This window comes from Triticum aestivum, chromosome 4D (genome assembly GCF_018294505.1).
Source record: "Triticum aestivum cultivar Chinese Spring chromosome 4D, IWGSC CS RefSeq v2.1, whole genome shotgun sequence".
NCBI lineage: Eukaryota > Viridiplantae > Streptophyta > Magnoliopsida > Poales > Poaceae > Triticum > Triticum aestivum.
The window spans coordinates 342,030,162-342,102,250 of record NC_057805.1 but is presented as its reverse complement, the minus strand read 5'-3'; the positions used below and the strand labels follow the sequence as shown (position 1 = coordinate 342,102,250).

Here is a 72,089-nt window from a genome sequence, read left to right as displayed (position 1 = left end):
TTCATCCGATGAGATCATCGTGGAACATGTGGGAGCCAACATGGGTATCCAGATCCCGCTGTTGGTTATTGACCGGAGAACGTCTCGGTCATGTCTGCATGGTTCCCGAACCCGTAGGGTCTACACACTTAAGGTTCGATGACGCTAGGGTTATAAAGGAAGTTTGTATGTGGTTACCGAATGTTGTTCGGAGTCCCGGATGAGATCCCGGACGTCACGAGGAGTTCCGGAATGGTCCGGAGGTAAAGATTTATATATGGGAAGTCCTGTTTTGGTCACCGGAAAAGTTTCGGGTGCTATCGGTAATGTACCGGGACCACCGGGAGGGTCCCGGGGGTCCACCAGGTGGGGCCACCGGCCCCAGAGGGCTGCGTGGGCCAAGTGTGGGAAGGGACCAGCCCCTAGGTGGGCTGGTGCGCCTCCCACAAGGGGCCCAGGGCGCAGGAAGGGGGGAAGGGGGAAACCCTAGGCTCAGATGGGCCTAAGGCCCATCTAGTGGGGCGCCCCCCTCTCTCCCCCCCTTGGCCGCCCCCCAAGTCCCATCTAGGGCTGGCCGCACCCCTTGGGGAGGGGGAACCCTAGATGGGGGCGCAGCCCCTCCCCCTCCCCTATATATAGTGGGGGTTTTGGGGCTGCCAGACACACGGGAACATCTCCCTCTTGGCGCAGCCCTACCCCTCTTCCTCCTCCTCTCCCGCGGTGCTTGGCGAAGCCCTGCAGGATTGCCACGCTCCTCCATCACCACCACGCCGTCGTGCTGCTGCTAGACGGAGTCTTCCCCAACCTCTCCCTCTCTCCTTGCTGGATCAAGGCGTGGGAGACGTCACCGGGCTGCACGTGTGTTGAACGCGGAGGCACCGTTCTTCGGTGCTTAGATCGGAATCAACCGCGATCTGAATCGCTACGAGTACGACTCCTTCGTCCGCGTTCTTGCAACGCTTCCGCATCGCGATCTACAATGGTATGTAGATGCACTCCCCTTCCCCTCGTTGCTAGATTACTCCATAGATTGATCTTGGTGATGCGTAGAAAATTTTGAATTTCCGCAACGTTCCCCAACACCGGCTCCACCGCCACGAGCTCTTGGGAAGGAGGGGCACACTGTCAAGCAGAGACCCTCGTCGCCGCCATCGGAGTGCCGGCGTGCCCTCTCGCCATAGCAAAAGGAAAGAAGGAGCCAAGGTGGAAGGAGATGAATGATGAAGGATTGAGGGGTGCGCTCCCACTTCCCTTCTTATAAAGGGGCGGGGCCGGGGGCTCGGCCGTCCCACTTAACCAATCCGCCCGCCAGGGGCGCAGGGAATCAAGACCGACCCGCTGCTCCAATCAGCGACGGCCCGGTTTCCCGCCTTGCCATTTAAGGCCCGTCCCCCCCCCCCACGTCCACCGCCTGCCATCTTCGAGGCATGGGGGACACGTGGCGAGCAAGCCAAAATCGAGGAGACAAGTGAGGCGACTGTTTTCCACCCCGTGATTGTGGGGCACGGGCGCCTTGAAGGCCACGACTGAAGTCCACTTAGTAAATGAGCCGCGCCCCTATGTTTTCCTATTTTTATGGGGAAGGCGCGAGCCGCCTCTTTACCACGATGTGACACATGAGGGCAGCAACCGCCCCACGCATGACCCCCACGTCACGCGCGCGACCCCCACGTCGCGCATTCAACGCGGGTCGTGGGGAAGCGCAACGAGCGAGGGAGTTACCGTGGTGAAAAAACTCCGCCGCGCGCGTGCCCGCACACCGTTCTGGGCCTGGCCCAATAACGCCCGCGCTTATATGTGGCCCAGGCCCGGGGGCTCCTGTCGGTGTACGAAAGTAGGGGTCCCTTTTGTACCCCTTTGCTTGTGCGCGGGCAGTCGCAGCCCCACGCCCCGGGCCACGCTTGGCGGGGCAGAGGAAGCAAAGGCACAAGACAGCCAGAGCAACGCCAAGCCAGAAACACAAAGAGCAGAAGGGCGAGGTGAACTCCCCCGGCAAGGCCCTTGCCAGGGCGACCTCCACTGCCCCGGCAAGAGCCTTGCCGGGGCAACTTGCCCAACGCCGGCAGGGCTGCCACCCTTGAGCCTGAGAGTTCCAACACCCTCAAACACATTGGAACCAAAGCTCGGGAGGCGCCTCCGTGGTGGCATGCAGATCTTTGTGAAGACCAAGAACATACAAGACTATATGAGAATCAGAAGACGGAGATCCTCGACGAGATCCTTGCCGAGGATACCCACGAGACCCCCCCCCCCAAGACCCTTGCCGGGGACGCCCACGACGCCGCGGCAAGACCCTTGCCGGGGCCCCGGCAAGACCCTTGCCGAAGACATCCACGGGGCCGCAGCCACGCCCACACCAGCCAAGACTCCACCGCCATTCCCATGCAGCTGCCAGCCCACCAACTAGGCGAGCACCTGTGTGGCGACGTGCGGCCTCTAGGCCAACTCAGCAAGCACCTGCGTGGTGGCATGCAGATCTTCGTGAAGACTCTGCCACCGCGCCAACTCAGCAGCCAGCCGGCCAGCGTGGCACTACACGCCTCGTCAGCTCGGACGCGCATCAAAGCCAGGCGAGGCGGCGACAGCTGGGACGAGCCTCCTTGCCGTCCCCGATAAAGCAAGAAGGGAACATCGGCAGTGCATTAAATGTGTTTGTCCTACGGCGCCAGGAGATAGACTCGGCTACTGTACAACTTTCCACCTCTTGTGTGCCACTGTGGCGGCCCCTTTTGACTATAAAAGGAGGCCCACGGCGTACTGAGGAAGGCTTCGGACTTTTTTTGACCATGCACGCCTTGTAGCTAGTCCAAGAACACCAGATAAACAGGAACCAGCAGGAGTTGGGTATTACGCATCACTTGCGGCCCGAACCTGGATAATCCCCCTGCGTTGATCTCTCAATCCCGCTCTTTCCACAGCCCCGCACCCGCCAACCGTAGCAAAAGGGATTCCTCATGATCCCGTAGGTGTCGTTTCCCCCGACAATCATAGATTGCACCATATCTAATAAAGTGCGGTTACGATGTTCGGACACACCATTACGCTGCGGTGTTCCAGGTGGCGTGAGTTGTGAAACTATTCCACACTGTTTTGAATGAAGGCCAAACTCGTAACTCAAATATTCTCCTCCACGATCAGATTGTAGAAACTTTATTTTCATGTTACGATGATTTTCCACTTCACTCTGAAATTCTTTGAACTTTTCAAATGTTTCAGACTTATGTTTCATCAAGTAGATATACCCATATCTGCCAAATCATCTGTGAAGGTCAGAAAATAACGATACCCACCACGAGCCTCAACACTCATTGGACCGCATACATCAGTATGTATTATTTCCAACAAGTCTTTTGCTCGCTCCTTTGTTCCGGAGAACGGAGTCTTAGTCATCTTGCCCATGAGGCATGGTTCACAAGCATCAAGTGATTCCAAAAGCCCATAAGCATGGAGTTTCTTCATGCGCTTTACACCAATATGACCTAAACGGCAGTGCCACAAATAAGTTGCACTATCATTATTAACTTTGCATCTTTTGTCTTCAATATTATGAATATGTGTATCACTACGATCGAGATTCAATAAACCATTTATATTGAGTGTATGACCATAGAAGGTTTTATTCATGTAAATAGAACAACAATTATTCTTTGACTTAAATGAATAACCGTATTGCAATAAACATGATCAAATCATATTCATGCTCAACGCAAACACCAAATAACATTTATTTAGGTTCAACACTAATCCCAAAAGTATAGGGAGTGTGCGATGATGATCATATCAATCTTGGAACCACTTCCAACACACATCGTCACTTCACCCTTAACTAGTCTATGTTCATTCTGCAACTCCCGTTTTGAGTTACTAATCTTAGCAACTCAACCAGTATCAAATACCGAGGGGTTGCTATAAACACTAGTAAAGTACACATCAATAACATGTATATCCAATATACCTTTGTTCACTTTGCCATCCTTCTTATCCGCCAAGTATCTAGGGCAGTTCCACTTCCAGTGACCATTTCCTTTGCAGTAGAAGCACTCAGTTTCAGGCTTGGGTCTCGCTTTGAGCTTCTTCATGGGAGTGGCAACTTGCTTGCCATTCTTCTTGATGTTCCCTTTCTTTCCCTTGCCCTTTTACTTGAAACTAGTGGTCTTGTCAACCATCAACATTTGATGCCTTTTCTTGATTTCTACCTTCGCCGATTTTAGTATCGCGAAGAGCTCGGGGAATCCTTTTTGTCATCCCTTGCATATTATAGTTCATCACGGAGTTCTAGTAACTTGGTGATAGTGACTAGAGAACTTTGTCAATTACTATCATATCTGGAAGATTAACTCCCACTTGATTCAAGCAATTGTAGTACCCAGACAATCTGAGCACATGCTCACTGGTTGAGCTATTCTCCTCCATCTTGTAGGCAAAGTACTGTCAGAGGTCTCATACCTCTCGACACGGGCATGAGTATGAAATACCAATTTGAACTCTAGGAACATCTTATATGCTTCGTAGCGTTCAAAACACTTTTGAAGTCCCGGTTCTAAGCCGTAAAGCATGGTGCACTAAACTATCAAGTAGTCATCATATCGAGCTTGCCAAACGTTCATAACGTCTGCATCTGCTCCTGGAATTGTTCTGTCACCTAGCGGTGCATCAAGGACACAATTCTTTTGTGCAGCATGAGGATAATCCTCAAATCACGGACCTAGTCCGCATCATTGCTACTATCATCTTTCAACATAGTTTTTCTCTAGGAACATATCAAAAATAAACGGGGAGCTACATCGCGAGCTATTGATCTACAACATAGTTATGCAAATAGTATCAGGACTAAGTTCATGATAAATAAAAGTTCAATCAATCATATTACTTAAGAACTCCCACTTAGATAGACATCCCTCTAGTCATCTAAATCATCACGTGATCCAAATCAACTAAACCATGTCCGATCATCACGTGAGATGGAGTAGTTTTCAATGGTGAACATCACTATGTTGATCATATCTACTATATGATTCACGCTCGACCTTTCGGTCTCCAGTGTTCCGAGGCCATATCTGCATATGCTAGGCTCGTCAAGTTTAACCCGAGTATTCCGCGTGTGCAAAACTGGCTTGCACCCGTTGTATGTGAACGTAGAGCTTATCACACCCGATCATCACGTGGTGTCTCAACACGAAGAACTGTCACAACGGTGCATACTCAGGGAGAACACTTATACCTTGAAATTTTAGTAAGGGATCATCTTATAAAGCTACCACCAAACTAAGCAAAATAAGATGTATAAAAGATAAACATCACATGCAATCAAAATATGTGACATGATATGGCCATCATCATCTTGTGCCTTTGATCTCCATCTGCAAAGTACCGTTATGATCTCCATTGTCACCGGCATGACACCATGATCTCCATCGTCTTGATCTTTATCAATGTGTCGTCACATGGTCGTCTCACCAACTATTGCTTTTGCAACTATTGCTATCGCATAGCGATAAAGTAAAGCAATCATATGGCGCTTGCATCTTATGCAATAAAGAGACAACCATAAGGCTCCTGCCAGTTGCCGATAAGTTGAACAAAACATGATCATCTCATACAACAATTTATATCTCATCATGTCTTGACCATATCACATCACAACATGCCCTGCAAAAACAAGTTAGATGTCCTCTACTTTGTTGTTGCAAGTTTTACGTGGCTGCTACGGGCTGAGCAAGAACCGTTCTTACCTACGCATCAAAACCACAACGATTTTTTGTCAAGTATGTGTTGCTTTAACCTTCAACAAGGACCGGGCGTAGTCACACTCGATTCAACTAAAGTTGGAGAAACTGACACCCGCCAGCCACTTGTGTGCGAAGCACGTCGGTAGAACCAGTCTCGCGTAAGCGTACGCGTAATGTCGGTCCGGGCCGCTTCATCCAACAATACCGCTGAATCAAAGTATGACATGCTGGTAAGCAGTATGACTATTATCGCCCACAACTCTTTGTGTTCTACTCGTGCATATAACATCTACGCATAGACCTGGCTCGGATGCCATTGTTGGGGAACGTAGTAATTTCAAAAAAATTCCTACGCACACGCAAGATCATGATGGTGCATAGCAACGAGAGGGGAGAGTGTTGTCCACGTACCCTCGTAGACCAAAAGCGGAAGCGTTATGACAACGCGGTTGATGTAGTCGTACGTCTTCACGATCGACCGATCCTAGTACCGAAAGTACGGCACCTCCGCAATCTGCACACGTTCGGCTAGGTGACGTCCCACGAACTCACGATCCAGCAGAGTGTCGAGGGAGAGCTTCTTCAGCACGACGGCGTGATGACGGTGATGATGAGGCTACCGGTGCAGGGCTTCGCCTAAGCACTACGACGATATGACCGAGGTGGATTATGGTGGAGGGGGGCACCGCACACGGCTAAGAGATCAATGATCAACTTGTGTGTTCTAGGGTGCCCCTGCCCCTGTATATAAAGGAGCAAGGAGGAGGCCGGCCGGCCCTTGAGGCGCACCAATGAGGGGGAGGAGTCCTCCTCCTAGTAGGAGTAGGACTCCCCCTTTCCTAGTCCAACTAGGAGGAGGAAGGGGGAAGGAAGGAGAGGGAGAGGAGAAGGAAAGGGGGGCGCCCCCCCCCCCCCTAGTCCAATTCGGACTCCCTATAGGGAGGGGGCGCGGCTGCCCTTGTGGGCTGCCTCCCCTCTTCCCTATGGCCCATGTAGGCCCAATAGTTCCCCCGGGGGTTCCGATAACCCCCCAGCACTCCGATAATTATCCGGTGACCCTCGGAACTCATCCGGTGTCCGAATATAGTCATCCAATATAGCAATCTTTATGTCTCGGCCATTTTGAGACTCCTCGTCATGTCCGTGATCACATCCGGGACTCCAAACTATCTTTGGTACATCAAAACACATAAACTCATAATACCGATCGTCACCGAACATTAAGCGTGCGAACCCTACGGGTTCGATAACTATGTAGACATGACTGAGCCACGTCTCCGATCAATAACCAATAGCGGAACCTGGATGTTCATATTGGCTCCCACATATTCTACGAAGATCTTTATCGGTCAAACCGCATAACAACATACGTTGTTCCCTTTGTCATCGGTATGTTACTTGCCCGAGATTCGATCATCGGTATCTCAATACCTAGTTCAATCTCGTTACCGGCAAGTCTCTTTACTCGTTCCGTAATGCATCATCCCGCGACTAACTCATTAGTCACATTGCTTGCAAGGCTTATAGTGATGTGCATTACCGAGAGGGCCCAGAGATACCTCTCCGACAATCGGAGTGACAAATCCTAATCTCGATCTATGCCAACTCAACAAGTACCATCAGAGACACCTGTAGAGCACCTTTATAATCACCCAGTTACGTTGTGACGTTTGGTAGCACACAAAGTGTTCCTCCGGTATTCGGGAGTTGCATAATCTCATAGTCATAGTAACATGTATAAGTCATGAAGAAAGCAATAGCAACATACTAAACGATCAAGTGCTAAGCTAACGGAATGGGTCAAGTCAATCACATCATTCTCTAATGATGTGATCCCGTTAATCAAATGACAACTCATGTCTATGGCTAGGAAACTTAACCATCTTTGATTCAACGAGCTAGTCAAGTAGAGGCATACTAGTGACACTCTGTTTGTCTATGTATTCACACATGTACTAAGTTTCCGGTTAATACAATTCTAGCATGAATAATAAACATTTATCATGATATAAGGAAATAAATAGTAACTTTATTATTGTCTCTAGGGCATATTTCCTTCAGTCTCCCACTTGCACTAGAGTCAAAAATCTAGTTGACATCGCCATGTGATTTAACACCAATAGTTCACATCACCATGTGATTAACACCCATAGTTCACATTGCCATGTGACCAACACTTAAAGGGTTTACTAGAGTCGGTAATCTAGTTCACATCGCCATGTGATTAACACTCAAAGAGTACTAAGGTGTGATCATGTTTTGCTTGTGAGAGAAGTTTAGTCAATGGGTCTGCCAAATTCAGATTCATATGTATTTTGCAAATTTCCATGTCTACAATGCTCTGCACGGAGCTACTTTAGCTAATTGCTCCCACTTTCAATACGTATCCGGATTGTGACTTAGAGTCATCCAGATCGGTGTCAACTTCTAGTAGTAACAGTAAAGAGGATCTTAAGATGATTAGTATTCACCCTGATTTTGTTGAAGGTATAAGAGATCCCTTGGGCAAGAATGAATTCTTCAAATTTGTTCCTAGGAGTATTGTCATTGAAAATCTTTATGCTAAATCTTTGAAGAATTCTAAGTGTTTGATTGAAGAGTTGGAGAAGGATGACAAAACTTAGATCCTTGCTTTATGCCTAGCTAGGGGCGTGAAACAATAGCGCTTGTTGGGAGGCAACCCAATGAATAAAATTTATTTTTGTCTTTTTATTTCTATTATTGAGTGTTTGCACAATTATGCTACAGTTATGATTGTGTTTTTGTGTTTTAATTAGTGTTTCTGCCAAGTAAAGCCTTTAGGATCTTCTTGGGTGATAGTTGTTTGATCTTGCTGAAAAACCAGAAACTTTTGTGTCCAGAGTTACAATTTTTTAAAATCACAGAAGCGACGAAAAACTCTGAATTTTTTACATTAGATTTATATACAAATTGCCCACGTTGTCCTCATTTTTCAGAATTTTTGGAGTTACATAAGTACTCGAACAATTCAGATTGCTACAGACTGTTCTGTTTTTGACAAATTCTGTTTTCTTTGCGGTGTGTGCTTGTTTTGATGATTCTATGGTTTTCTTTGAAGAGTTTCTGCCATAGAAAAGTTGGAATACAGTAGATATAATGCAAGAATAAAACATGAATGGGTTGCAACAGTACTTATAGTAGTGATTTGTTTTCTTATACTAATGGATCTCACGAAGGTTTTGTTGAGTTTTGTGTGATTGAAGTTTTCAAGTTTTGGGTGATGTTACGATGGATGAAGGAATAAGGAGTAAGCAGAGCCTAAGCTTGGGGATGCCCATGGCATCCCAAGCTATTATACAAAGAGAAGCAAGCAACTAAGCTTGGGGATGCCCCGAGTGGCATCCCCTCTTTCTTCTAACGACCATCGGTATTTTACTCGAAGCTATAGTTTTATTCGTCACATACTATGAGTTTTGCTTGGAGCGTCTTGTATGATATGAGTCTTTGCTTGTTTTGCTTTTTATTTTTAGTCTTGTTTCCTTGCTGGACACACCTATTTGAGAGAGCCAAAATTATGCCATGACTTGTTAGAATTGCTCTCTACTTCACTTAAATCTTTATGAGCTATGGAATTGCTCTAGTGCTTCACTTATATCTTTTTTGAGCACGGTGTGCTTTAGTATTTTTTGAAGAAATGCTCTCTTGCTTCACTTAGATTTATTTCAGAGTTAGTAAAATTTTCAAGAAATTCTCTCTTGCTTCACTTAAATTAATTTGAGAGAAAGAAATATTATGCTCATGATCTTCACTTATAGTATTTGTTTGAGCTTATTAAAAGCAACACATGAAAATTAGTTCCAAAGTGATAGATATCCAAGGAGGATATAATAAAAACTTTCATGAAGATCACTGAACAAAATAAACTTGATTCCTAGTAATAGTTTTGAGATATGATCGATGATGTGATATGTGAGTCATGTTGATGAGTAATTATGCTTTAGTAAGAATATTGGTGTTAAGGTTTGTGATTCCCTATGCAAGCACGAAAGTCAATAGTTATGCAATGGAATTACATCCTACTTGTAGTGCATTATTTGATGTTAATTATGCTCAATGCTCGCTTATGAGATTATTCGTTTCTTGGTTGGTCGCTTCTCAATCTTTTGCTAGCCTTCATTTTGCACTAAGTATGATCACTACTTGTGCATCCAAAATCCTTTAAACCAGTTTTGGCATATGAGTCCACTATACCTACCTATATGCGGTGTTCTTTTGCCGTTCTAAGCAAATTTGTATGTTCCATCTCTAATTTTCAAAAAAAAAATCTATTTTGTATGCTCGTACCGCTCGCGAGGCGGTGAGGGGTGGCTAATATTTTCCATACTAGATGTGTTATTCTCACGATGAGTGTTTATTCACTTGTCATTGCACGAGAGTAAGGCAAAGGTATTAGGGATGCCCAGTCCCGAATGAAAAATGAATTCACTTTATGTTGTCAAATAACAAATTCCTTGGAAAGTGTTGGTATGGAGGGCACCCGTGGATACGGTTAGCCATGGAAAGTGAAAGTATGGTGGGAAAAGGAAAAACTTTATTTTCTGTTTGGGAACCGCCGATGATATATCTAGCATGGAAAGTGTTGGGAGCTCTAAGTCTTTTTCGTTGGTGGGAAAAGTATGCCTCTAGAAATGTTTGTATCTCTCAATTTTTGCTTTGAGCTCTGGCACCTCTACAAATCCCTACTTCCCTCTGCGAAGGGCCTTTCTTTTACTTTATGATTTTTTTTTAATTTGAGTCTCCATCTTCTCTTATAAAGCACCAACTAGGGGGCACTATGATCATACTTGACCATTGGGTGTAGCTAATATGCGAGTGTGCTTCATGAATGGATCAATGATTGAGCATGATGTGCTAGGGATAACTTATTTTAGCGTTGATATTTTGAAAGACATGGGTGCTTGTTGGTATGTTTGAGTATTTAAACTAGACTATTGCTTTGAACAATATAAAAGTCCAAATGTCCATGCTACAAAGAAAAGAATATGAGATGACATGTTAGGCAGCATTCCACATCAAAAATTCGGTTTTTATCATTTACCTACTCGAGGACGAGCCGGAATTAAGCTTGGGGATGCTGATACGTCTCCAACGTATCTATAATTTTTTATTGTTCCATGCTATTATATTATCATTCTTGAATGTTTTATAATCATTTTATAGTCATTTTTGGTACTAACCTATTGACATAGTGCCAAGTGCCAGTTGTTTCTTGCATGTTTTTTACATCGCAGGAAATCAATACCAAACGGAGTTCAAATGCAGCGAGACTTTTTGTGGAATTTTTTTTGGACCAGAAGACATCCAGTGGGCCGAAGAAGCACCTGGGGGCTGCTCCGAGGGGAGCACAACCCACCAGGGCGGGCCTGGAGGATCGGGCGCGCCCTGGTGGGTTGTGCCCATCTTGGGTGCCCCGCAGACCGCCTATTTACTCTATGAATACCCCAATATTCCAGAAACCCTAGGGGAGTCGACGAAAATCAATTCCAGCCACCGCAAGTTCCAGAACCACCAGATCCAATCTAGACACCATCACAGAGGGGCTCATCATGTCCATTGGTGCCTCTCCGATAATGCGTGAGTAGTTCATTGTAGACCTACGGGTCCATAGTTAGTAGCTAGATGGCTTCCTCTCTCTCTCTTTTGATTTTCAATATAATGGTCTCTTGGAGATCCATATGATGTAACTCTTTTTGCGATGTGTTTGTTGGGATCCGATGAACTTTGAGTTTATGATCAGATCTATCTTTTTATCCATGAAAGTAATTTGAGTATTCTTTGATCTCTTATATGCATGATTGCTTATAGCCTTGTATTTCTTCTCCAATATTTGGGTTTTGTTTAGCCAACTTGATTTATTTTTCTTGCAATGGGAAGAGGTGCTTTGTGATGGGTTCGATCTTACGGTGCTTGATCCCAGTGACAGAAGGGGAACCGACACGTATGTATCGTTGCTATTAAGGATAACAAGATGGGGTCTATTTCTACATAAATAGATCTTGCCCACAACATGTCATCGTTCTTATTGCATTACTCCATTTCTCCATGAACTTAATAGTCTAGATGCATGCTGGATAGCGGTCGATGTGTGGAGTAATAGTAGTAGATGCAGGTAGGAGTCGGTCTATTAATCTTGGACGTGATGCCTATATAATGATCATTGCCTGGATATCGTCATGATTATTTGAAGGTTTATCAATTGCCCAACAGTAATTCGTTTACCCACCGTTTGCTATTTTTCTCAAGAGAAGCCACTATTGAAATCTACGGCTCCTGGGTCTCTTCTTTATTATATTTGCCTTTGCGGTCTATTTTTATTTGCTTTTATTTTCAGATCTATATCTCCAAAAACCCAAAAATACCTTGCTGCAATTTATTCTTATTTTTTATCTCACGTTCTTGCAAGATCTATTTATCCAATCTATCATGTTTTTATCCCGTCTACTTGCCAATTTCTGGCGTTGTTGCCCAAAAGGGATTGACAACCCCTTTAACACGTCGGGTTGTGAGTATTTGTTATTTGTGTGCAGGTGCCGTTCATGTAGTGTTGCGTGGTTCTCCTACTGGTTCGATAACCTTGGTCTCATCACTGAGGGAAATACCTGCCGTTGCTGTGATGCATCATCCCTTCCTCTTTGGGGAAATACCGACTTAGTTCAAGCAGACATCATCAAGCCGGTGACGATGGAGATCATGACGATGCTTTGGAGATGGATATCAAAAGCACAAGATGATGATGGCCATATCATGTCACATATTTTGATTGCATGTGATGTTTATCTTATTTACATCTTATTTTTGCTTAGAACGATGTAGCATTATAAGATGACCCCTTCACTAAATTTCAAGGTAAAAGTGTTCTCCCTGAGTATGCACCGTTGCTACAGTTCATCATTTCGAGACACCACGTGATGATCGATTATGGTAGACTCTACGTTCACATACAACGGGTGCAAGAAAGTTTTGCACATGTGGAATACTTGGGTTAAACTTGACGAGCCTAGCATGTACAGACATGGCCTCGGAACACTGGAGACCGAAAGGTCGAACATGAATCATATAGTAGATATGATCAACATAGAGATGTTCACCATTGATGACTACCCCATCTCACGTGATGATCGGACATGGGTTAGTTGATTTGGATCACGTATCACTTAGATGACTTGAGGGATGTCTATTTAAGTGGGAGTTCTTTAGTACTATGATTAATTGAACTTAATTTATCATGAACTTAGTCTTATAGTTTTGCATATATATGTTGTAGATCAATGGCCTGAGCTACCGTTCCCCTGAATTTTAATGCGTTCCTAGAGAAAGCTAAGTTGAAGATGATGGTAGCAACTACACGGACTGGGTCCGTAACTTGAGGATTATCCTCATTGCTGCACAGAAGAATTATGTCCTTGATGCACCGCTAGGTGAAAGGCCTACTACAGGAGCTGAAGCTAATGTTATGAACGTCTGGCAAGCTCGATATGATGACTACTCTATAGTTCAGTGTGCCATTCTTTACGGCTTAGAACCGGGACTTCAAAGACGTTTTGAATGTCATGGAGCATATGAGATGTTCCAAGGGTTGAAGTTAATATTTCAAGAAAATGCCCGGGTTGAGAGATATGAAGTCTCCAACAAGTTCTATAGCTGCAAGATGGAGGAGAACAGTTCTGTCAGTGAACACATACTCAAAATGTCTGGGTATTATAATCACTTGACTCGGCTGGGAGTTGATCTTCCAGTTGATTGTGTTATTGACAGAGTTCTTCAATCACTGTCACCAAGCTATAAAGGCTTCGTGATGAACTATAATATGCAAGGGATGAACAAAACAATTCCCGAGCTCTTCACAATGCTTAAGGCTGTGGAGGTAGAAATTAAGAAGGAGCATCAAGTGTTGATGGTTAACAATACCACTAGTTTCAAGAAAAAGGGCAAGGGAAAGAAAGGGAACTTCAAGAAGAATGGCAAGCAAGTTGCCACTCCCGAGAAGAAGCCCAAAGTGGACCCAAGCCTGAAACTGAATGCTTCTACTGCAAAGGGACTGGTCACTGGAAGCGGAACTGCCCCAAGTATTTGGCGGATAAGAAGGATGGCAAAGTGAACAAAGGTATATTTGATATACATGTTATTGATGTGTACCTTACTAATGCTCGTAGTAGCGCCTGGGTATTTGATACCGGTTTGGTTGCTCATATTTGTAACTCGAAATAGGAGCTACAGATTAAATGAAGATTGGCTAAGGACGAGGTGATGATGCACGTCGGGAATGGTTCCAAGGTTGATGTGATCGCCGTCAGCACACTACCTCTACATCTACCTTCAGGATTAGTTTTAGACCTGAATAATTGTTATTCGGTGCGAGAGTTGAGCATGAACATTATATATGGATCTTGTTTAGTGCGAGACGGTTATTCATTTAAATCGGAGAATAATGGTTGTTCTATTTATATGAGTAATATCTTTTATGGTCATGCACCCTTGAAGAGTGGTCGATTTCTGTTGAATCTCATTTGTGGTGATACACATATTCATAATATTGATGCCAAAAGATGCAAAGTTGATAATGATAGTGCAACATATTTGTGGCACTGCCGTTTAGGTCATATTGGTGTAAAACGCATGAAGAAACTCCATGAAGATGGGCTTTTGGAATCACTTGATTATGAATCATTTGATACTTGCGAACCATGCCTCATGGGCAAGATGACTAAAACTCCGTTCTCCGGAACAATGGAGCGAGCCAATGACTTATTGGAAATAATACATACCAATGTATGCGGTCCGATGAGTGTTGAGGCATGCGGCGGCTATCATTATTTTCTGACCTTCACAGATAATTTAGGCAGATATGGGTATATCTACTTAATGAAACACAAGTCTGAAACATTTGAAAAGTTCAAAGAATTTCAGAGTGAAGTGGAATCATCGTAACAAGAAAATAAAGTTTCTACGATCTGATCGCGGAGGTGAATATTTGAGTTACGAGTTTGGCCTTCATTTAAAACAATGTGGAATAGTTTCACAACTCACACCACCTGGAACACCACATCGTAATGGTGTGTCCGAACATCGTAACTGTACTTTATTAGATATGGTGTGATCTATGATGTTTCTTACCGATTTACCACTATCGTTTTGGGGTTATGCATTAGAGACAGCTGCATTCACGTTAAATAGGGCACCATCTAAATCCGTTGAGATGACGCCGTATGAAAATGTAGTTTGGCAAGAAACCTAAGCTGTTGTTTCTTAAAGTTTGGGGTTGCGACACTTATGTCAAAAGGCTTCAACCTTTTAAGCTCGAACCCAAATCGGATAAGTGTGTCTTCATAGGATACCCTAAGGAAACAATTGGGTACACCTTCTACCACAGATCTGAAGGCAAGATCTTTGTTGCCAAGAATGGAACATTTCTAGAGAAGGAGTTTCTCTCGAAAGAAGTGAGTGGGAGGAAAGTAGATCTTGATGAGGTAATTGTACCTTCTCTCAATTTGTAAAGTAGCACATCAGAGAAATCCGTTCCCGTGACGCCTACACCAACTACAGAGGAAGCTAATGATGATGATCATGGAACTTTAGATCAAGTTACTGCTCGACCTCGTAGGTCGAATAGAGCACGTTCCGCACCAGAGCGGTACGGTAATCCTATTTTTGAAGTCATGTTACTAGACCATGACGAACCTACGAACTATGAAGAAGCTGTGATGAGCCCAAATTCTGATAAATGGCTTGAGGCCATGAAATATGAGATAGGATCCATGTATGAGAACAAAGTGTGGACTTTGGTGGGCTTGCCCGATGATCGGCAAGCCATAGAGATAAATGGATCTTCAAGAAGAAGACTGACGCTGATGGTAATGTCACCGTCTACAAAGCTCGACTTGTCGCGAAAGGTTTTCGACAAGTTCAAGGGGTTGACTACGATGAGACCTTCTCACCCGTAGCGATGCTTAAGTCAGTCCCAATCATGTTAGCAATTGCCACATTTTATGATTATGAAATTTGGCAAATGGACGTCAAAACTGCATTCCTTAATGGATTTCTTAAAGAAGAGTTGTATATGATGCAACCAGAAGGTTTTGTCGATCCTAAAGGTGCTAACAAAGTGTGCAAGGCAGACTAAGGCATAGCCTAGTGGTGGGAAGGGGTTGATGCCTTCCCACCCACCCAGGTTCAAGGCATGGTACTTGGAATTTGGGTTTGTTGCACCAATATTACTGTAGGGGGTTCCCTTATAGTCTTTCTATCAAAAAAAACAAAGTGTGCAAGCTCCAGCGATCCATCTATGGACTGGTGCAAGCATCGCGGAGTTGGAATATACGCTTTGATGAGGTGATCAAAGCATATGGTTTTATACAGACTTTCGGTGAAGCCTGTATTTACAAGAAAGTTAGTGGGAGCTCTGTAGCATTTCTGATATTATATGTAGATGACATATTGTTGATTGGAAATGATATAGAATTTTTGGATAGCATAAAAGGATAGTTGAATAAGATTTTTTGAATGAAAGACCTCGGTGAAGCTGCTTATATATTGGACATCAAGATCTATAGAGATAGATCAAGACGCTTAATAGGACTTTCACAAAGCAGATACCTTGACAAAGTTTTGAAGAAGTTCAAAATGGATCAGTCAAAGAAAGGGCTCTTGCTTGTGTTACAAGGTGTGAAGTTGAGTGAGACTCAAAGCCCGACCACTACAGAAGATAGAGAGAAAAATAAAGTCATTCCCTATGCCTCAGCCATAGGTTCTATCATGTATGCTATGTTGTGTACCAGGCCTGATGTGTGCCTTGCCATAAGTCAGGCAGGGAGGTACCAAAGTAATCCAGGAGTGGATCACTGGACAGCGGTCAAGAACATCCTGAAGTACCTGAAAAGGACCAAGGATATGTTTCTCGTTTATGGAGGTGACAAAGAGCTTGTCGTAAATGGTTATGTCGATGCTAGCTTTGACACTGATCCGGATGACTCTAAGTCACAAACCAGATACGTATTTATATTGAATGGTGGAGCTGTCAGTTGGTGCAGTTCCAAGCAGAGCATCATGGCAGGATCTACGTGTGAAGCGGAATACATAGCTGCTTCGGAAGCAGCAAATGAATTAGTCTGGATGAAGGACTTCATATCTGATCTATGTGTAATACCTAGTGCATCGGGTCCAATAAAATCTTTTGTGACAATACTGCAACAATTGCCTTGGCAAAGGAATCCAGATTTCACAAGAGAACCAAACACATCAAGAGACGCTTCAACTCCATTCGTGAATAAGTCAAGGAGGGAGACATAGAAATCTGCAAGATACATACGGATCTTAATGCAGTAGACCAATTACTAGAAAACGCTTTTTCTAAAAGTTCTCTTTTATCTCTAAGCATAGCGGTTCTTTTCTTACTTCCATCCATAGAGACATAAAGAGCTTTAATTGATTCATCAACCTTAGGCAAAAAAAATCATCTTGAGATTTTCCACATCACGAGCAATTCTATCAACACTTCTAGACAAATCATCAATCTTACTCAAATTTTCTTCTATGGAAGTGTTGAAAACTTTTTGCGTGTTGATAAATTCTTTAATATTATTCTCAAGATCAGAGGTGTTCCTATTATTATTATTATTATAAGATTAATTTCCATAGGAATTACCATAATTATTAGAGGAATTACAAGGAAAAGGCCTAGGATTAAAATTACCTCTATAAGCATTGTTATTGAAATTATTTCGAGAGATAAAATTCACATATATGGCATCACTATTTTGCTCAATCAAGGTAGACAACAGCATATCATTAAAATCAATAGGAGCAGTTTTACTAGCAACCAATTTCATAAGAGCATCAACTTTTTCACTCAAAGAAGAAATTTATTCAAATGAATTAACTTTTTTACTAGTAGAAGCTCTTTCGGTATGCCATTGTGAATAATTTGGCATGATATTATCAAGCAATTTGGTGGCTTCACCCAAAGTAATTTCCATAAAAGTACCACCCGCGGAGGAATCTAAAAGATTACGAGAAACAAAATTCAATCCCGCATACAAAATGTGTATGATCATCCAAAGATTTAACCCATGAGTTGGGAAATTCCTTAGCATCATTTTCATCCTTTCCCAAGATTGTGCAACATGCTCATGTTCAAGTTGCTTGAAATTCATGATCTGGGTTCTAAGGGAAATAATTTTTGCGGGAGGAAAATACTTAGTGATAAAAGCATCTTTGCACTTATTCCAAGAATCGATACTATTGCGAGGCAAAGAAGAAAACAAATTTTTTGCAGAATCACGCAAAGAAAACAGAAATAATTTCATCTTCACCACATCATTGTCCACATCTTTTTTCTTTTGCATATCGCATAATTCCATGAAGGTATTAAGATGGGACGCGGCATCCTCATTAGGAGTACCAGAAAATTGATCTTTCATAACAAGATTCAGCAAGGCAGTATTAATATCACAAGACTCCGCACTAGTGGCGGGAGGAGCAATCGGAGTGCCAATAAAATCATTATTGTTGGTATTTGAGAAATCACATAACTTGGTGTTCTCGTGAGTCATGATGACCACACCACAAGATTGCACTCAAAAACAGATCCGGCAACAAAACGGCGAACAGAAAAAGAGGGGCGAATAAAACGGCAAATTTTTGTGAAGTGGGGGAGAGGAAAACGAGAGGCAAATGGCAAATAATGTAAATTGCGAGGAGATAATATTTGTGATTAGGAACCTGGTATGTGTTGAAGATCCTCCCCGGCAACGGCGCCAGAAATTCCTTTTGATGTCGCTTGAAGCTACGTCGATATTTCCCCAAAGAGGACGGGATGCAGCATAGCGGCGGTAGGTATTTCCCTCAGATATGAAACCAATGTTATCGAACCAGTAGGAGAACCAAGCAACACAACGTAAACAGCCCCTGCACACAGATAACAAATCCTTGCAACCCGACGTGTTAAAGGGGTTGTCAATCCCTTCCGGGTACGGCACCTCAAGATAGGCAAACAGACGTGAGATAAATTGTAGTAGATTGATAGATCGAACGCCAGACAAAATAAATAAGAATAAAACACAGCAAGGTATTTTTGTATTTTTGGTTTAATAGATCTGAAATAAATGCAAAGGAAAAGTAGATCGCAAAGGCAAATATATGAGAAAGAAACCTGGGGCCGTAGGTTTCACTAGTGGCTTCTCTCGAGAAAAATAGCAAACGGTGGGTGAACAAATTACTGTTGGGCAATTGATAGAACTTCAAATAATCATGACAATATCCAGGAAATGATCATTACATAGGCATCACGTCCAAGATTAGTAGACCGACTCCTGCCTGCATCTACTACTATTACTCCACATATCGACCGCTATCGAGCATGCATCTAGTGTATTAAGTTCATGGATAAACGGAGTAATGCAATAAGAACGATGACATGATGTAGACAAGATCTATCTATGTAGAGATAGACCCCATCGTTTTATCCTTAGTAGCAACGATTACATATGTGTCGGTTCCCCTTCTGTCACTGGGATCAAGCACCATAAGATCGAACACACTACAAAGCACCTCTTCCCATTGCAAGATAAATATACCAACTTGGCCAAACAAAACCCAAATATCGGAGAAGAAATACGAGGCTATAAGAGATCATGCATATAAGAGATCAAAGAAACTCAAATAACTTTCATGGATATAAAAAGATAGATCTGATCATAAACTCAAAGTTCATCTATCCCAACAAACACACCACAAAAGAGTTACATCATATGGATCTCCAAGACACCACTGTATTGAGAATTCAGCGAGAGAGAGGAAGCCATCTAGCTACTAACTATGGAACCGAAGGTCTACAAAGAACTACTCATGCATCATCAGAGAGGCACCAATGGAGGTGGTGAACCCCATCCGAGATGGTGTCTAGATTGGATCTGGTGGTTCTGGACTCTGCAGTGGCTGGATGAATATTTCGTCGACTCCCTAGGGTTTTGGGAATATTGGTGTATTTATAGAGCAAAGAGGCGTTCTGGGGGGCACCCGACGTGGGGACAACCCACCAGGGCGCTCCTGGGCCTCCTAGCGTGCCCTGGTGGGTTGTGCTCTCCTCGGAGTACCCCCCAGGCACAGCCATGGCCCTTTACGTGTCTTCTGGTCCATAAAAAATCTCCGTGGAGTTTCGTTGCATTTGGACTCCGTCTGATATTGATTTCCTGCAATGTAAAAAACATGCAGAAAACAGCAACTGGCACTTGGCACTATGTCAATAGGTTAGTACCAAAAATTGACTGTAAAATGATTATAAAACATCCAAGATTGATAATATAACAGCATGGAACAATCAAACATTATAGATACGTTGGAGACGTATCAGGGCGCGCCCCTCTCACAACTTCGGTGTCGAATTGGAGTGTGTTAGTCTTCGCTACTGGATCGGCACCTTCGAATCCTCTGACGAGGCCGCGCGTGCATACGAAGTGGTCACGTGGAACTTTGGCCGGACAAGACACGAGATTAATTTCCGGAGATCGAAACCGGGGAGGAGGCGGAATTTTCGTCGAGCCGAAGAATCTGACCATACGGCCGATTGAAGGGAAGAAGAAGAAGCCAAGGATTCACATTGCTCCCGGTGAGAGTGATGAAGCGGTGATGGCGAGGTTCACGGGGGAGAATCCGCAGTATGCCCAGAACGGCTAGAGTACTATTGGAAATGTCTGGCCGAGCAAAAGAAGAAGACGGCGAAGCACGAGGACGAGGCTGGACCCTTGACGGTGATCCCTGTCGATCTGAGTCAAAGAAGGAGGATGAGGAGCTCCACGACTCTACGACCCCACCACCGACGCGTTCTGGGCACGGTTCGTGAGTGATCATGACGAGTAGTTTTATCTACTCCTAATGTCTCAGTTGATAGCCTCGTACACCGGTTTTATTTCGTCTCACCTCCCACCACCCACTCCATGCTGATTTTTTTATCAATTGTTTTGTTTTTCTCTCCACTCATTTATTACAAATCAACACTTTCCTAATGTATAAAAGACTACGGATCTAACTTTACTAACTTATTCAAATCAACCGATCCCTCTCTTTAGGAAACAAATAATGAAATTTAAGGATATTAACATGTAAATAATGACAAACAAATCTCATTATGAAAGCATTATGTATCTACTTATTTTGTTACGGAATCTCTACTTCTAATGTCTCAGTTGGTAGTCTGGTACACCGGTTTTATTTTCGTCCGGTTTTATTTTATCCCACCTCCCCCCCCTCCATGCTGATTTTTTTATCAATTAGTTTATTTTTCTCTCCACTCTTTTATTACAAATCAACACTTTCCTAATGTACAAAAGATTGTGGATCTAACTTTTTTAACTTATTCAAATCAACCGATCCCTCTCTTTAGGAAACAAATAATATATTTTCAGGAAACAAATAATGAATTTTAAGGAAATTAACATGTAAATCATGACAAAGGAATCTCATTATGAAAGCGTTATGTATCTACTTAATTTGTTACGGAATATTATCTGTGTTCGTATTCTATCAGCGTTCCGGACGCCCATGGCCACCATCCTCATTGACGAGGCCGCCGCTGCCAGCTCCGGCTCCACCAATGACCTTTACGACGCTGCACAACTCTACCTCGGCTCGCACTGCCTTGCCGCTGCCTCACTGTGCACCTCTACAAGTCGAGCCAGTCAAGCATTCCCCGTCGAGCGAAGCGCGGGACACAAGCACAACTCGTACAACGTCTTCGGCAGCGTCAGCGGCGACCACCGCAACCTCCAGTTGTAGTTCCCCCGCCAGCACCGTGACTTCGTGCATGACACCTACATCCCCGATGTAATCGATGAGGCCACCAGGATGCGGCTAAAGTCATGGGTGCGCAAGCTCTACACCAACTATGCGGCCGCGCCCAGCGATGACCACATCCGCCTCTGGACCTTCCACACCTTCTCCCACCCTTTCACCTTCGACACGCCCACCGTCAACCTGGCACTCCGCGAGGAGATCTGCGCCGACCTGCCCCGCTTCAACGCCCGGCGGGAGCACTAGGCGTGCATCGACCACTCCTGGAAGCGTGAGTACCAGCTCCACGGCCCGCCCGGCACAGGCAAGACCAACCTCGTGGCCACCATCCTGAACCTCCTCGAGTTCGGCGTCTATGCGCTGGAGCTCACCATGGTGCCCACCAACTCCCACCTTCGCCGCCTGCTCATCTCCACCATGCCCAAATCCATTGTCGGCATCGAGGACATAGACTGCTCCCTTGACCTCTCCGACCAGAAGAAGAGCTCTGGTGGCCGACGAGGACAACACGCAGCCGGCGAACTATCCCCGCCTGTCACGGCGGCCATGCCAGTGATCGGGCGTTGATAATCCCCAAGTCCAAGGAATCATCGTAGCAATTTCCAAAGGTGAGAGTGATAAGTATGGAGTGTAGAACCCACAAGGAGCTAAAGGTAAGATCAATATTCTCTCAAGTCCTATCTGCCACTTATATGACTCTACATACACCGAACGTTTGCTTCAATATAGAAACAAGAAATAAAACTACGTTGTGGGTATGAAGAGGATAACTTTGCCTGATATTGGAGAACTAAAATATAAAAGTGGGTGATGTTAACATAAAGTTAGAATATATTACTATATATTATAAATAGCGAGTGTGGAATAATGATGGGTCGGTGTGCGGAATTATCCTCGGCAATTGCTAACAAGATCGGTAGTTGTCATTGCAATTTCATATGAGGGAGAGGCATAAGCTAACATACTTTCTCTTGTTGGATCATATGCACTTATGATTGGAACTCTAGCAAGCATCCGCAACTACTAAAGATCATTAAGGTAAAACCCAACCATAGCATTAAAGTATCAAGTCCCCTTTATCCCATACGCAACAACCCCCTTACTCAGGTTTATGCTTCCGTCACTCAAGCAACCCATTATAAGCGAATCATGAACATATTGCAACACCCTACAGCGGGAATCCCTCACGTGTGCGCGGCATGGAAGGCACCATAGGACAACACCAAATAAAACATACAACTCAAACCAATCTAGATCATCAATCAACCCAAAGGACAAAAGAAATCTACTCAAAACATCATAGGATGGCAACACATCATTGGATCATAATATGTGGCATCAAGCACCATGTTCAAGTAGGGGATTACAGCGGGGTGCGGGAGAGTGGACCGCGTAAAAGAGATGAGGATGGTGATGAAGATGGTGATGTTGATGAAGACGATCACCGCGGCGATGGTTCCCCCGGTGGCACTCCGGCGGCACCGAAAGAGAGGGGGAGAGGTTCTCCCCCTTGTGATTCCTCCTCCATGGCCTCCCCCCTAGATGGGGAGAGGTTCTCCCTCTGGTCCTTGGCCTCCATGGCGATGATGGTCCCCTTCGGGATCCTCCTCCATGGACTCCGGTGATGATGGCCCCCTCCAGCAGGGTGCCAGAGAGGGCCTAGATTGGTTTTTTGTGGCTACAGAGGCTTACGGCGGAGGAACTCCTGATCTAGGTTTTGTTCTGGAGTTTCCTCAATTTATAGGAGTGTTTGGCATCGGGGACGAGTCAAGAGTGTCCACGAGGGGGCAACAAGACCGGAGGGCGCGTCCCCCACCCTTGTGGTGGCCTCGGGACTCCCCTCTGGTATCTTTTTGCTCCATTATTTTTTATATTTTCCAAAAATATTCTCTGTAAATTTTCAGCCCATTCCGAGAACTTTTATTTCTGCACAAAAACAACACCACGGTAGTTCTCCTGAGAACAGCGTCAGTCCGGGTTAGTTCTAGTAAAATCATACAAAAATCATATACAGTTGTTGTAAACATGGCAAGAATACTTCATAAATTATAGATACGTTGGAGACATATCAGCATCCCCAAGCTTACTTCCTGCTCGTCCTCTAGTAGGTAAATGCTAAAAGAAATAATTTATGAAGTGTGAATGCTAACAAGTGCACAAGTTTGATAAATGATAATTTCAATCACTTCTTCTAGCATCATTATATATCATAAACAATAGCTCATCTCATAAAACTTCCCATGATCAAGTAGCAAGCTATTCACAAGTTAAAGTATAGACCATAAAGTTTCTTGAAAACTAACAAACCATGTTCTTAGTCATCAAACAATTCCAATTCATCTTATTTTCAGGAAGGGTCTATGTAAGAGCTTTGATTTAGCAAACTCCACATACTCAACTATCATATAGTCTTCTATGATTGCAAACACTCAAAGCATATTTTTAGAACAAATAGCATCCGTCAAACACAGAGAAATATAGGGGCTTAATGTTTCGCCTCCCAACTTATTTATCATATAGATAATTGTCAACAATAATAATTCATGATCAAATATATTTGAATGGTCATATATGCAAGTATCTTTCCCCACTACATGATGCTTGCCAACTAAGAATAATTGAGGTTGAAATAGGAAGGGATACAATTGACTCTTGCATAAAATTAAATACATGAAAGTAAAAGATATATATATAGGTGGAGGGGGGAGGAGCCAGCCCTAGGCGCGCCCCTCCCTTTCCTTCCCTTAGGCGTGGAGGAAAAGGGCAGGAAGGGGCCGGCGGCTTTCCCGGCCTCAGGAGCCTCCCCCCTTCCATGTTATGGAGCATGGGGGAAAGGAAAGGGGGGCTGGCTGCCCTAGGGCGCCCCCTCCTTCCTTCTGGTGCGTAGGGAAGGGGAGGTGGAGCGCACCCAGCCCCCTTGTGGGCTGGTGCACCTCCCTCCTTGGCCCATGAGGCCCACCAAGTAAGTATAACCTATTGGTGGCCTCCCGGAACCCCTCCTAGCATCTGATGCATTCCGAAACCTTTCCGAAACCTGAATACCTTCATCCCATATATTAATCTGTACCTATGGACCATTCCGGAGCTCCTCGTCATGTCCATGATCTCATCCGGGGCTCCGAACAACATTCGGTCACCAACTCACATAACTCATATAATACTATATCGTCAACGAACGTTAAGCGTGTGGACCCTACGGGTTCAAGAATGATGTAGACATGACCCAGACGCCTCTCCGGTCAATAACCAATAGCGGGACCTGGATTCCCATGTTGGTTCCTACATATTCTACGAAGATCTTTATCGGTCGAACCTTTATGACAACATACGTAGTTCCCTTTGTCTGTCGGTATGTTACTTGCCCGAGATTCGATCGTCGGTATCTCCATACCTAGTTCAATATCGTCACTGGCAAGTCTCTTTACTCATTTTGTAATACATCATCTCGTAACTAATTCCTTAGTCACTTTGCTTGCAAGCTTCTTGTGATGATATATTACCGAGAGGGCCCAGAGATCTCCGATATACAGAGTAATAAATGCCAATCTCCATCCACGCCAACTCAACATACACCTTCAGAGATACATGTAGAGCATCTTTATGATCACTGAGTTACGTTGTGACGTTTGATAGCACACAAGGTATTCCTCCGGTATCTGGGAGTTGCATAATCTCATGGTCGAAGGAACATGTATTTGACATTAAGAAAGCAGTAGCAATAAACTGAACGATCATATGCTAAGCTAACAGATGTGTCTTGTCCATCACATCATTCTCCTAATGATGTGATCCCGTTATCAAGTGACAACTCATGTCCATGGTTAGGAAACCTTAACCATCTTTGATCAACGAGCTAGTCTAGTAGAGGCTCACTAGGGACACGGTATTTGTTTATGTATTCACACATGTATTTAAGTTTCCGGTCAATACAATTCTAGCATGAATAATAAAACTTTATCATGAATAAGGAAATATAATAATAACAACTTTATTATTGCCTGTAGGGCATATTTCCATCAGTCTTCCACTTGCACTAGAGTCAATAATCGAGTTCACATCGCCATGTGATTAACACCCATAGTTCACATCGCCATGTGACTAACACCCAAAGAGTTTACTAGAGTCAATAATCTAGTTCACATCGCCATGTGATTAACACCCAATGAGTACTAAGGTGTGATCATGTTTTGCTTGTGAGAGAGGTCTAGTCAACGGGTCTGCCACATTCAGATCCGTATGTATTTTGCAAATTTCTATGTCTACAATGCTCTGCATGGAGCTACTCTAGCTAATTGCTCCCATGTTCAATATGTATCCAGATTGAGACTCAGAGTCATCCGGATCGGTGTCAAAGGCATCAATGTAACCCTTTACGACAAACTCTTTATCACCTCCATAACCGAGAAACATTTCCTTGGTCTTCTTAGTAACTAAGGATAATTTTGACCGATGTCTAGTGATCTACTCCTGGATCACTATTGTACCCCCTTGCCAAACTCATGGCAAGGCACACAACAGGTCTGGTACACAGCATGGCGTACTTTATAGAACCTATGGCTAAGGCATAGGGAATGACTTTCATTCTCTCTCTATCTTATGCCGTGGTTGGGCTTTGAGTCTTACTCAACTTCACACCTTGCAACATAGGCAAGAACCCTTTCTTTGACTAATCTATTTTGAACTTCTTCAAAACTTTGCCAAGGTATGTGCTTTGTGAAGGTCCTATTAAGCGGCTCGATCTATTCCTATAGATCTTGATGCCCAATATGTAAGTAGCTTCACCAAGGTCTTTCATTGAAAAAATTCTTATTCAAGTATCCTTTTATGCTATCCAAAAATTCTATATCATTTCCGATCAGCAATATGTCATCCACATATAATATCAGAAATGCTACAGAGCTCCCACTCACTTTCTTGTAAATACATGCTTCACCATAAGTCTGTATGAAACCATATGCTTTGATCTCCTCATCAAAGCGTATATTCCAACTCTGAGATGCTTGCACTAGTCCATAGATGGATCACTGGAGCTTACACACTTTTTCAGCACCTTTAGGATCGACAAAACCTTCTGGTTGCATCATATACAAATCTTCTTTAAGAAATCCATTAAGGAATGCAGTTTTGACGTCCATTTGCCACATTTCATAATCATAAAATGCCGCAATTGCTAACATGATTCGGACAGACTTAAGCATTGCTACGGGTGAGAAAGTCTCGTCATAGTCAACCCCTTGAACTTGTCGAAAACCTTTTGCGACAAGTCGAGCTTTGTAGACAGTGACATTACCATCAGTGTCCGTCTTCTTCTTGAAGATCCATTTATTCTCAATGGCTTGCCAATCATCGGGCAAGTCCACCAAAGTCCACACTTTGTTCTCATACATGGATCCTATCTCAGATTTCATGGCCTCAAGCCATTTATTGAAATCTGGGCTCATCATAGCTTCTTCATAGTTCGTAGGTTCCCCGTGGTCTAATAACATGACTTCCAGGACAGGATTATCATACCACTCTAGTGCGGAACGTATTCTGGTCGACCAACGAAGTTCAGTAGTAACTTGGTCTGAAGTTTCATGATCACCATCATTAGCTTCCTCTCTAGTTGGTGTAGGCATCACGGAAACGGTTTTCCCTCGTGTGCTCCTTTCCGATTCAAGAGAAGGTACAACTACCTCATCAAGTTCTACTTTCCTCCCACTCACTTCTTTCGAGAGAAACTCCTTCTCTAGAAAGGACCCATTCTTGGCAACAAAGATCTTGCCTTCGGATCTGTGGTCGAAGGTATACCCAATTGTCTCTTTAGGGTATCCTATGAAGACGCACTTCTCTGCTTTGGGTTCGAGCTTATCAGGCTGAAGCTGTTTGACATAAGCGTTGCATCCCTAAACTTTAAGAAACGACAGCTTAGGTTTCTTGCCAAACCATAGTTCATACGGTGTCGTCTCAATGTATTTAGACGGTGCCCTTTTTAACGTGGATGCGATTGTCCCTAATGCATAACCCCAAAATGATAAAGGCAAATCGGTAAGAGACATCATAGAATGCACCATATCTAATAAGGTATGATTACGACGTTCGGACACACCTTTATGATGTGGTGTTCCAGGTGGCGTGAGTTGTGAAACAATTCCACATTGTTTTAAATGAAGGCCAAACTCGTAATTCAAATATTCGCCTCCGCGATCCGATCATAGAAACTTTATTTTCTTATTACGATGATTCTCCACTTCACTTTAAAATTCTTTGAACTTTTCAAAATTTTCAGACATGTGTTTCATAAAGTAGATATACCCATACCTACTCAAATCATATGTGAAGGTCAGAAAATAACACCCGTCGCGTGCCTCAACACACATCGGACCGCATACATCGGTATGTATTATTTCCAATAAGTCATTAGCTCGCTCCATTGTTCTGGAGAACGGAGTTTTAGTCATCTTACCCATGAGGCATGGTTCGCAAGTATCAAATGATTCATAATCAAGTGATTCCAAAAGTCCATCCGCATGGAGTTTCTTCATGCGATTTACACCAATATGACCTAAACGGCAGTGCCACAAGTATGTTGCACTATCATTATCAACTTTGCATCTTTTGGCATTAATATTATGAATATGTGTATCACTACGATCGAGATTCAATAAACCATTACATTGGGTGTATGACCATAGAAGGTTTTGTTCATGTAACAGAACAACAATTATTCTCTGACTTAAATGAAAAACCGTATTTGCAATAAACACGATCTAATCATGTTCATGCTCAACGCACACACCAAATAACATTTATTTAGGCTCAACGCTAATCCCGAAGGTAGAGGGAGTATGCGATGGTGATCATATGAATCTTCAAACACTTCCAACACACATCGTCACCTCGCCCTTAACTAGTCTCCGTTTATTCTGCAACTCCTGTTTCGAGTTTCTAATCTTAGCAACTGAACCGGTATCAAATACCTAGGGGTTACTACGAGCACCAGTAAGGTACACATCAATAACATGTATATCAAATATACCTTTGTTTGCTTTGCCATCCTTCTTATCTGCCAAGTATTTGGGGCAGTTCCGCTTCTAGTGACCATTTCCTTTGCAGTAGAAGCACTTAGTCTCAGGCTTGGGTCTAGCTTTGGGCTTCTTCACGGGAGTAGCAACTTGCTTGCCATTCTTCTTGAAGTTCCCTTTCTTTCCCTTGCCCTTTTCTTGAAACTAGTGGTCTTATTAACCATCAACACTTGATGCTCTTTCTTGATTTCTACCTCCACCGATTTCAGTATCGCGAAGAGCTCGAAAATCGTTTTAGTCATTCCTTGCATATTATAGTTCATCACGAAGCTCTAGTAGTTTGGTGATAGTGACTAGAGAATTCTATTAATCACTATCTTATCTGGAAGATTAACTCCCACTTTATTCAAGTGATCGTAGTACCCAGACATTCTCACATGCTCACTGGCTAAGCTATTCTCCTCCATCTTGTAGGCAAAGTACTTGTCAGAGGTCTCATACCTCTCAACACGGGCATGAGCCTGAAATACCAATTTCAGCTCTTGGAACATCTCATATATTCCATGGCGTTCAAAACGTCTTTGGAGCCCCTATTCTAAGCCGTAAAGCATGGCGCACTAAACTATCAAGTAGCCATCAGATCAAGCATGTCAAACGTTCATAACGTCTGCATCAACTCCTGCAACAGGTCTGTCACCTAGTGGTGCATCAAGGACATAATTCTTCTGTGCAGCAATGAGGATAATCCTCGGATCACGGACCCAGTCCGCATTATTGCTACCATCATCTTTCAACTTAGTTTTCTCTAGGAACGCATTAAACTTCAAGCGAACGGTAGCACGGGCCATTGATCTACAACATAGATATGCAAATACTATCAAGAATAAGTTCATGATAAATTAAGTTCAATTAATCAAATTACTAATGAACTCCCACTAAAATTAACATCCCTCAAGTTATTTAAGTGATACATGATCCAAATCAACTAACCCATGTCCGATCATCACGTGAGATGGGGTAGTCTTCAATGGTGAACATCTCTATGTTGATCATATCTACTATATGACTCACGTTCGACCTTTCGGTCTCCAGTGTTCCGAGACCATGTCTGTACATGCTAGGCTCGTCAAGTTTAACCCAAGTATTTTGCTTGTGTAAAACTGGCTTACACTCATTGTATGTGAACGTAGAGTCTATCACACCAGATCATCATGAGCTGCTTCGAAACGACGAACTTTAGCAACGGTGCATACTCGGGGGGAGAACACTTTATCTTGAAATTTAGTGAAGGGATCATCTTATAATGATACTGTCGTTCTAAGCAAAATAAGATGCATAAAGGATAAACATCACATGCAACCAAAATATGTGACATGATATGGCCATCATCATCTTGTGCTTTTGATCTCCATCTCCAAAGCATCGGCATGATCTCCAACGTCACCGGCTCGACACAATGATCTCCATCGTTGCGTCAGGGTCATCTTGCCAAATATTGCTTCTACAACTATTGCTAACGCATAGCGATAAAGTAAAGCAATTACATGGCACTTGCATTTCATACAATAATTAAGAGATAACCCTAAGGCTCCTGTCGGCCGTAGATATTACAAAACATGATCATCTCATACAACAACGTATACCACATCACGTCTTGACCATATCACATCACAACATGCCCTGCAAAAACAAGTTAGACGTCCTCTACTTTGTTGTTGCAAGTTTTACATGGCTGCTATGGGCTTCTAGCAAGAACCGTTCTTACCTACGCAAAAACCACAACGGTGATTATCAAGTTTGCTATTTTAACCTTCTACAATGACCAGCCATAGTCAAATTTGATTCAACTAAAGTAGGAGAAACGGACACCCACCAGCCACCTTTATGCAAAACAAGTTGCATTTCAGTCAGTGGAACCAGTCTCATGTGCGTGGACATGTAAGGTGGTTCAGGCCGCTTCATCCCACAATGCCTTCGAATCAAAATAATACGTTGATGGTAAGTAGTATTACCATCACCGCCCACAACTCCTTTGTGTTCTACTCGTGCATATCATCTACGCATAGACCTGGCTCATGATACCACTGTTGGGAAACGTTGCGTGGAAAACAAAAAAATTCTACGCACACGCAAGATCTATCCATGGAGATGCTAGCAACGAGAGGGGAGACTGTGTCTACATACCCTCGAAGACCGTTAAGCATAAGCGTTTATCAACGCGGTTGATGTAGTCGTACACCTTCACGATCCGCCCGATCAAGTACCGAACGTACGGCACCTCCGCGTTCAGCACACATTCAGCTTGTTGACATCCTCGCCTTCTTGATCCGGCAAGACAGCGAAGTAGTAGATGAGTTCCGGCAGCACGAAGGTGTGGTGACGGTGGTGATGCAACTATCTCCGCAGGGCTTCGCCGAGCACTATGAAAATATGACCGGGATGAACTAGAGGGAGAGGGGCGCCGCACACGGCTTGGGTATCGTTGTGTGTGTTTCCCCTCTCCCTCCCCACATATATATAGGTGGAGAGGGAGAGGAGTCAGCACTAGGCGCGCCCCTCCCTTTCCTTCCCTTAGGCGTGGAGGAAAAGGGCAGGAGGGGGCCGGCGGCTTGACCTGCCTTAGGCGCCTCGCCCCCCCCCCCCTCCATGTATGGAGCATGGGGGGAAGGAGAAGGGGGTCGGCTGCCCCAGGGTGCCCTCCTTCCTTCTAGTGCGCAGGGCAGGGGAGGTGGACCGCGCCCAGCCCCCTTGTAGGCTGGTGCGCCTCCCTCCTTAGCCCATGAGGTCCACCAAGTAGGTATAACCTACCCATGGCCTCCAGGAACCCCTTCCGGCACTCCGATACATTCTGAAACCTTTCTGAAACCCGAATACCTTCATCCCGTATATTAATCTTTACCTCTGGACCATTCCGGAGCTCCTCGTCATGTCCGTGATCTCATCCGGGATTCCAAACAACATCCGGTCACCAACTCACATAACTCATATGATGTTATATCATCAATGAACGTTAAGCGTGCGGACCCTACGGGTTCGAGAATGATGTAGACATGACCGAGACGCCTCTCTGGTCAATAACCAATAGCAGGACCTGGATGCCCATATTGGTTCCTACATATTCTACGAAGATCTTTATCGGTCGAACCTTATGACAACATACGTAGTTCCCTTCGTCTGTCGGTATGTTACTTGCCCGAGGATAATAGAAAACAAGAATGGAGTGATGATGAACTCAAGAAACTTTAATCTCCATACCTATTTCAATCTCGTCACCGGCAAGTCTCTTTACTCGTTCCGTAATACATCATCTCGTAACTAACTCCTTAGTCACTTTGCTTGCAAGCTTCTTGTGATGTTATATAACGAGAGGGCCCAGAGATACCTCTCTGATATACAGAGTGACAAATCCCAATCTCGATCCACGCCAACTCAGCAGACACCTTCGGAGATACCTGTAGAGCATCTTTATGATCACCCAGTTATGTTGTGATGTTTGATAGCACACAAGGTATTCCTCCGGTATCCGGGAGTTGCATGATCTCATGGTCGAAGGAACATGTGTTTGACATTAAGAAAGTTGTAGCAATAAACTGAACGATCGTATGCTAAGCTAACGGATGGGTCTTGTCCATCACACCATTCTCCTAATGATGTGATCCCGTTATCAACTGACAACTCATGTCCATGGTTAGGAAACCTTAACCATGTTTGATCAACGAGCTAGTCTAGTAGAGGCTCACTAGGGACACGATATTTGTTTATGTATCCACACATGTATTTAAGTTTCCAGTCAATACAATTCTAGCATGAATAATAAACCTTTATCATGAATAAGGAAATATAATAATAACAACTTTATTATTGCCTCTAAGGTATATTTGCATCAGGTGGTGGACGGCTTCATGGCCGAGGCTAAGGGCCTACTCTCCACCGACGTGTGCATCATGCTGGCCAGCATCGGCGGGGTGTTCATGGGCTGCGATGGCGCAAGCGCCTCTGCCGCCCTCAGGAGGCTCGTCGGCAAGCTGCGTGGAAGGAAAGACATGTCGATCGCCGAGATGGTGCAGTCCGGTGCATTGACAGGTGAGAAGATGGAGTGAGCCAGACCAGATACTGAGATTGACCAGTAGTACATGGCTTGTTGCAGCATTTCCCGGAGAATTGCTGAAGGAATTAACTTCAATAGTTATGATATCAGCACCAGATTGATCGATGTATGTGTTCGTGTCATCCTGTTGCGGGATTTGCATACAGTGAAAGCTTGGTATATAAACTACTTATTTCAGATGTACTATGATATCTACATTATTCTAGTATGGTAAATCCCCTTTTGTCTCTTAGTTCTGTTGAAAGTTATAATATACAATGCCTATTCAATCAAAGATAGTTCTCACGATCTAATGTTGTCGAATTTTTGTGCAATCTTGATTATGTACTTCTGTCAAGCTCGGAAGGATACATTCGTCTATTTTTTAGCAGTTTCCTCTTTTATATTTACCTTTCAGAAATTAACCAACAATTAAAGACGAAAGTATTATAGCTTTATCTAGTCAAAATAAAAATATCTTCTACATGTTGTACTTATGTTTCATGATTTAAACTGACTATCCTGATAACAGGTGATGTGAAATCCTTTTAGAAAATTGGCATTCAATATGGGTTGGGATTTTTCTAATATTGGATTGACAGCCCATGCAAGACTTGATTTTTGGGGCATCTAATGTTATCTTCTCTTCTTTGTGTGTATGCTCATCACGGGTTGTTTAAGCTAACTTATATGGTAACCTTTCTTAGATAGATCATTTGATCTTTGCCTATCATATGTTTTATTTCAGCAAAAATATTCCATATGTTTTATTTCTTTTCCATCCTTGCATGGGAAATGTTTCAAATGCTCACCCGGAGCTATTTATCTGTTAAGAAATAAGGTCAGTTATTTATCTATTTTTCTGTTAGGAATATGATTTTTTGTCACCAACCTATGTATGAAGAAGATTTCATAAATTGCCACACTAATATTTATTTCAATAGAAGAACTTTTTGTCCATTTGTTGCATAGCAGACGGGATCATTCACCAGCAGACTCAAGCGGAAGCAGCTACAGGGGGCACAAATGTGTGAAACGCTGAAGAGAATGATATCTCTACAATCTGGACGTTTCCGAGATTCTCGAGATCATAGCAGCAAGAAAAACTTGGTAAGTTGTCCCTTTCATGTCAATCTTTGTTAGAAGGGATACAACCAATTAGTAACCATATAGATGGTTTGATTGATCACAATGTTTTTGGCACAATCTTGGCCTGGATTTTGGCTTCTAGGATATACTGTAGCCGCCGAATGTTAACACTCGGTAAATTAAGCTGAGCCAAAATTAAGTTTTAAGTCATAGGAGAGGGAGTGTGTGTGTATGTGTGTGTGTGTGTGTGTGTGAGAGAGAGAGAGAGAGAGAGAGAATGAAGGTGGGGCGGAGGAGGGTGGGATAGAGTTTGGGAGCGAGAGACATATATAGGTGTGAAAGAAAGGGTGTAAGGAGAGAGTGGTACTAACATATTACAATGAGAGAGATATGTCAGATAGAGAGAGGTTTAGTGTGAAATATAGTACAAGTGCGCCCTTACGTGTTTGAAATTCAAAGTTTGTGTTCACGGAGGTGAAGGGGGGATTACAAGCCGGATCTTTCACTAACTAAGCTGGCAAACATGGAGCGGGGTTGCGGCGATAGTTGGTGGAGAAAGAAGATGTTGAGTGTTTTATTGATAAAAAGGTAAATTGTACATGTGCATGAAAATTTTATAGGTATACATTTTTTCGAAAAAGATTCCGGACTATTGCAAAAGTTTATCAGAAGTACAAATTGTTGGAAATATGCCCTACAAACAATAACAAATTGGTTATTATAATATTTCTCTGTTAATTATAAACGTCTATTATCCATGCTAGAATTGTATTTATCGAAAACTCAGATACATGTGTGGATACATAGACAACACTGTGTCCCTAGTGAGCCTCTACTAGACTAGCTCGTTGATCAAAAGATGGTTAAGGTTTCCTAGCCATAGACATGAGTTGTCATTTGATAACGGGATCACATCATTAGGAGAATGATGTGATGGACAAGACCCAACTGTTAGCATAGTATATGATCGTTCAGTTTATTGCTACTGCTTTCTTAATGTCAAATACATATTCCTTCGGCTATGAGATCATGCAACTCCCAGATACCGAAGGAATACCTTGTGTGCTATCAAACGTCAAAACATAACTGGGTGATCATAAAGATGCTCTACAGGTATCTTCGAAGGTGTCTGTTGAGTTGGCATGGATCGAGATTAGGATTTGTCACTCCGTATATTGGAGAGGTATCTCTGGGCCCTCTCGGTAATACAGCGTCACAAGAAGCTTACAAGCAAAGTGACTAAGGAGTTAGTTACGGGATGATGTATTACGGAACAAGTAAAAAGACTTGTTTGTAACGAGATTAAACTAGGTATGGAGATACCGACAGTCGAATCTCGGGCAAGTAACATACCCAAAGACAAAGGGAACTACGTATGTTGTCATAAAGGTTCGACCGATAAAGATCTTCATGGAATATGTAGGAACTAATATGGGCATCCAGGTCCCGCTATTGGTTATTGATCGGAGAAGCGTCTCGGTCATGTCTACATCATTCTTAAACCCGCAGGGTCCAGACGCTTAACGTTCGTTGACGATATAGTGTTATATGAGTTATGTATGTTGGTGACAGAATGTTGTTTGGAGTCCCAGATGAGATCACGGACATGACGAGGAGCTTCGGAATGGTCCGGAGGTAAAGATTGATATATAGGATGGTATGGTTAGGCCAAGGGGTAAGGCCCACGGCGCTTTAGGTCGGTGCAAAAGGATGTTTTGCATAGGTCAGGGACCAAACGCCGAAGACCCTAGTGCCTGGCCCTGGGCCAGATGCCGAGGCACATGGCGTCTGGGCCAGACGCCGAGGACTGTGGCGTCTGGTGCTAGAAGTCCGAGAAGGACTCTTCCTTGCGGGCAAAACCGACTTTGAGGAGGCTTTTTCTCCAAGTTTCGACCCCGGGGCTCAACATATAAATAGAGGGGCAGGGCTAGCACCCGTAACACATCAAGAATCACCAAGCTGTGTGCCGGCAACCCCGCCCCCTCTAGTTTATCCTCCTTCATAGTTTCCGTTGTGCTTGGCAAAGCCCTGCGAAGATTGTTCTTCACCACCACTGTCACCATGCCGTCGTGCTGCCGGAACTCATCTACTACTTCGCCTCTCTTGCTGGATCGAGAAGGCGAGGACGTCATCGAGCTGAACGTGTGCTGAACACGGAGGTGCCATACGTTCGGTGCTTTATCGGGACGGATCGTGAAGGTGTACGACTACATCAACCGCGTTGATAAATGCTTCCGCTTAGCGATCTTCAAGGGTATGAAGATGCTCTCCCCTCTCATAGTTATGCATCTCCATGGTTAGATCTTGCGTGTGCGTAGAAATTTTTTGTTTTTCATGCAACGTTCCCCAACACAAATCACCTCAAACGTAATAAAAGTGACATCGAGGTCTCCACTACTGTTGTCAGATGTTCAGTCGACGTGCCGCTATCGCCGCTCCCCTACCGAAGCCGATTACCGACAGTACGAAAGTCTTCGTGGACATGCCCCTAAGGACCAACACCCTGGAGCCGCAATTGTCGTTGTTAAATTCTTGGATAGATCTGTAGGAATTGACATCAAATCTCACCGTCGCGTACGAACGACAAGAAACCCTAACCTCGCCGCCCTAAGGAGACAACGGGAATCTACAGCAGAGCTCCGTCGACTACATCTAGATGGACTAAAACCATTAACCCAAACTACTAGCTGGAGCGACACCTAGAGGGGAGGCAAATCCATAGGCTCGCCAGAGAAGTCTGGAGAGGAGAGTTTTGCCTAGCCACAGAGGGAAGGGGAGAAAACTCTCGGAGAGTTTTATGTATCTATAGACATGAGTTAACTTGATTAAAGTCAAACAACCAAACTAATATATGCATCGTTGCAACGCACGAGCAATATTATTTTTCACGTGAAATCATTATGCTAATTATATATATTGCATGTGCAGGATGCAAATGAAGCTAAAGACAACATTCGTGACCTTGTATATAAATATCTTAAGCGCATCAAATAGATATTAGTTTGTAACATATATTTTTTGGATCATTTATCTCTATGTACACATCCTCGAGTTCCATTGCATGTGAAGTGGATTTTAATTATTTTTGATTGTTCCAGGCTATCTTTTCTATACATATGAAATTTGAAATGCATTATATTTATTGGCTCTCAATGTACACATCCTCGGGTTACATTGTAGCTGAAGTGGATTTTAAGTACTTTTCGATTGTTTCAGGCTATCTTTTATATAGATATGAAATTTGAAATGCTTTATAAGTATAGCTGTAATAAAAGAGTCTATATCTGCAAAATTTGATATGCATTGTTTTTCATTAGTGCACTTGTGAAGAAAAAAAAGTCCGTGGTAACGCATGGACGTTCTACTAGTTATGTTATTGATGATCAAGTAGAATTAGTATGAAGTAGTATTGCTGTGATCTATGTTTGTTTGAAATGAACTTGGCGTGTTTGCAATAATCTAGTCGTTGCAATTTTACATCATCTATTGAGCACTAGTGCCTCATTTTACATTGTCTGTTGGAGTTAGACGTTTGTGATGATGCAAACAAGCACTTTTTGATGGGGTATAATTCACTCCAACCACAATTTAGTTCCCCTGCAAAAAACAAAACCACAATTTAGTGATGTAAAATACACCTATGCTCCAAGAAGATTGACGTGTGTGTCAGCGCACACACCTAATCCTAGCTGAAGCTATATGTCGCCTACAGCGACGAGGAAGAAAGGATCGCCTACATGGAGTGCTAGTTGGGTCGAGGCCTGGGCTTTTTTATTCAGTTTTCTATAGACAACTGGTTTTCCTGTATGTGCGTCCATCTGTCCGTGTTAAATGGACCGGAAAAAAAAATCTATCCATGTTAAACCGTCTTTGTACATGTGGTCTTTTTCTGTTTCTTTTTCTTTTGTTTGTTTTCTTGGCATTCTTTGTTTTTCTTTGTTTTCATCAGTTTTCTTTTGGTTTCCTATTTTACATATGTTTTCTTTTTTCTTTGGTTTCTTTGGATTTTTATTTTCTTTGGTTTTTTCCTCTCCTTCTGTATTATTTGTCAACATGTCTAATTTTTTAATGCATTTATACATTTTTCACATACATCAAGAACATATTTTTGTACATGTTTAATATTTTTCAAATACATGATAAACATTTGTCGAATAGATGATTAAGATTGATTTTTTAATAAATATTTTGATGTCTACTTTTTCGCACATTGCACATTTTTTCGTATACATCTAAAATATTTCTCATATAAGTTTAATATTTTTAGATATATGATTATCTTTTTTCAAGTACTTGCTTTAAACATTTTTTTGAATACGTGTTTTACAATTTTTCGAATACATGTTGGACCTTTTTTTGTATGATACAAAACATTTCTTTTCACCACTCTCCGAGGAACCTTCACACCCGACCCCCGGGTTAGGTTGGGTGGAATGGTGGATATTTTTTTGCCACAAGTGCGAACTCAGTCCTTGGTAAGACACGAGGGGGAGGCAAGGTCTTCAATCATTCATTAAGTGCCTCCGGTGAGACTGTTGAACTGTCACATACATTGTAACATTGGGTTGTTGTATATCTCCTTCTGTTGTAACAAGGTAGGCCTAGTCTTTAGGGATAGACCTAATCTAGCGCCACCATTCGGGACGTGCCCTGCATGTAGGGCTGGCTTTCTATATGTACGTGTAAACTAGAGGAAATATGCCCTAGAGGCAATAATAAATTATTATATATTTCCTTATATCATGATAAATGTTTATTATTCATGCTAGAATTGTATTAACCGGAAACATAATACATGTGTGAATACATAGACAAACAGAGTGTCACTAGTATGCCTCTACTTGACTAGCTCGTTAATCAAAGATGGTTATGTTTCCTAGCCAGACATGAGTTGTCATTTGATTAACGGAATCACCTCATTAGGAGAATGACGTGATTGACTTGACCCATTCCGTTAGCTTAGCACCCGATCGTTTAGTATGTTGCTATTGCTTTCTTCATGACTTATACATGTTCCTATGACTATGAGATTATGCAACTCCCGTTTACCGGAGGAACACTTTGTGTGCTACCAAACGTCACAACGTAAATGGGTGATTATAAAGGTGCTCTACAGGTGTCTCCAAAGGTACTTGTTGGGTTGGCGTATTTCGAGATTAGGATTTGTCACTCCGATTGTCGGAGAGGTATCTCTGGGCCCACTCAGTAATGCACATCACTATAAGCCTTGCAAGCATTGTGACTAATGAGTTAGTTGCGGGATGATGTATTACGGAACGAGTAAAGAGACTTGCCAGTAACGAGATTGAACTAGGTATCGAGATACCGACGATCGAATCTCGGGCAAGTAACATACCGATGACAAAGGGAACAACGTATGTTGTTATGCGGTCTGACTGATAAAGATCTTCGTAGAATATGTAGGAACCAATATGAGCATCCAGGTTCCGCTATTGGTTATTGACCGGAGAGGTGTCTCGGTCATGTCTACATAGTTCTCGAACCCGTAGGGTCCGCACGCTTAAAGTTACGATGACAGTTATATTATGAGTTTATATGTTTTGATGTACCGAAGGTTGTTCGGAGTCCCGGATGTGATCACAGACATGACGAGGAGTCTCGAAATGTTTGAGACATAAAGATTGATATATTGGACGACTATATTCGGACACCGGAAGTGTTCCGGAGAAGTTTCGGATTAAACCGGAGTGCCGGAGGGTTACCGGAACCCCCCGGGGAAGTATTGGGCCTTAGTGGGCCTAGAGGGGAGAGAGAGGGCAGCAGCCAGGAGGTGGCGCGCCCCCTCCCAGGAGGAATCCTAATTAGACTAGGAGAAGGGGGCGCAGCCCCCTTTCCCTCTCCCTCTCCCTCTCTTTCCTTCCCCCCCCCCCCCCTCTTTTCCTAGTTGGACTAGGAAAGGGGAGTCCTACTCCTACTAGGAGGAGGACTCCCCCCCTCTCCTTGGCGCGCCTAGGGCAGCCGGCCTCCCCCTTGCTCCTTTATATACGGGGGCAGGGGGGGCACCTCTAAATACACTTGATATACGATATTTTAGCCGTGTGCGGTGCCCCCCTCCACCATATTACACCTCGATAATACCGTTGCGGAGCTTAGGCGAAGCCCTGCGTCGGTGAAACATCATCATCGTCACCACGCCGTCGTGCTGACGAAACTCTCCCTCAACACTCGGCTAGATCGGAGTTCGAGGGACGTCATCGAGCTGAACGTGTGCTGAACTCGGAGGTGCCGTGCGTTCGGTACTTGATCGGTCGGATCGTGAAGATGTACGACTACATCAACCGCGTTGTGATAACGCTTCCGCTGTCGGTCTACGAGGGTACGTGGACAACACTCTCCCCTCTCGTTGCTATGCATCACCATGATCTTGCGTGTGCGTAGGAATTTTTTTGAATTTACTACGTTTCCCAACAGTGGCATCAGAGCCTGGTTTTATGCGTTGATGCTATGCACGAGTAGAACACAAGTGAGTTGTGGGCGATATAAGTCATACTGCTTACCAGCATGTCATACTTTGGTTCAGTGGTATTGTGAGATGAAGCGGCCCGAACCGACATTACGCGTACGCTTACGCGAGACTGGTTTCACCGTTGCGAGCACTCGTTGCTTAAAGGTGACCGGCGGGTGTCTGTCTCTCTCACTTTAGTTGAACCGAGTGTGGCTACGCCCGGTCCTTGCGAAGGTTAAAACAGCACCAACTTGACAAACTATCGTTGTGGTTTTGATGCGTAGGTAAGAACGGTTCTTGCTAAGCCCGTAGCAGCCACGTAAAACTTGCAACAACAAAATAGAGGACGTCTAACTTGTTTTTGCAGGGCATGTTGTGATGTGATATGGTCAAGACATGATGTGATATAATTTGTTGTATGAGATGATCATGTTTTGTAACCGAGTTATCGGCAACTGGCAGGAGCCATATGGTTGTCGCTTTATTGTATGAAATGCAATCGTCATGTAATAGTTTTACTTTATCACTAAGCGGTAGCGATAGTCGTAAAAGCAATAAGTTGGCGAGACGACAACGATACTGCGATGGAGATCAAGGTGTCGCGCCGGTGACGATGGTGATCATGACGGTGCTTCGGAGATGGAGATCACAAGCACGGTGCTTCGGAGATGGAGATCACAAGCACAAGATAATGATGGCCATATCATATCACTTATATTGATTGCATGTGATGTTAATCCTTTATGCATCTTATCTTGCTTTGATTGACGGTAGCATTATAAGATGATCTCTCACTAAAATTTCAAGATAAAGTGTTCTCCCTGAGTATGCACCGTTGAGAAAGTTCTTCGTGCTGAAACACCACGTGTTAATCGGGTGTGATAGGCTCTACGTTCAAATACAACGGGTGCAAAACAGTTGCACACGCGGAATACTCAGGTTAAACTTGACGAGCCTAGCATATACAGATATGGCCTCGGAACACAGAGACCGAAAGGTCGAGCGTGAATCATATAGTAGATATGATCAACATAGTGATGTTCACCATAGAAACTACTCCATCTCACGTGTTAATCGGACATGGTTTAGTTGATTTGGATCACGTAATCACTTAGATGATTAGAGGGATGTCTATCTAAGTGGGAGTTCTTAAGTAATATGATTAATTGAACTTAAATTTATCATGAACTTAGTACCTGGTAGTATCTTGCTTGTCTATGTTAATTGTAGATAAATGGCCCGTGCTGTTGTTCCGTTGAATTTTAATGCGTTCCTTGAGAAAGCTAAGTTGAAAGATGATGGTAGCAATTACACGGACTGGGTCCGTAACTTGAGGATTATCCTCATTGCTGCACAGAAGAATTACGTCCTAGAAGCACAGCTAGGTGCCAGGCCTCCTGCAAGAGCAACGCCAGAAGTTATGAACGTCTGGCAGAGCAAAGCTGATGACTACTCAATAGTTCAGTGTGCCATGCTTTACGGCTTAGAACCGGGTCTTCAACGACGTTTTGAACGTCATGGAGCATATGAGATGTTCCAGGAGTTGAAGTTAATATTTCAAGCAAATGCCTGGATTGAGAGATATGAAGTCTCCAATAAGTTCTATAGCTGCAAGATGGAAGAGAATAGTTCTGTCAGTGAGCATATACTCAGAATGTCTGGGTATAATAATCACTTGATTCAACTGGGAGTTCAACTTCCGGATGATTGCGTCATTGACAGAATTCTTCAATCACTGCCACCAAGCTACAAGAGCTTCGTGATGAACTATAACATGCAAGGGATGGATAAGACAATTCCCGAGCTCTTCACAATGCTAAAGGCAGCGGAGGTAGAAATCAAAAAGGAGCATCAAGTGTTGATGGTCAGTAAAACCACTAGTTTCAAGAAAAAGGGCAAAGGGAAGAAGAAAGGGAACTTCAAGAAGAACAGCAAGCAAGTTGCTGTTCAGGAGAAGAAATCCAAGTCTGGACCTAAGCCTGAAACTGAGTGCTTCTACTGTAAGCAGACTGGTCACTAGAAGCGGAACTGCCCCAAGTATTTGGCGGATAAGAAGGATGGCAAGGTTAACAAAGGTATATGTGATATACATGTTATTGATGTGTACCTTACTAATACTCGCAGTAGCACCTGGGTATTTGATACTGGTTCTGTTGCTAATATTTGCAACTCGAAACAAGGGCTACGGATTAAGCGAAGATTGACTAAGGACGAGGTGACGATGCGCGTGGGAAATGGTTCCAAAGTCGATGTGATCGCCGTCGGCACGCTACCTCTACATCTACCTTCGGGATTAGTTTTAGACCTAAATAATTGTTATTTGGTGCCAGCGTTGAGCATGAACATTATATCTAGATCTTGTTTAATGTGAGACGGTTATTCATTTAAATCAGAGAATAATAGTTGTTTTATTTATATGAATAATATCTTTTATGGTCATGCACCATTGAAGAGTGGTCTATTTTTAATGAATCTCGATAGTAGTGACACACATATTCATAATGTCGAAGCCAAAAGATGCAGAGTTGATAATGACAGTGCAACTTATTTGTGGCACTGCCGTTTAGGTCATATCGGTGTAAAGCGCATGAAGAAACTCCATGCTGATGGACTTTTGGAATCACTTGATTATGAATCACTTGGTACTTGCGAACCGTGCCTCATGGGCAAGATGACAAAAACACCGTTCTCCGGAACTATGGAGAGAGCAATAGATTTGTTGGAAATCATACACGCAGATGTATGTGGTCCGATGAATATTGAGGCTCGTGGCGGATATCGTTATTTTCTCACCTTGACAGATGATTTGAGCAGATATGGGTATATCTACTTAATGAAACATAAGTCTGAAACATTTGAAAAGTTCAAAGAATTTCAGAGTGAAGTTGAAAATCATCGTAACAAGAAAATAAAATTCCTACGATCTGATCGTGGAGGAGAATATTTGAGTTACGAGTTTGGCCTACATTTGAAACAATGCGGAATAGTTTCGCAACTCACGCCACCCGGAACACCACAGCGTAATGGTGTGTCCGAACGTCGTAATCGTACTTTATTAGATATGGTGCGATCTATGATGTCTCTTACTGATTTACCGCTATCATTTTGGGGTTATGCTTTAGAGACGGCTGATTCACTCTAAATAGGGCACCATCGAAATCCGTTGAAACGACACCTTATGAACTATGGTTTGGAAAGAAACCAAAGTTGTCATATCTTAAAGTTTGGGGTTGCGATGCTTATGTGAAGAAACTTCAACCTGATAAGCTCGAACCTAAATCGGAGAAATGTGTCTTCATAGGATACCCAAAAGAGACTGCTGGGTACACCTTCTATCACAGATCCGAAGGCAAGATATTCGTTGCTAGGAATGGATCCTTTCTAGAGAAGGAGTTTCTCTCGAAAGATGTGAGTGGGAGGAAAGTAGAACTTGATGAGGTAACTGTACCTGCTCCCTTATTGGAAAGTAGATCATCGCAGAAATCAGTTTCTGCGACACCTACACCAATTAGTGAGGAAGTTAATGATAATGATCACGAAACTTCAGATCAAGTTATTACTGAACCTCGTAGGTCAACTAGATCAAGATCCGCACCAGAGTGGTACGGTAATCCTGTTCTGGAGGTCATGTTACTAGACCATGATGAACCTACGAACTATGAAGAAGCGATGGTGAGCCCAGATTCCGCAAAATGGCTTGAAGCCATGAAATCCGAGATGGGATCCATGTATGAGAACAAAGTATGGACTTTGGTTGACTTGCCCGATGGTCGGCAAGCCATTGAAAATAAATGGATCTTCAAGAAGAAGACTGACGCTGATGGTAATGTTACTGTCTATAAAGCTCGACTTGTTGCGAAAGGTTTTCGACAAGTTCAAGGGATTGACTACGATGAGACCTTCTCACCCGTAGCGATGCTTAAGTCTGTCCGAATCATGTTAGCAATTGCCGCATTTTATGATTATGAAATTTGGCAAATGGATGTCAAAACTGCATTCCTGAATGGTTTTTTGGAAGAAGAGTTGTATATGGTGCAACCGGAAGGTTTTGTCGATCCAAAGGGAGCTAACAAAGTGTGCAAGCTCCAGCGATCCATTTATGGATTGGTGCAAGCCTCTCGGAGTTGGAATAAACGCTTTGATAGTGTGATCAAAGCATTTTGTTTTATACAGACTTTTGGAGAAGCCTGTATTTACAAGAAAGTGAGTGGGAGCTCAGTAGCATTTCTGATATTATATGTGGATGACATATTACTAATTGGAAATGATCTAGAATTTTTGGATAGCATAAAGGGATACTTGAATGAGAGTTTTTCAATGAAAGACCTCGGTGAAGCTGCATATATATTAGGCATTAAGATCTATAGACATAGATCAAGACGCTTAATAGGACTTTCACAAAGCACATACCTTGACAAAGTTTTGAAGAAGTTCAAAATGGATCAAGCAAAGAAAGGGTTCTTCCCTGTACTACAAGGTGTGAGATTGAGTAAGACTCAATGCCCGACCACTGCAGAAGATAGAGAGAAGATGAAAGATGTTCCCTATGCTTCAGCCATAGGCTCTATCATGTATGCAATGCTGTGTACCAGACCTGATGTGTGCCTTGCTATAAGTTTAGCAGGGAGGTACCAAAGTAATCCAGGAGTGGATCACTGGACAGCGGTCAAGAACATCCTGAAATACCTGAAAAAGGACTAAGGATGTGTTTCTCGTTTATGGAGGTGACAAAGAGCTCATCGTAAGTGGTTACGTTGATGCAAGCTTTGACACGATCCGGACGATTCTAAATCGCAAACCGGATACGTATTTACATTGAACGGTGGAGCTGTCAGTTGGTGCAGTTCTAAGCAAAGTGTCGTGGCGGGATCTACGTGTGAAGCAGAGTACATAGCTGCTTCGGAAGCAGCAAATGAAGGAGTCTGGATGAAGGAGTTCATATCCGATCTAGGTGTTATACCTAGTGCATCGGGACCAATAAAAATCTTTTGTGACAATACTGGTGCAATTGCCTTAGCAAAGGAATCCAGATTTCACAAGAGAACCAAGCACATCAAAAGACGCTTCAATTCCATCCGGGATTTAGTCCAGGTGGGAGACATAGAAATTTGCAAGATACATACGGATCTGAATGTTGCAGACCCGTTGACTAAGCCTCTTCCACGAGCAAAACATGATCAGCACCAAGACTCCATGGGTGTGAGAATCATGACTGTGTAATCTAGATTATTGACTCTAGTGCAAGTGGGAGACTGAAGGAAATATGCCCTAGAGGCAATAATAAAGTATTATTTATTTCCTTATATCATGATAAATGTTTATTATTCATGCTAGAATTGTATTAACCGGAAACATAATACATGTGTGAATACATAGACAAACAGAGTGTCACTAGTATGCCTCTACTTGACTAGCTCGTTAATCAAAGATGGTTATGTTTGCTAGCCATAGACATGAGTTGTCATTTGATTAACGGGATCAACTCATTAGGAGAATGACGTGATTGACTTGACCCATTTCATTAGCTTAGCACCCGATCGTTTAGTATGTTGCTATTGCTTTCTTCATGACTTATACATGTTCCTATGACTATGAGATTATGAAACTCCCGTTTACCGGAGGAACACTTTGTGTGCTACCAAACGTCACAACGTAAATGGGTGATTATAAAGGTGCTCTACAGCTGTCTCCAAAGGTACTTGTTGGGTTGGCGTATTTCGAGATTAGGATTTGTCACTCCGATTGTCGGAGAGGTATCTCTGGGCCCACTCAGTAATGCACATCACTATAAGCCTTGCAAGCATTGTGACTAATGAGTTAGTTGCGGGATGATGTATTACGGAACGAGTAAAGAGACTTGCCGGTAACGAGATTGAACTAGGTATCGAGATACCGACGATCGAATCTCGGGCAAGTAACATACCGATGACAAAGGGAACAACGTATGTTGTTATGCGGTCTGACCGATAAAGATCTTCGTAGAATATGTAGGAACCAATATGAGCATCCAGGTTCCGCTATTGGTTATTGACCAGAGAGGTGTCTCGGTCATGTCTACATAGTTCTCGAACCCGTAGGGTCCGCACGCTTAAAGTTATGATGACAGTTATATTATGAGTTTATATGTTTTGATGTACCGAAGGTTGTTCGGAGTCCCGGATGTGATCACTGACATGACGAGGAGTCTCGAAATGTTCGAGACATAAAGATTGATATATTGGACGACTATATTCGGACACCGGAAGTGTTCCGGAGAAGTTTCGGATTAAACCGGAGTGCCGCAGGGTTACCGGAACCCCCCGGGGAAGTATTGGGCCTTAGTGGGCCTAGAGGGGAGAGAGAGGGCAGCAGCCAGGAGGTGGCGCGCCCCCTCCAAGGAGGAATCCTAGTTAGACTAGGAGAGGGGGGCGCAGCCCCCTTTCCCTCTCCCTCTCCCTCTCTTTCCTTCCCCCCCCCTCTTTTCCTAGTTGGACTAGGAAAGGGGGGTCCTACTCCTACTAGGAGGAGGACTCCCCCCCTCTCCTTGGCGCGCCTAGGGCAGCCGGCCTCCCCCTTGCTCCTTTATATACGGGGGCAGGGGGCACCTCTAAATACACTTGATATACGATATTTTAGCCGTGTGCGGTGCCCCCCTCCACCATATTACACCTCGATAATACCGTTGCGGAGCTTAGGCGAAGCCCTGCGTCGGTGAAACATCATCATCGTCACCACGCCGTCGTGCTGACGAAACTCTCCCTCAACACTCGGCTGGATCGGAGTTCGAGGGACGTCATCGAGCTGAACGTGTGCTGAACTCGGAGGTGCCGTGCGTTCGGTACTTGATCGGTCGGATCGTGAAGACGTACGACTACATCAACCGCGTTGTGATAACGCTTCCACTGTCGGTCTACGAGGGTACGTGGACAACACTCTCCCCTCTCGTTGCTATGCATCACCATGATCTTGCGTGTGCATAGGAAATTTTTTGAATTTACTACGTTTCCCAACATAAACAGTTATGGAAAAACAGTGTGATTGATCGCTCAGTTTGGTTATCAGAGCTATGGCTTCCCCTTCCTCCTCTCCCGAGCGAACGGCTGATGCCGCCGCCGCCGCCGCCTCCGGCAACCCCGTCGATGCGCCTCCACGCGCTCCGGTTTCTGACGAGACCTCTGGCTCCGGTGGTCTTCCTCTTGCAGCCATCCCACCCACCCCCTCGACCCTGCCTTCCTCCTCCAATCCTCCCCCACCTCTCCCGTCCAGCGTCGCCGGCGTCATCGACTTTAAGCTCGCGCTCGACGGCCGCAACTTCACGTGCTGGAGGAACTACATCACCCTGATGCTTGCGTGACACCACGCCGAGGATCCTGTCCGGGCCGTCTCGACTCGCCGGCTAGCCGACCCGGCATGGCGTGATGACGACACCACCGTCGTCCTTTGGTTCTACACCACGATCGAGGGGGACCTCCTCGACATCGTCGCCCCCGCCAGCTCCTCCGCCTTCACCATCTGGACGCGGCTCCACGAGTACTTCCTCGCCAACGAAGCTGAACATGCTATGCATCTGGGCCAGGAGTTTCGGGCGTGTGTGCGCGGCGACCTCACCGTCCACGAGTACTGCCGCCGGCTGCAAGGCATCGCGGCCGCCCTCGCCCACGTCCGTGAGCCCGTCACAGATCGCACCCTCACCTTGCAGATGCTCGATGGGCTGGGGACCAAGTTCGCGATGCAGTCGGCGATCCTCCAGTCCACCGTGCCCCTGCCCACCTTCAACCAGGCGCGCGCCCGTCTTGTCCTCGCCGAACTATCCATGGACAAACATGTCCGCGCTGAGGGGGCTCAGGTCCTCGCGGTGCAGCATGATGACCGCGGCCCCTCCGGTGAACGTGGTGGTGCGCGCGGTGGCGACCGCGGCGACCGGGGAGGAGATCGCGCCCCTGCTGGCGGTGGTGGTGGCCATGGTGGCCAGCTCGGCGAAAACCGCAGCCAGCGCGGTGGGCGCGGACGCGGCCGCGGCCGTGGGCGTGGTGATGCCCCTGCTGGACGTGGAGCGGGTGCTCAGCCGTGGCTAGGCTACTTCGCGTCGATGGGCGCACCCTTCCCTCCGCCACGCAGCCCGTGGATTCGCCGAACTCCGCCGGCGTCCTCGGCCCCCGCCCCGGTGCGCCCACACAGGCCTACCCGCTGCTGTACGCGCCCACTCCGGCCCCTCCAGGCCCTGTCTACGGCGCACCTCCAACCAGCTGGGACGCCGCGGCCATGTACCACGCCGCCCCCAGCTATGGCACCGCCTTCCACCCCAACGCCGAGTGGATCATGGACACGGAGGCTGCATCCCACGTCACCGGAGATCTAGGTACCTTGACTTCATATCATCCCATCTTAGCGCCTTATATTCGTCATATCATTGTCGGCAATGGCTCTCGTCTTCCCGTGCTCGCTATTGGTACTACTCATCTCCCACCCAAACCCTTTTATCTACGCCATATTCTTCTTTCCCCTAATATAGTCAAGAATATTATTTCCGTTAGAAAGTTTACTCGTGACAATTTGTGTTCCGTTGAATTTGACCCCCTTGGCTTTTCCGTGAAGGATCTAGCCACCAAGGAGGTACTTCTGAGGGTCAACAGTGATGGGGACTTGTATCCCTTCTCCGGAAATAATGGCGTTGCTCCCACTGCCGTCCTCACCATCTCCATGCACGACCTTTGGCATCGGCGGCTTGGACACCCCGGCTCCTCTACTTTTTCCCGTTTTTCTTTAGATTTTCTTACCGCATGTAATAATGATGTCCGTGCTTCCCATCTATGTAGTGCATGTCAAATGGGCAAACATACATGCCTGCCCTTTGCCACATCCACCTCCTACACTACCACCCCCTTCCATTTAATTCACTGTGACATTTGGACATCTCCGGTTGTGAGTTATTCTGGCTACAAATATTATCTTGTTTTTGTTGATGATTATACTCATTTTTCTTGGACTTTCCCGTTGCGTACAAAATCTGAAACATGCGACACCCTCCTCCGCTTCTTTCAGTTTATTTTCACCCAATTTGGCATGCACCTATGTGCGTGCAATGTGATAACGGCGGCGAATTCCTCACCACCTCCCTACGTGACTACTTCTCTAACAACGGCGTCTCTTTTTGTCTCACTTGTCCCCATACTTCTCCGCAAAACGGTAAAGCGGAACGCCACATCCGTACGACGAATGACGTCGTCCGTACCTTGCTCTTGCAAGCCGGCATGCCTCCTCCCTTTTGGGTTGAGGCGCTGCACACCGCCACCATCTTGCTCAACATCCGTCCCTCGCGCGCAATACACCACTTCACGCCTCACTTTCTTCTCTATGGCGTCCACCCCACCTATGATCATCTCCGGACGTTCAGCTGTCTCTGTTTTCCCAACATATCTGCCACAGCCACACATAAAATCTCTCCCCGCTCCACCCGCTGCGTTTTCATTGGCTACCCTCGCAAACAGAAAGGATACAGGTGCTTCGATCTCGCCACTAGGAAAGTCATCATCTCGCGACATGTTACCTTTGACGAAAATTCCTTTCCTTTTTCTGAGACCACAGGATCTGAGGCGGCAGAAAATCCTCCCGCTGCCAAACCTGCCAGCCGCCCCATCAGCACCTCGCACCCATCCCACCCGTGCCCACCACCTGATTTCGCGCACGCCACTCCTGCACCGTCAACTGTCACGGCGGCCCCCTCGCACGCACTACCGCCACGGCCTCCCGATCCCACCGCGGGGCCCAGTCCGCTAACAGCCAGCGCCCCGCATGCATGCAACGCTCCCACTCCCGGCCTCCCCTCGGGATCGCGCCCGCGGACCCCACCCACTGCGGCTCGATCGGGATCTCCGCGCCCGACTCCCTCCACCCCGCGGGCCAGCCTCTCTTCCTCGATTGACGCGTGCGCCCACTTCTTTCCCACACACACACGCCGCCATGTCTGCCTGTGTCCCCCGCTCGCCCACAGCTACCACCCCGTGCAGTCCCGATTTCACCACCTGCCAACCCACATCCGATGCGGACACGGGGCAAAACCGGTTATGCCATGCCCAAGAAAATTCTTGATCTTCATGTTAGTGACGCCCCCTCCCCTATTCCGTCATCGTACCGTGCAGCACTTAAGGACCCGAACTGGCACGCCGCAATGCTTGATGAGTTTAACGCGCTAATTCGGAATGATACGTGGTCTTTGGTTCCTTGTCCTGCAGGTGTTAACGTGGTGACCGGCAAGTGGATCTTTCGTCACAAGCTTCACCCCGACGGTACCTTGGCGCGGTACAAAGCTCGCTGGGTGGTGTGCGGCTTCACACAGCAGCCGGGCGTCGACTATGGGGAGACATTTAGCCCCGTGGTCAAACCGGCGACTATACGGGTCGTTCTCAGCATCGCGACGGCCAACGCTTGGCCTATTTGCCACATGGACGTCAAGAACGCCTTTCTTCAAGGCGACCTTGCCGAGACTGTCTACTGCCAGCAGCCCGCCGGCTTCGCAGATGCCTCATTTCCCACACATGTTTGTCGCCTCAACAAGTCCCTCTACGGGCTTAAGCAGGCGCCACGCACTTGGTTCCTTCGGTTCACCCGTTTCCTTCATTCACTTGGATTTGTGTCGTCCAAGTGTGACACGCCGCTCTTCATCTTGCGTCGTGGCACCTCTCTCGCGTACTTGCTCGTCTACGTCGATGACATCATCCTCACTGCCAGTACCACCGCTCTCCTCCAGTCGCTTGTCACCTCTCTCTCCGGTGAGTTTTCCATGAGTGACCTCGGTGACATCCATCACTTCCTCGGCATTAATGTCCATCGCTCCACCACTGGTCTTTTCCTGTCGCGGGAACAGTACGCTCTTGAGATATTGGACAGGGCTAACATGCTTAACTGCAAGCCCATCTCCACCCCCGTCGACACCTGTAGTAAGTTGTCTGGCACTGATGGGGTTCCCTATTCCGATCCCACACACTACCGCCGTCTTGCCGGTGCCCTCCAGTATCTCACGCTCACGAGGCCGGATATCTCTTATGCCGTGCAGCAGCTCTGTCTCGTCATGCATGCTCCTTTGGATAGCCACTACCAGCTACTTAAGCGTGTCTTACGCTACATCCGGGGCACGAATCACTATGGGCTTCAGCTCTACCGCTCCTCCTCACACGATCTCCTCGCGTACAGTGATGCTGATTGGGCCGGATGCCCTGACACTCGGCGATCTACCTCGGGCTTCTGTGTGTTTCTCGGCGCCAACATGGTCTCTTGGTCATCCAAGCGACAACACACAGTGTCCCGCTCCAGCGCCGAGGCCGAGTACCGTGCAGTTGCCAACTGTGTGGCCGAGTCATGCTGGCTTCGGCAACTCCTCAGCGAGCTTCATCGTCCCCCTCGTCGCGCCACACTCGTCTACTGTGATAACGTGAGTGTTGTGTACCTGTCCACCAACCCCATCCAGCATCAGCGCACCAAGCATGTGGAGATTGACTTGCACTTCGTCCGTGACCGTGTGGCGCTCGGCGATGTCAAGGTGTTACACGTCCCGACTACGTCGCAGTTTGCCGATGTCTTCACCAAGGGCTTGTCGTCTTCAGTCTTTCGTGACTTCCGCTCCATTCTGAACGTCTTGTCGGGCGCCGTTCGGACTGCGGGGGGTGTTGAACTGTCACATACATTGTAACGTTGGGTTGTTGTATATCTCCTTCTGTTGTAACAAGGTAGGCCTAGTCTTTAGGGATAGACCTAATCTAGCGCCACCATCCGGGACGTGCCCTGCATGTAGGGCTGGCTTTCTATATGTACGTGTAAACGGTTATGAAAATACAGTGTGATTGATCGCTCAGTTGAGACCCACAACGAATGAAGGGGGTGGAGGGAGACCGAAGAAGAAATAATTATGCGAACATCTTTTTACATTGGATAAGCATTTTTTAAACGTCACAAACATTTTTTTAACACATGAACATTTTTCTAAATGTAACATACCATTTTCAAATGGTACGAAACTTTTTCTTAAATAAACAAATTTCTTTTACATTCTATAACATTTCTAAAAACATCACACACTTTTTTTTAAAGCCATGATCATTTTTCTAGTGTCACGTACAATTTTTTGAATAGCACAAACATTTTCTAAACATTGAGCGAACATTTTTGTACTCTGAATTTTACACACAAAAATGCGATGAACACTTTTAAGAGAAATAAAAATATTATTTTAATAATATATGTATTTTGTATTTCAAAAATATAAAGAAAGGGGAAAAACACATGTCCGATGTCTGCTCGGCATTACCACGTGGTTTGTAGGCCGGCCCACTACCTGCTTCGCTGCACCGATGCGGTCTACTGTCTTGCACGAAGCGAGACATAGACCGCAAGAGCTATGATTTGCCCGTACCGATTCCTATTAGCACAGGTCACTCACTGCCTCTGGTGTAAAAAAAAGGTCACTCGCTGCCTCTCGTGTCGCCGTAGGTTCGCTCTGCTTCGGCTTTCTTCAGGGGGTTTCTGTTTTGTTTTCTTTTGTTTTTTTATCGGCTTATCTTAGGGGTTTTCCTTCGTTGTTATACTTTGTTTATTTTTGGTGTTTTGAATGATTTTCCTTGGTTTTTCTTTCTTTGTTATTCTTAGGTTTTGTTTGGTGTTCTTTGCTTTTCTTTTCGTTTTTTTGTCGATTTTATAGGTTTTCTTAACACATGTCTACCTTTTCTCAGTACAAATGTACATTTTTAGCGCACAACACACAAAACACTATTTGACACACGTTGGACATTTTCAAATACATGATCTATATTTTTTAAAATACATATTTTGAAGACTTTTTCGAATACAAGGCAGCATTTTCCCAATAGACGTTGTGCATTTATTATAATGGCAATAAAAAGAATTAAATTATGCAACATTTTTCAAATTGCATAAAAATTAATAAAAAGATCACTGGCACTTTTGGAAACATGTGAATATTTCTTTAAAATGTCATGTACATTTACTTTATGAAAATAAACATTTTAAAATCTATGGGAAAAATTACATTGCATAAACATTTTATAAATGCCATGAACATTTGTTTTTTGAAATGACGAATCTTTGTTTAAAATATCAGGTGCATTTTTTAATGGTACGAAACATTTTGTACATTACCCAAACATTTGTTTTACATTGTATACATTTTTAAAAAAATCTCTTATGGTTTTTTTAAACTGCACTAACAATTTTTTGTACTATCTTAAGTTTTTTGAAATTCATGGTTTAAATTCTTAAGTACATTTTAGATTTTAAAATGTGCATTAAAATGTAAATAAAAATAGAAAAAATTAAACTCAAATGTCGTCAGCATGACGTCAGACCCACGTCTCTACTGGGCCTGACGACAACCGGCTCTTTGTAGCATGCTCGCGGGCGACATAGACGCGCTGCTATTTCTTTCTTGTTGTGAATCAGAGTGATCACTTGCTAACGCGGGTAATGAGCCAGGCCTAGCAACGTGATAATGTGCACGCATCTCCTTGATGCATTACTAGATCATGTCCCATGCAAAGTATCCCCTTGAAGGAGTGAATCTTTATGTGATCTATACTCGAATGAGGAGGTCAAAACAGCTCTCTTCCAAATGTTCTCATCAAAAGCTCTAGGGCCAGACAGTTTTCCTGCACATTTTTATCAGCGTCATTGAGATATCTCTCGCGAGGAGATCACCAAAGTGGTCCTTAGAATTATGAGAAGGGAGGAAAGTGTGGAATGCATCAATGACACGGTGTTGGTTTTAATCCCCAAGGTAATAAATTCAATTCTTCTTGCTCAGTTCAGGCTAATAAGCTTATGCAATGTGCTCTATAAGGTAGCATCAAAAGTGGTTTCTAACAAACTGAAGTTTAATTTACCTGAAATTATTTCTGCAGAGCAGTCAGCGTGTAACATCCCAAATTTTCAATTTGGTATGTTATACATAGATCATCTTGCATATCATATTTTATTGCATTTGACGAATCCTCGATAAATCCTAAGCAACTCAAGGACCCTCGGAGAGAGTTGGGGATTTTCTCGAATTTTCATATTTGGTTTTCATCAAATAATAAAACGAGGATTTTGGTTTTAATTATTTTTCTCTCCGGAAAAATATTTCATTAAAAATAAATGAGAGGAGAAAATATGACTTCTCCAAAACAATTGAAATATTGGAGGAAAAATGTTAAAATCATTTATTGGATTTTATTTCGGATTTTATTTTCAATTTTAATTGCATTAAAAAAATATTGCATGTTTTCAAAAAAAAATTGTGTCAAACAAATGTTCACCCTGTTCTAAATATTCTAACTAGACGGATAAAATTTGTTTTATCTTTTTTGGATTTTTATTTATTTTTCTATGAATTTTTCGGCGGAACGTTTAAAAAAAATTGCGCCGCGCCCGACCGGGCCGAGGCCCAGCCCAGCCGCCGGCCCACCCCGCGTCTCCTCCCCGCGTACGCCAGCGCCGCCGCCGCGCCATGTCCGGCTCGAGCATGGGAGCCCCGCCGCCTTGCCCCCTCCTCCAAGTCGCCACCCCCCTCTTATAAGCAGCCGCCCCCCCCCTTCACCCCGTACCCGCGCCCCGAGCCCCCCCGAGCCGCCGCCGCTGGTAGCCCGCACCGCCGCCGCCTCGAGCCGCCGCCCCGCTCGCCGTTCGCCGCCGCCGGAGCCGCCCCTCGCCGCCCCGAGCCCCGCCGCACCCCGCCGCCCTCGCCGGAGCCAGCCGGAGCCCCGCCGGAGCCCTGCCCCGACGAGGTACACCTCGCCGTCGTTTGCCGGTTTTGTTAAATAAAAAAAATCGTTCGTTTAAAAAAAAACCTAGATCGGTTTATTTCTTCGGTTTTGTTATTTTGTGAACGTTCACCGACCCGTTCGTTTTAACGAACGCGTTCGTCGGATTTTCTCTGTTAACGAACGTCCGTTCTTTAACCGTTCGTCCGTTTTTTCTTTTTCGTCGGATTTTTCCTGATTATCTCAGATCTCGATTTCTGATCGGATCTTCGTTTTTGTTTAACTTTTCGCTCGTTTATCGGAATCAGGCGATTCAAGCGCCTAGAGTTTCGTCTCGAAATTCTCTTTCCGTTTAACCTACTCAAACAAGTTTTTGCTACTGTAAAATTTGACCTAGATTCAGATTAGTAAACGAAGCTTGTTTCTTTCGCCGTTTGACTTTCGTTGCTTCGTTCGAGTTGATTCTTTTCGCAAACCGGAGTTCTTAAGTTGAACTTTCTGGTTGGATTTTTCATTCGAGTTTTACCTGTGCATTAGATGAGTACTTATTGTTTGCTTGTTTGTTTGTGATAGAGTACCCGGAGTGTGCCGCTTGTTACTTCGAATCGCTAGGTTTCGCGGATCATCAGCAAGGCAAGTAACACTTTGATCATACCTTCCATACCCAGTTTTTATTGCATTAGATCTATATCCTCAAACATTGCATGGTTAGGATCTAATTAAATTGTGGGTATTGGGAAGTAGTTGAGGTAGTACCTATTACCTGTTTTATTTATCAAACCCTTGGGAGTTACTTCTACGTTGCTATTATATTGCCATGCTATGCTCGTAGACGTGGATTGGGTTTGAGTGAAATTCATGACAGATGTGAGATTGTTAATAATGGTTTACTTAAGGTGGCAACTAAAACTCACATCTGGGTGGATTGAGGCACCTGGAGAATCCAGTGTTGTCTGTTTGTATAAGGACCGCCACCCAGGCTCAAAGGGATCATAAGATTATTCATGCTAGAAACTTCCGTGTGCAGCCACAAGCTATTATGGGCTCTAGCATAGTTGAGTAGGTTACATGATCTCTTGAAGAGGTGGGCTAGCAGATGTAGGGGAAAGTAGGTGTAACTGTCCACCCGGAGTAAAGAGTGATTGTTCCTGAAAGGCTGTGTCTCGGTCATCCGTTTCTCAAACATCATGTAGTGCGAGAATCAAGCGGAGGCGATCGAGTCTTGTGGGGAAAAGTGCGCAAACCTCTGCAGAGTGTACAAACTAATCATGGTTAGCCGTGTCCCCGGTTATGGACAACTTGAGTATCTAGTACTTGGATTATCATGTGAATCTCATCACCATGTTACTTTTAATTAATTTTGTTGGGTTAATGATGATTCTTAATTGGGATTGAGATGCTGTCAACCATCTCAATGTTTAACAACCACCATGATAGTTAAATAAAATTTATTCCTTTGCAGTAGGGAAAATTTGGCTTTTTCGCAAAACCATAACCATAGAGCTTTCCACCAGCCAAATATGCATGTAGTATAGCATCACTATGTTCATTATTCTCTATGTGTTATTTTTGCCAGCATATTCTATGTGCTGACCCGTTTTCGGGCTGCAACGTTTCATGTTGCAGACTTTTCAGACGACGAGTAAGGTGCCTTAGGTCGTGGTCTTATACTCAGTGATGCCGCTGGAGTTGATGGACTCACTTATCTTCCAAGTCTTCCGCTGTTATCGTATTTAGATGGCCTTAAGCCATATTTATCATACTTATTCTCTTTGGAGATATTCGATGTAATAAGTGTGTGATTGCTACTCTGTTATAAATCCTCCGTTTGTATTGTGCGTGTCAGCATTACTGATCCAGGGATGACACTGGTGCACAGCAGCACAGACCATTTGAGGTCTGGTCGCTACAAAGGTGGTATCAGAGCACACGCTGACTGTAGGACACGACCACTAAGCTTAAGCCCTAGAAAGCTTCTCTCTTCTCATTTCTGACCCCTCTCCACTTTCTACTCTTTTAGGAATGGCGGATGCAAGGAGCAAGTTCATGCAACCCGATGAAGACATGCCTTTTGGTCGACACTTGAAGGAAGTCACCAAGTACTTGAACATAGGAATACCAAGCATCACCGGAACCTACAACGCCACATTACCCGAAGAGGAGAGCTGGAAGATTCAAGTTCACATTCCAGGAAGGACGTTTGTGCCAGTTACTGAACCCATAAGATTGGTTTTCGAAGCACCAACCTGGAGTTTAGGGAAGAGCATGGCCGCCCACATCGCTATGGGACGCATTGGAGAAGTCTACCACCAGGAGCTTAAGGATACAATTTATCAGATTTGTGGATGCCGAGACGCGCAATGGGAGATGATCAGAACCAAGAAGGATGGATCAATTGCAGCTTTCATCCAGGAGCAAAACCAACACATTCGTCGCCAGGAGAACCAGATGTGCACGGACAAGGAAGAACTGAAGAAGGCATTAACCAAGATCAAGGAGCTGGAGGAAGAACTCAAGGCTACACGCGAGGATTATATGGAGGAAATCATCGCACTAGTAGGGAAGAATGACGACCTGGAGAAGAAGATTGGAGTATTCAGGGGAAATCCAGTGCCAAAAGCAGAAGATGACGAATGCGCTTGCCCGGATAACTACATCATCATCGACGACACCGACTCGGAACCAAGTGAAGATGACTTTGTTGATGAAGCTGGAGCAAACATCATGGAGTCTTCAACTGATCAAAATTTCTAGTAGACCACCATATCAGTAGTAGTTTTCCCCCATTTAATAGTATAGTTCAAGCACTTTGTAACGTTAGTTAGATTGTATGCCTTGTTTGAATTGATTGAGTGATATTGATTGTATTTGTCTTATGAGCATATGGGTAGTGTTTTCCCTCTAGACCTCATTCTATTCTTAACTCTCATCTTTTCTAACCTATCAGATGCCTCCGAGACGCGACACCGGATTTGTTTTCCCACCGGAGATCACCCAGTTGATTCAGCAACAGAATGCCCTGATGCAAGTGTTAGTGCAGAACCAAGGCAACAACAACAACAACCCACCGCCACCACCACCTGTTGATCACTTAGCCCGTTTCTTAAGGCTAAACCCGCCGGTGTTCTCCAGTAGCACCGAGCCGATTGTTGCAGATGATTGGCTCCGCAAAGTTGGAAGGGAGTTGACCACTGCAGGATGCACAGATGCGGAAAGAGTGCGTTTTGCCGCACATCAGCTTGATGGACCCGCAGCATCATGGTGGGAGAATTATACAGCCACGCACCCTATTGACACTGTCACATGGGACCAGTTTCAGCAAGCTTTCCGTACAGCACATGTTTCAGCAGGAGCTATGGCTATGAAGAAGCGTGAGTTTCGCAACCTACGCCAAGGAGGACGCACCGTAGGCCAGTATGTGGAGGATTTCAGTAAGTTAGCACGTTATGCACTAGATGACGTTGCTACAGATGCTGCTAAACAGGAGAAATTTTTGGAAGGACTAAATGATGAACTGAGTATGCAGTTGATGGTAGCAACCTTCAACAACTACCAGGAGCTGGTAGATAGAGCTCTCATGATTGAAGGGAAGCAACAGCAGATTGAAAACCGTAAGAGGAAGTATGGACAAGGGAAGTATAACTCTGGAGCTCAACAGAAGCCTCGTTTTGCCCCGAAGCCGGGAGGACAGTTTCAGCATACCCATGGAGGAGGTAGTTCGCACAACCATAATGGCTCCAAGAATGGTAATGGAAATGGAGGAACCAACGGACAGAACCGCACCAACCCATCTACCCCAGCCAAGAGGGATCTAAGTCACGTTACCTGTTTCAAGTGCCAGAAGACTGGACATTATGCAACTGATTGTCCTGAAGCCCAGAATGGAAATGGTAATGGAAGCTCTGGGAAGAAGCCGAACCCGTTCAACAAAGGACACGTGAACCACGTGAGCGTGGAGGAGGTTGAAGCTCAGCCTGATGCAGTAATAGGTAAGTTTTTGGTTAAGTCATTTACTGCAACCGTTCTTTTCGATACTGGTGCATCGCATTCATACATATCAAGGGGATTTGTGAATAAGTTTAAGCTGTCCACCAAAGTTCTCAGAACCCCTATGTTAGTAACCTCGCCAGGAGCAGAGTATATGGCAAGCCAAGGATGTTTTCAGATGCCATTGTCCATTGGTAGGCATGTTTTCCCCTCAGACCCCATAGTTTTGGAGTCGCAAGGTTTGGATGTGATTTTGGGAATGGATTGGCTATCGTTGTATGGAGGAAACATCGATTGCGCCAGCAAGACGATTTTGCTTACCACCCCAGAAGGAAAAAGGATCAAGTATGTATCCAGGCATATGCCGAAGAGGACCCAAGTAAATTCCTTATCAGGAGTTGTACAGGAGGAAGTACCAGTGGTGAAGGATTACCCGGATGTATTTCCAGAAGAGTTGCCAGGCATGCCACCAGATAGAGACATTGAGTTCTTGATTGAACTTTTGCCAGGCACAGGGCCAATATCTAAGAGACCGTACCGGATGCCCGCAAAAGATTTGGAGGAAATTAAGAAGCAGATCAAGGAGTTACTGGATAAAGGCTATATTCGCCCAAGTTCGTCACCTTGGGGATCACCAGTACTTCTAGTGGAGAAGAAAGATGGATCGCTGAGGATGGTTGTTGATTACCGTGGATTGAATGAAGTAACCATCAAAAACAAGTACCCACTGCCGATGATCAATGATTTGTTTGACCGCCTACAAGGAGCTAAAGTATTTTCCAAGATCGATCTACGATCAGGATACCATCAGTTAAAGATTCGAGAGCAGGATATACCTAAGACGGCTTTTACCACCAGATATGGATTGTATGAGTATACCGTTATGTCATTTGGTCTGACTAACGCACCTGCCTATTTCATGAACCTGATGAACAAAGTGTTTATGGAGTTTTTGGATAAGTTCGTCGTGGTGTTCATTGATGATATTTTAGTCTTTTCCAAGAATGAGGAAGAGCATGAGGAGCATTTGCGATTGGTACTTGAGAAGCTCAGAGAACATCAGTTATATGCCAAGTTCAGCAAATGTGAATTTTGGCTGAAGGAAGTTAGATTCCTTGGACATGTTATTTCTGGAGAAGGAATAGCAGTAGACCCTGCCAAGGTTGACACAGTGACAAGTTGGGAATCACCCACGTCAGTTGGAGAAATCCGGAGTTTTCTTGGACTTGCAGGATACTACCGGAGATTCATCGAGAATTTCTCGAAGATTGCTAAGCCCATGACTGAGCTATTGAAGAAGGACACCAAATTCAATTGGACTGAGGAATGTGAAGCTAGTTTCCAAGAGTTGAAGAAACGATTGGTTACATCACCAGTGTTGATTCTACCAGATCAACGCAAGGACTATGAAGTTTATTGCGACGCTTCTCGTCGAGGACTTGGAGCAGTGCTTATGCAGGAAGGAAGAGTTGTGTCATATGCTTCACGACAACTTAAACCCCATGAGAAGAATTATGCTACGCATGATTTGGAGTTAGCAGCCGTGGTGCATGCGTTGAAGACATGGAGACATTTTCTCATCGGAAACCATTGTGAGGTGTATACGGATCACAAGAGTTTGAAGTATATTTTCACGCAGAAGGAGTTAAACCTCAGACAGAGGAGATGGTTGGAGCTCATAAAGGACTATGATATGAGATTGCATTATCACCCAGGGAAGGCTAACGTAGTAGCAGACGCGTTGAGCCGCAAGAGTCATGTCAACACCCTCATGACAGGAGAGTTACCTCAGGAGTTAGCCGAGGACCTTCGCGAACTATGTTTGGAAATAGTCCCCAGAGGCTATTTAGCGACACTGGAGATTCAGTCTACCTTGATGGAAAGGATCAGAGAAGCTCAGAAGACAGACAAGGAGATTGAAGAGATAAAGGAGAAGATGAGCAAAGGAAAAGCCAAGGGATTTCGTGAGGATGAGCACGATACCTTATGGTTTGAGGACCGCGTTTATGTGCCAAAAGATCCGGAGATCAGGAAGTTGATTTTGCAAGAAGCCCATGATTCACCGTACTCGATTCACCCAGGGAATACCAAGATGTATTTGGATCTGAAGAATACTTTCTGGTGGACCGGAATGAAGAAGGATATTGCAGAGTATGTAGCAGTTTGTGATGTATGTCAGAGAGTGAAGGCAGAGCATCAGAAGCCAGCAGGATTGCTACAACCATTGCCGATACCCGAATGGAAGTGGGATAAAATAGGCATGGATTTTATCACAGGATTACCCAGGACTCGTTCAGGCTATGACTCAATATGGGTTGTAGTCGACCGTTTGACGAAAGTGGCTCATTTCATTCCAGTGAAGACCACTTACACCAGTGCTAAGTTGGCAAAGATATACATGACCAGGATCGTATGTTTGCATGGAGTTCCGAGGACCATTGTATCAGACAGAGGAACCCAGTTTACCTCGAAGTTTTGGAAGCAGTTACATGAAACATTGGGAACCAGGCTAGAATTTAGTACAGCTTTTCACCCACAGACAGATGGACAGACCGAGAGAGTCAACCAGATTTTGGAGGACATGTTGAGAGCTTGTGCACTAGATTATGGATCTAGTTGGGACGACAATTTGCCATATGCGGAGTTTTCTTATAACAACAGTTATCAAACCAGTTTGAAGATGGCCCCTTTCGAAGCTTTGTACGGAAGGAGGTGTAGAACACCGTTGTTATGGGACGAAGTTGGAGACCGTCAGTTGTTTGGACCAGATTTGATTAAGGAGTCTGAACAGAAAGTGAGGTTGATTCGCGATAGGCTCAAGGTAGCCCAGTCCAGGCAGAAGAGTTATGCTGATTCTAAACGAAAGGAGACAGTTCACGAAGTCGGAGACAGAGTTTATCTTCGAGTATCACCACTTCGAGGAGTGAAGCGCTTTGGAGTTAAGGGAAAGTTAGCGCCCCGTTTTATCGGACCATACAGAGTTTTGGAACGTATGGGAGAAGTTGCCTACAAGCTGGAATTGCCCGAAGGATTGTCTGGAGTTCATGATGTATTTCACGTTTCCCAGTTGAAGAAGTGCCACGCAGAGATGGCTGAGATACCACTGAGAGATACTGTGCCGCTGGAAGCGATTCAGCTGGAAAGTGATTTGACCTATGAGGAGAAACCAGTTAAGATTCTTGAGTATGCCAGCCGAGTTACCCGCAGTAAGGTTATCAAGTTTTGCAAAGTCCAGTGGAGTCACCACACGGAAGATGAAGCCACCTGGGAGCGAGAGGAAGATCTACGGAAGGACCACTCCCACCTGTTTTCTAGCCAACCCGAATCTCGAGGGCGAGATTCATCTTAAGGGGGGTAGGTTTGTAACATCCCAAATTTTCAATTTGGTATGTTATACATAGATCATCTTGCATATCATATTTTATTGCATTTGACGAATCCTCGATAAATCCTAAGCAACTCAAGGACCCTCGGAGAGAGTTGGGGATTTTCTCAAATTTTCATATTTGGTTTTCATCAAATAATAAAACGAGGATTTTGGTTTTAATTATTTTTCTCTCTGGAAAAATATTTCATTAAAAATAAATGAGAGGAGAAAATATGACTTCTCCAAAACAATTGAAATATTGGAGGAAAAATGTTAAAATCATTTATTGGATTTTATTCGGATTTTATTTGCATTAAAAAAATATTGCATGTTTTCAAAAAAAATTGTGTCAAAAAAATGTTCACCCTGTTCTAAATATTCTAACTAGACGGGGAAATTTTGTTTTATCTTTTTTGGATTTTTATTTATTTTTCTACGAATTTTTCGGCGGAACGTTTTAAAAAAAATTGCGCCGCGCCCGACCGGGCCGAGGCCCAGCCGAGCCGCCGGCCCACCCCGCGTCTCCTCCCCGCGTACGCCAGCGCCGCCGCCGCGCCGTGTCCGGCTCGAGCACGGGAGCCCCGCCGCCTTGCCCCCTCCTCCAAGCCGCCACCCCCCCCCCCTCTTATAAGCCGCCGCCGCCCCCCCCCCCCTTCACCCCGTACCCGCGCCCCGAGCCCGACCGAGCCGCCGCCGCTGGTAGCCCGCACCGCCGCCGCCTCGAGTCGCCGCCCCGCTCGCCGTTCGCCGCCGCCGGAGCCGCCCCGAGCACCCCCGAGCCCCGCCGCCCTCGCCGGAGCCAGCCGGAGCCCCGCCGGAGCCCTGCCCCGACGAGGTACACCTCGCCGTCGTTTGCCGGTTTTGTTAAAAAAACGTTCGTTTAAAAAAAACCCTAGATCGGTTTATTTCTTCGGTTTTGTTATTTTGTGAACGTTCACCGACCCGTTCGTTTTAACGAACGCGTTCGTCGGATTTTCTCTGTTAACGAACGTCCGTTCTTTAACCGTTCGTCCGTTTTTCTTTTTCGTCGGATTTTTCCCGATTATCTCAGATCTCGATTTCTGATCGAATCTTCGTTTCTGTTTAACTTTTCGCTCGTTTATCGGAATCAGGCGATTCAAGCGCCTAGAGTTTCGTCTCGAAATTCTCTTTCCGTTTAACCTACTCAAACAAGTTTTTGCTACTGTAAAATTTGACCTAGATTCAGATTAGTAAACGAAGCTTGTTTCTTTCGCCGTTTGACTTTCGTTGCTTCGTTCGAGTTGATTCTTTTTGCAAACCGGAGTTCTTAAGTTGAACTTTCTGGTTGGATCTTTCATTCGAGTTTTACCTGTGCATTAGATGAGTACTTATTGTTTGCTTGTTTGTTTGCGATAGAGTACCCGGAGTGTGCCGCTTGTTACTTCGAATCGCTAGGTTTCGCGGATCATCAGCAAGGCAAGTAACACTTTGATCATACCTTCCATACCCAGTTTTTATTGCATTAGATCTATTCCTCAAACATTGCATGATTAGGATCTAATTAAATTGTGGGTATTGGGAAGTAGTTGAGGTAGTACCTATTACCTGTTTTTTTATCAAACCCTTGGGAGTTACTTCTACGTTGCTATTATATTGCCATGCTATGCTCGTAGACGTGGATTGGGTTTGAGAGATATTCATGACAGATGTGAGATTGTTAATAATGGTTTACTTAAGGTGGCAACTAAAACTCACATCTGGGTGGATTGAGGCACCTGGAGAATCCAGTGTTGTCTGTTTGTATAAGGACCGCCACCCAGGCTCAAAGGGATCATAAGATTATTCATGCTAGAAACTTCCGTGTGCAGCCACAAGCTATTATGGGCTCTAGCATAGTTGAGTAGGTTACATGATCTCTTGAAGAGGTGGGCTAGCAGATGTAGGGGAAAGTAGGTGTAACTGTCCACCCGGAGTAAAGAGTGATTGTTCCTGAAAGGCTGTGTCTCGGTCATCCGTTTCTCAAACATCATGTAGTGCGAGAATCAAGCGGAGGCGATCGAGTCTTGTGGGGAAAAGTGCGCAAACCTCTGCAGAGTGTACAAACTAATCATGGTTAGCCGTGTCCCCGGTTATGGACAACTTGAGTATCTAGTACCTGGATTATCATTTGAATCTCATCACCATGTTACTTTTAATTAATTTTGTTGGGTTAATGATGATTCTTAATTGGGATTGAGATGATGTCAACCATCTCAATGTTTAACAACCACCATGATAGTTAAATAAAATTTATTCCTTTGCAGTAGGGAAAAATTGGCTTTTTCGCAAAACCATAACCATAGAGCTTTCCACCAGCCAAATATGCATGTAGTATAGCATCACTATGTTCATTATTCTCTATGTGTTATTTTGCCAGCATATTCTATGTGCTGACCCGTTTTCGGGCTGCAACGTTTCATGTTGCAGACTTTTCAGACGACGAGTAAGGTGCCTTAGGTCGTGGTCTTATACTCAGTGATGCCGCTGGAGTTGATGGACTCACTTATCTTCCAAGTCTTCCGCTGTTATCGTATTTAGATGGCCTTAAGCCATATTTATCATACTTATTCTCTTTGGAGATATTCGATGTAATAAGTGTGTGATTGCTACTCTGTTATAAATCCTCCATTTGTACTGTGCGTGTCAGCATTACTGATCCAGGGATGACACTGGTGCACAGCAGCACAGACCATTTGAGGTCTGGTCGCTACACAGCGTTTGTCCCAGGAGAGCTTATTACAGATAATATTACTTGTGCATATGAATGCTTACATTTTGCGAAGAGACCAAAATCAAGTCAAATAGCTCTTGTGCACTAAAGCTCGAAATTGTGAAGGCATGTGACAAGCTAGAATGGCCTTACTTGAAGGCTATCATGGGCAAACTTGGCGTTTTCTTCACGGTGGATTGATACAGTAATGGGAATGGTCACTTCGGTATCCCTTTCAATGGTATTTAATGGATAGAAACTTGATCAATTCAAACCTACCAGAGGTATTCATCACGGAGATCCTATTTCTCCTTACCTGTTTTTTATTGCATTGGAGGCCTCTCGTGCCTTTTAAAATCTACTTCACAGTCATTGGTTGTAGGTGGTATCAAGGTGGCTCCTACAGCTCCAGTTGTGAACCATCATTTATTTGCATATGACAGCATGTTGTTATTCAAGGCCAATGTTGAGGGAGCAAATGTGGTTTCAAACTTGATGGATACATATTGTGGTGCTTCGGGACAACTGATTAACAATAACAAGTTGTCAATCTTCTATAGTGGGGAGTTCCCTGAGGTTGTACGCGATAGTGTGAAGAGCACCCTGAATTTTCAGAGGGAATCTTTGAGTGATAAGTACATGGGAATGCCAACAGATGTGGGCCACTCTAAGAATGGAACCTTTAGGTATCTCAGGGACCATGTTTGAGAAAAGGTTAGAGGGCAGCACAAATATGCAAAATGGGTTATATATGAAGGGCTTTCTCTTGGCCCTTTGGGTGGCACTTTCACATCAATTTAGTATGTGGTTTAGGATGTATATAGGGAATATGGCTCCACTCCAAGTTCATCATGTGACCCCTCTTAATAGTCTGGTCATCCTATGACAGAATATAATGGTAAAATATGCATAGTTTAATTTTTCAACTTTTTTTCAATTTTATAATGGGGGTCGCCATCCATTTTTTTCATAGAACCTTTCAGACTAAACACCTCTTGGTATACTTTATAAGTAAGGTTACTCCTCTAATAAAGTGTCATATACACCAACACCTACTTGAAAGATTAGATTTCTTTCACATGCATTCACATTTGTTTCTGGCATGCATTTTCTAAGATCTGAGATGAATTCGTGTAGCTCAACATATGCAAATCTCATGTATGACCAATAGCAGCTTCATATGTTAACTGGTTAACTTGCATTTGATTTGATACTCAGAGAGCTCAAAATTTTAATTCCGTTGTTAATAAAAACAAAATATAAGAAAATTCGGGCTTCTGAAAGTGTTTCAATTTCATGATAATAACAATAATATTCGACTGGTGCAGTATTCGGCATAAAACAATTAATAATGGTTCAAACATCACAAGACTTCCGGAGTTGAAAATTGTTCCGAGCTCAAATTCCATTAAGATTAACTCTAGGATGTTCCATATGCCTGATCTAGCTCTGGAGACCACCATGTTGGAACAACTGTCCAGTCATTTCCACGTCTATCTGTCGTGGTTTTGTCACGGCAGATGTCCTAGAGAAAGGACTTAGTCGTGGAGCCATCGCAACGGGTTAGCTTAAAGGGGTTAAAGCGGACAAGGGACGCAGAGAGTTTATACTGGTTCGGCCCCTTGCGGTGAAGGTAAAAGCCTACGATCCAGTTGTTGTGGGATTGCTAGGGTTTCGATGACCAGGGAGCGAATACGCTTTGCCTGGGTCTCGAGTTGTTGTTTGTTGTCCCTAAACCGCCGCCGGGTCGTCCCCTTATATACATGGGTTGACGCCCGTCGGTTTACAGGGTCCGAGGCCGGCTCATAAACGTGTCCGGCTCGGTCTCTGCTCTTTCTATCTTACAACACAAGTTTACATATCAATGTCGGTTTACGTCTACAGACCTTAAACCGTCTTTGGGCCCTGGGCCTTCATAAAGCACCACCGTCTTGTCTTCATGGGCTTCAGTATAATAATCCATTATGGGGATAACCCGGCCTCTCCTGGCCGGTTTACGCCCAGTAGTAATATCCCCAACATTAGGCCCCAGATTGATTTGAACTCGTTCATGTCAATCTTCAGTACTTAAGAAAATTTCTTCTTCAGCACCTTCGCATAAATCTTGTAAACCTCCATGACGTCATCTTCCAGGATCATGATAAACCGCCATGACGTCATCTATTAAAAATTACATATAACTCACCTTCATTAATGAGCCTCCGATAATCGAGGCAACAGAGCTGTCATATATCCCATTTTTTGGGCTCCTCGATTCTCGCGCGTGCCACTTATCCATTCACCTTATAAATAAGGCCGAGGGGTCCTTCTCACCTTTCCCCCTTCGTTCCCCTTCACATCATCCTCTTCCTCGCAACGCCCGACCATTGGAGCTCTACCGCCACCATCGACCTTCACTTCTGCCCAAACGACGGCCGCTGCATCAACCTGACCGCACCAGAGAAGCGCGGCGCTCCTCCGCTATTCCCTCAGCATCAGTAAGTTCCTCTTTTCCTCGCTCTAGATCCACCATTAGGGTTTCAGTGTTCATCGGAGTTTATTGAAGCTCCGGTGCTGTTCTTCCTTGTTCCTCTTCAGTAGTACAAATGGCGAGTTAGATCTGATATTTTCCAGTGCCTTTGTAATTAAAACTCCTTTTTCCTCATTAGAACATCTGCTTTGGGTATAAAAACTCATCTGGAACTATTAAACTGCTTAAGCACCTGCGCTTTAGGTCAGAATATATTTTGATTTTCCAATGCACTGCAGATCTGAAATTACCATGCCAAGTTGTGAAACTTGTTTTTCCTTCACTTATGCATCTTAGATCTGTATCTTCAATACTAGAGTAGGCGGTTTAATCTCATAGAAAAATGATGACCTGGTAGGTACCATTAGTCCCCTGTTGAACCGCCAAGCCGCTTTATCTTTGTACATCTCCCATGTCTGATTCCGGTTTATCAATATGTACATATTTATGTCTTCTTCTGCTCTTGCACCGCTTTATACTTGTCCATCATAAACCTTAAACCGGCAATAACCATGTTTCAGCTTTCCATTGAAATGGCCAAACAAGTCTATGAGTGCAACTGGGTTCCTTCCCGGGTCACTGAAGAACAATTAGACAGATGTGTCGCAACTGGCGCTTTAGCCAAGAAAGAGGTTATCCACTGGAGGGCCCCTGGTCCGGAAAATCCTCCTGAACCAAAGACGGAGAAGTAGTTGTTTTCGTTGACCATCTGGGTCGAGGCTTTAGCCCTCCCGGTTCAAAGTTTTTCCGAGATGTGCTTGCCAGTTTTCAGCTCCACCCTCAAGACATCGGTCCAAACTCTGTGTCCAACATCTGCCATTTCCAAGTCTTTTGCGAGGCTTATCTTCAAGAGGAACCCACAGTTGAATTGTTTAGGGATTTCTTCTATTTAAACCGTCGCACAGAGTTCACAGATGGACCCAATACTGAACTCGGCGGAATGGCGATTCAAAAGAGGAAGGATGTCAGCTTCCCTCACGCCAAGCTTCACAGTCACCCTAAGGAGTGGAACCAGACCTGGTTTTATTGCAAAGACACATCTCCAACTGATGAAAACCCTTTGCCGGGTTACCGCCCTCACCGTCTCAGTAATACACATCCCTTTCCTCAGAGGTTAACCGCAAAGGAAAGGTCCAACTATGCTCCACAACTGTCAAAGCTTAGAGCCTTTATGGCGAATGGTTTAACAGGTGTTGGTTTTGCTCGCTGTTGGATAAATTGGAGCATTCTGCCCTTAAGCCGCGCCCCGGTTTGATGTGTGAATACACAGGGAGTTTGACTGACCCTCAACGACATGTTGATATTCAGCTAACAGAGGCTGAAGTTACTGAGGCTGTGAAGAAGATACTGAACGAACCGGAGGCTGTCTGTAGCCAGATCGGATTAAGTCCTTTCTGTGTTTCCAACAAACCACCAACGGTAAGTATCACATAACTTTTTGTTTTAACTTGCTTCTTTCAAATATTCTCTGAAAATCTTGTCCATCTTTGACAGGGCGATGATCCATTCTAGAAGAAAAAACCACAAGATAAACCGGCAAAACCGCAAGATAAACCGGCAAAGCCACTTCGCCAGAAGACCAAGGTTACAAAAAACCTGCCAAGAAAAGGACCACTGCGTCTTCCGAGCCAAATGCTGATGCCGATTGGCTAATCCGGACTCAGAGGTAGAACTTGACTCTCTTGGTTCATTTTTCATACACCTCATTGACAATGACTATTATCAGGACGACGCTGAAGGCAGTCAAGCTGATGATGTAGAGGTAATTATTCTTTCCTCCGATTCAGATCCTCTGCCAACATCGAAAATCCGTCGAGCAAACCGGAAAGTAAAATTTTCTCACCCCCTTGCTCACTTGGACCCAAACTTTCTTTTGAAGACGCAGCAACACGAAGCTCGCCGCACAACCCGGCACAGCGGCCAGGTAGTTACCTCCGCCGGTTTACCGAACACTCCGGTTCGGAAACGTCGATCAGAGGTCTCTTATACTCTTGACACTTCTTGCCCCAAGGCGGGTTGTTTCCGACAGCCTCTTAATCCGTCTGATTCGAATTATCAGGGAACAGCTCACTCATCTTCTGGCGAGTCAACAGCCACACAACTTCCAACCTCAAGACAGTTCCTGGGTGAGTTATGCCTTAAATTTACTCTTAATACCTTATATGCATATGATGTATTGACCTTTTATATTTGTTCTTCTCAGTGCCAAGTCTAGACCCAGCAAGAAGGCTCGGCTAAATAAACCGGCTGAGGATAATGTGGTTATTGATCCGGAGAAGACTCCAGATATGGAAGGAACAATTGTTGATGTTATTCATGATGATCCGCCACCTCAAGATTACGACTTCATTGTTGAACGAGTAGAAGTTGACACCACAGGCCACACTGACAAACCAACTAGTCCGGCTCGCACGGATGATAAACCGGCCAGTCCAGCTAAAGCCGCTGACAAACCATCGACTCCCGTGAAGGCCGCTGATGGTGAAGAAGATGATATTATGATTACTGGCATTGGCCACACCACTCCCGGCAATCCTGTCGCTTTATCAAAGCATACTGCCAAGGACGAGCTTTCTGCTATCGGCAAAGGCAAGTGGAATGCCGATTTATCAGGCTATGCCCACCTCAGTGCTCAAGACATTCATTCTGGCTTCTTGAACCGTCTGTATACAAGTTGTGACTATGAAGTGGTTTGGTAAATCTGATGAAGGAGCGATATGAGGTAACCGCATAACTGCTTCTCTTCTTATGTCCAATTCAAAATATCAAACTCCAGTTGCCCCCAAGTGCGGTTTATGATACTCATCTGAACTGGTACTTTGTAATATCTTGACTTTGCATTTTTAGCTTCCAAGGGACGGGTTATCCTTTTAAGATGAACTGGTACTTGTATAATACTGTAACTTTCGCCAGTGTAGTCCCCAAGGTCCGGTTTAACTTATAAAGATGAACCGGAACTTTTAGAAGGATACCCATAACGTTACTTTGAGCAAACATACATTAGCCCCCAAGTGCCGAGAGTAATACTTGTATTTGCTTTGGGACTTGTAGAAATTTCGGAGAACAAGCAAATATGCATTAGCCCCCAAGTATCAGGTGCATAACTTGTTATGTGCTTGGTACTTCAAATATGTACCGTCAACTCATAATATGTCTGTTTCTTATAGGCTGGGCTGAGCAAAAAGGAATCTCAAAACGCCGATCTGCAAGAAAACATCAAGTCCCAGCAAGCCGAAACCTCCAAGGCAAAGGATGAGCTGACCAGCGCTTTAGCCGCTATGGAAAACTAAAGGAGAGTTTCAACAAGGAGCGGGCGGATTGGGACACAGAAAAATCCGCTTTGCAAAAAAGAGCCGAGGACGCAGAAGCAGCTCTTAAACCGGTAGTAGATGAGCTGACTGGCGTAAAGCGGCAGATACATGCCATGACGGCTGCTGTGTTTGGTAAACATCCTTGCTTCACATTTTCAACATATCTTCCCATACATTGCCGGTTTACTGATGCTTGTAATTATGCAGGGACTCGCATTAGTCATCTGGGCTCTGACGTACAGAAGAAATTGAAGGCTGCCTATACTCTTATAGAGCAGTTACATACCGGCGCGCAACGGATCATCTGTACCGCTTCACACAACAAGCCTCCCCCCACTTTAATCAAGGAAACTTTAGAAAGGTTGTCTATGCTGCCTGCCCGGGTAGAAGAGCTAAAGAGGTCTGCTGCAAGGGCGGGTGCTCTGACCGCACTAACCCGGTGGAAGTGGCTAAAGGCTATCCCAGCTTAAAAGAAGATGGATCAGAATTTGGCAATGATGACCTCCGAGCCATAAACCGGTAAGTACGTCCACTGGCTTGTCAACTGGCTGAAGAGGCTGATCTCTCTTATTACCAGGCGAGTTATGACGACAAAAACAAACGGGTTGTTGCACCAACCCCTGAAGTGCAAAATCTTATCCCGCCAATCCGTAAGCACACCTATGCCCCTGGCATTGAACCGTCCACCCTTATAAGCGATGAAGCTGTATTCCAAGCCCTAACTGGGATCGACTGGGCAACCATTGACTTCCAGCCACTGGGTAGAGAGGAGGATGATGAACCGGTGCAAGGTGATCCACAACCGTCAAGTCAAGCTGGTGAGGAATCATGATCCGGAGGCCGGTTTAGTCTCCCACGTGCTGCAATGCTTGTCGAGAAACAATTATCCTTTTGGGCACTGAAACGCCTTGTAATAGGCTAGTTAAAACACTTGGTCTGCTATGCCATCGTGCATATTTATTTGTGCCTGACACTTGTTAATCCGCCATGCTTAAGACATATGATGCTCATAATCCGTAGCAATTTATTCAAGCTATTCCTGCACACAAGAAGTTGATAGTGTCCTGGCGGTTTACCGCCGGACGAGTCATGATGCCAAGATATATAGCCAGGGTTTATAACCAAGGCTGTGAAAAGATAATCAAATATGAAAATAATTGATACCTGTGACCTTGAGTCATAATGTTGGCTGACCAACTGTTGTAGTGAGGGTGATAACCCTAATCTGGAGCAATAATAACTCCTGTCATATTAACCAGTTTATGATAAAACCGTTCCGGGTTGTGATAAACACCGGTTATCCATATTCAATTCTGGCGAC

The 72,089-nt window shown here is 44.5% G+C and overlaps 1 pseudogene; it reads left to right on the top strand.

Annotated features, from left to right (window-relative positions):
- Positions 1-20,351: 20,351 nt before the first annotated feature.
- On the top strand, positions 20,352-32,616 carry LOC123096953 (AAA-ATPase ASD, mitochondrial-like; annotated as a pseudogene).
- The last annotated feature ends 39,473 nt before the right edge of the window (positions 32,617-72,089 follow it).